This window comes from Ostrea edulis, chromosome 3 (assembly GCF_947568905.1).
Source record: "Ostrea edulis chromosome 3, xbOstEdul1.1, whole genome shotgun sequence".
Lineage (NCBI taxonomy): Eukaryota > Metazoa > Mollusca > Bivalvia > Ostreida > Ostreidae > Ostrea > Ostrea edulis.
This window is the reverse complement of record NC_079166.1, coordinates 14,492,103-14,564,191: the sequence shown is the minus strand read 5'-3', so window position 1 is coordinate 14,564,191 and position 72,089 is coordinate 14,492,103. Positions and strand designations below refer to the sequence as shown.

The 72,089-nt window shown below is 34.1% G+C and overlaps 3 protein-coding genes across 5 annotated transcripts in view; 2 read left to right on the top strand and 1 right to left on the bottom strand.

The window, feature by feature from the left end:
- LOC125676695 (uncharacterized) overlaps nt 1-4,040 on the top strand; it is an 11,426-nt gene extending 7,386 nt beyond the window's left edge. The window contains exon 4 of the mRNA XM_048914522.2: nt 3,633-4,040. Within this exon, the coding sequence (XP_048770479.2) occupies nt 3,633-3,731 (99 nt within the window). The 3' untranslated portion in view covers nt 3,732-4,040. The remainder of the gene's footprint in view (nt 1-3,632) is intronic.
- A 42,697-nt stretch (nt 4,041-46,737) lies between these two features.
- Nucleotides 46,738-54,227, top strand: LOC125675331 (serine protease inhibitor dipetalogastin-like). The gene is made up of 9 exons (XM_048912920.2): nt 46,738-46,884; nt 46,994-47,058; nt 48,950-49,059; nt 49,317-49,422; nt 49,870-49,957; nt 50,542-50,655; nt 51,693-51,806; nt 53,602-53,721; nt 53,934-54,227. Exons 1-9 carry the CDS (start codon nt 46,880-46,882, stop codon nt 54,022-54,024), a joined length of 813 nt encoding a protein of 270 aa, XP_048768877.2. The 5' UTR covers nt 46,738-46,879; the 3' UTR covers nt 54,025-54,227.
- A 17,731-nt stretch (nt 54,228-71,958) lies between these two features.
- LOC130053256 (uncharacterized) overlaps nt 71,959-72,089 on the bottom strand; it is an 18,292-nt gene continuing 18,161 nt past the window's right edge. For all 3 annotated transcript variants that reach the window (XM_056160161.1, XM_056160160.1, XM_056160162.1), the window contains exon 9: nt 71,959-72,089. This exon is cut by the window's right edge and continues 1,278 nt beyond it. The gene's annotated coding sequence lies outside the window, so the exon portion shown is untranslated.

Here is a 72,089-nt window from a genome sequence, read left to right as displayed (position 1 = left end):
GAGTCGGAACAGCAGCCAAAACACACGTGGAAAACCCTCCTTACTCGTGTATAGCTTAATGACGTGGCTTCTAATTATAGATTGCACCATGCAGATTGATTTTCCTGGCCTCTAAGCGCCATGCGAAGGTAACAATGCAAAGGCACCCTAGCTAAAACGGTTTCATAGACATATTCTTATTCAATTTTAGATTTTGAATCACTTTAATTATTACAGATGCAGATTCAAATGGGAATTTTAACTGAAGAATGACCTGCATCTGTGTCTCACTTTCCCCAAGAATGAGGACAAAAATATCACCCTTTTCATACATATTTTATTCACTGTTCAACGAACTGTATTTCCGAAAAAAAAATACAACTGCAGATATGAATGTTATCCCCGTGCTAGGTCGGTTGTAAAATTACGACTACTTTTAACACGACTTGTTGACTACAGCGATGCATAAATTCGCCTATAGGTGGCGATAAATCGGAAACATGATGACAAAAGCAAAATCCAACTGGCGGCAATAAGCGCTTAAGCTACGCTTAGCTCTTAAAAAGATGCACATTTCTGAATGGAATTTGAGGGGAATTTATTTTGCAAACACACGAGTTTCAGCATTTTAGCAACACAATACTCTTACATACCATCCTTATGGCACGCCGTTTTTACATTTATTCCTCTTCAAAGATAACTCATAAATCTGATAAGACATCTTATAAAAGATTTAAAATATCTTAATATGTTTTTATACAAGATATCTTATATAGTATATAACATATCTCATAAACTTTATAAGATGTCTTATTAACGTTTTTGATTTAAGATATCTCATTAACTTTTATAAGGTATCTTATAAAAGAAATTTTATAATATATCTCATTTTTTAAAATAAGATATCTTGTAAAACATATAAGATATCTTATGTGTTTTATAAGATATTTCTTAAACTTTATAAGATATCTTATATTTTTATAAGATATCTCATAAATGAATTTTTATAAGATATCTTATAAACTATATAATGTATCATATTGTTGTGTAATACTTGTACTTAGTGAAATCTGTGACCTAGATTGTTATAGAGTTCGATGTTTATCACGTAGTAGAAAGATGACGAACTGTGTCTTTTAAGAAGGTACCAGAACATTTATTCTGATAATGAATCCAATAAGAATTTAGGCGATGATAAGCTCTGGTTAGACAAGCACTTTAGGCATTTTGGATTATTCTATAACTGGAACTAGGATTTAGGAATTTCGTTGGAAATTAATAGCCGATTTGTAATTTGTTTTGTACGAGATATACAGATTCAGCTCGGCACGGACATTGTTTATTGTTCACCTATTGTAAGTTAGTACTTTGTTATCATTATAATTTTCTTTCAATAATTGCAAATAAATGTCATTACTTGTTTGACTGCCTTTGTTAGTAAATTCTGCCGTTGGGTAATTCTGACCCATAACAATATGAATTTAAACTTTTATAACATGTATAAGTTATCTTATAAAACATATTTGATATCACGTATATTTCATAAGATATCTTATAAAGTTGATGAGATATCTTATAAAAATTCATTTATGAGATATCTTCTTACAAAGCATTTGAGATATCTTAGATGTTTTATAAGATATCTTACAAAAATAAATTCATAAGATGTCTTCTATCTTTTTGAGTTATCTCATAAACTTTATAAGATATCTTGTTTAATATACAACATATCTTATAAGTTTATGAGACATCTTATGTAGTTTAAATATAGGTTATATATTTTATGAAATATATATCAACTGTAAATTATATGAGACATTTTAGGAAATTTATTAGATATCTTATTGAAAATGGAAGATATCTCATAGATTATATGAGATACCTTTATAAAGGAGTAAATATAAATATGGCGTGACATACATCCTGACAAGTATGAGTGCGCAATCACGCATACAAATACACGTGAGCACACAGAGTGAAATACAAGCAAGTATTAGTATTTGTCATGGTTTGATAAGAAAATGAAATCTTTGAATTCGGCATAAACATGCACTGCGTGCACAGTTTTAATTTTAGTGAACATAATATTAATTAACAGCACTTTACCACTTACCATGCTTATTTAATGTAAAAAAACAAAACAAAAACAGAAACAAAGAAAACCCACCCCAAACAACCCATCAGTACCATCATGATGAACAAAATAAAAAAAAAGAATTTAAGCCAACTACTGTAAGTAAGATAAATATGAAGTAAAATGTATAAAATTGGTAATTTTACAAAGTACGCATCAAATTGAACAGATGGAGTAAGCAAATCTAGGTATGAAGCACTTTTCATACATGAAATTGGATCTCCCAAACTAGAGCCACTATTTCTCAAAGTATTTAGCACAAACACAGTTCTCTTTCTCTCTGATATTCTGATATTGAATTTGGCGTGAGAGAGAGAGAGAGAGAGAGAGAGAGAGAGAGAGAGAGACTCTATGAGTGTGTGTGTGTGTGTGAGAGAGAAAGAGAAAGATTAAATGAGATGATTGTATTAGCAGCGCGGGGATAGCTCTGACTTGTTGAAGAGTAGGCGTCTATGGAGGAATACTACTGTTTTCTGGGTATATCAATGTCATGTTTCGTGTACTCTCTCCTCTTGTAGGCCTACCCTTTTACGCCACATTAATGAAATGCAAGATTAGACATATTCTCTGCACACTTGAAACATGTCAAAGATTTAAAGAGCTGTTTCGAATCGGAATAAGATGTGCTGTGCGATTCTTTCTAGGGAGCGTCCATTAGTATCTGATTGTTAATCGAAGGGTATTAGAAAGCGCCTTATCCCACTTATAAATAGCGATTACATGTACCTGCCAATTCAAAAGACTCGTTCGGTTTGATCAAACCGGAAGAAATTGAAGAAGGATTTGGAGAAGGTGGATGAGGATTAGAAGGGAGAAAGAGAAGGAAGGGGAATAAGTGCTGGAGGAGGAGGAGGAGGAGGAGGAGGAGAAAAAGAAGAAGCAAAGTTGGGGTTTTGGAATTGGGGCTTGGATGGCGACCATTCGTGCTCAGGTATGGCCTGAAATTGGCGACTAATCGTGTCCACCCTCACGGCACGTTCGGTCGCTCGGCGACGATACGTGCGGCACGAATGGTCGCTGCCGTAACAAGGCATAGTACATCTTTTATAACCTTTACTGTGCATTCGTCGAGATATTTAATATCAGAGAAGGTGAATATTCTTATCGTATTTGCCAAGTAACGAATTTTCAATTTGAAATTACATCTTTGCAAAAAACACCCGTCGGTATGTTTCGAAGTGGAGCGTATTTTTCTCCTTTATAAACTGCAGAATAATCATGAATACATATAAAGAGAAAATCAAACATCAATCCACAAAAATGCCACAAAACACCTTTACGTTTTTATAACTTACATACACATACAGTGTATAATACCACAGTGTTTTATCTTGGATGGATGTAATTGTTGCACTGGCTACATGTAGGTTTAGCATTAATTGAAACAATAAATTATGCAACGTCACATAAAATTCTAGAATTTGTATACAGATATGACACGTTTTCCCGACATCCAGTGACAATTCATGACATGTATTTGTATGATATTATTGACTCTGTATATTTCTATTTTTGGCAGATTTTTGGGACTGTGATTACCTACACAATAGTAGTCCTCCAGATTCATGCAGGGAGCTGCAATGTTACTCAGGTCAACAATTGCAACTGCACCACGTGATAGATGATCATTCAATTAACCGATACTGTTGCATAGCATACTATCTCGTTACAATGTAAAACTACCATTGACGTTCTTTATTGTTATCATAGATGTTTATCATTTATCTAAGTGTATCATCAAGCATAATTGAAAGCATAAGAACTGTAATTGAGCTTTATATCAGCTGTCTGTATAATAATATATTACATGATTTAATTTTACTTGCAACACGAAATTCGATTGGTTCATTTAACTTTATCAACATTTTTTTTATGGCATCAAGATGTTTCTTGTTTAGTTCCGCTATATGAAATTCTATGAATGACACCACAATTCGTTTAACTGTTTAGTTTCCATTTTTTTGCTACGGCGATAACGGTTTGCGTCATATAAAATTGATATTTTCTTCAGAATTATCCATCAAATAATATTATACGCAGTTTGCTAAGTTATTAAAGAATAAAGTAATTTTTACTCATTTTATACGATATATAAACAAGGGAATGCTTAATCCTCGTAGGCACCTGATCCCACCTCTGGTGTGTCCAGGGGTCCGTGTTTGCGAAACTCTCTATTTTGTATTGCTTGTAGGAGTTATGAGATTGATCACTGTTCGTTATCTTCACCTTTATAGGAGTTATGAGATTGATCACTGTTCGTTATCTTCACCTTTATAGGAGTTATGAGATTGATCCCTGTTCGTTATCTTCACCTTTATAGGAGTTATGAGATTGATCACTGTTCGTTATCTTCACCTTTATAGGAGTTATGAGATTGATCACTGTTCGTTATCTTCACCTTTATAGGAGTTATGAGATTGATCACTGTTCGTTGTCTTCACCTTTATAGGAGTTATGAGATTGATCCCTGTTCGTAATCTTCACCTTTATAGGAGTTATGAGATTGATCACTGTTCGTTGTCTTCACCTTTATAGGAGTTATGAGATTGATCCCTGTTCGTTATCTTCACCTTTATAGGAGTTATGAGATTGATCACTGTTCGTTGTCTTCACCTTTATAGGAGTTATGAAATTGGTCACTGTTCGTTATCTTCACCTTTATAGGAGCTATGAGATTGATCACTGTTTGTTATCGTCACCTTTTATAAATTACGTTGGGACAGTGTACGCTATCTCATAAACCGCAAAGCGGTTGATAATGCTTAAACTGCCCCAATTTACTTTTAAGCGTATCAAATGAGTGGACATTACTTTCATTCCTTAAACAGATTCATATGTAAAAAGAGTTGAACACATATGTTCTGTTGTCCCAACCAGACAGATCTAAGCTCTACTTATAGACCAAGATTCAATCTACGTCAGTTATTAGAACAACATAGATTAATGTACTGTATCAGGATTTCTGATTTATTTTTTGGATAGGCATATTGAAGTGTATGATATAGAGGATCTCGATTTAGTGCTTATGACATATGAAATTTATGAAATGAGTTACCATATTTGATATATCCCGAGACTTGGCGATGGAAATATTCAAATCCGGTAACGAATTTCATAAATTTCATACGTATTGAGCACGAATGCAAGATTTTAATTACCCCACAACTATCATTAAACACACATTTTAATTTACCGTCTAATTCACAACACGAATGTCGAAATTGTTTGGTTTCAATTCGATTATAAAGGCGTCGTTACGTCAAGGTTTGAAAAAAAAAAAAAACTGGAAATTATTTTCACCTCATAAAAGAAACAAAATCCTCTTGGAATTTCATTGTAACTTGGTGACAAAACGATGCCTTTTACCATTTCAAAGGGTGACATGTTTTGTGTTTGTAGCGCATGAATGATTGACCTACCTAATTTGCATAATCATCAACCTGTGCTACAAGTTCATATAATTTTCCCTAACCAGTGTTATGAACCTGATAGAAGTGTTGTTGTGTGATAAAAAGACAAAATGCATTGGATATAGAAAATTAATTTATTGAACATCAATACAAGTAAGAACATTTTATCTTTTTTGGATTGAATTGAAGCATCGATTGAATAATTGTATTTTCAAGACGAATTGGAAAATCATTTGACTACAGATACATTGTTTATTGAAAATTGCATGAACTTGTTCTGTTTACTACACTTTCGGTAATGAGATATGGTAATGCAATCCCCCTTTTAACATGGGTTGTCTTCACACTGATGTTTCAACAATTTTAAAGCAAAACCGGGATTATTTTCGTGTTATATCTTCTATAATCAGAGTTACTCCCCTTAGTCCATGCTAACCTCTTACTCAAAATGAAAATATTCGAATAGCTAAGAGTTTGATGATATCAGGAAGTGGTACAAAGATAAATAGCGTAAAATAAAAATACAGGTAAAATCATAAATTCACCACGCAACAGTTTAATAAAGATACACATTTTGAATTAAGGTGTTGTTGGAGATAACATTTAAGTCGATCGTAGACCAAATTATTTGTTGTTGATATACGGGACTTGAAATTGTAGATGCAGAGTTTCAATGTTTATCGCAATTTAGTTTTTATTGTTCGTGGGCTATTCTAATTTGTGGGTATGTCCGCTGCATCAAAACGGCAAACATAAAAAAAAAAATCAATGATATTACAGGATTATGACTGGGCAAAAACGAAATGAATAAGGAAAGTCGGATATTAAGTAAACAATAACAACATGTCATTTCTTAGTACAATACATGTATATTAATTTAGAGTTGAAGAGAGATGCACATTTGTAAATTAATTTACAAATATAAATAGATAAAATATTTTGAGCAGACATGTATGGAATGCAGAGATTTTAAGAGATTTCTTTTTCTTGTAGTGAATGGAAATAAAGTGTTAAATATTCGTTAAAGATTCTATGATAGGTCATGCATCCTAGGGGCTTCTGACTTCCGGTCTGGAGGAAATGGCACAGCTACATCCAGTATCAATTTGAATCCACGTCCAGTCATAGTTCAGCTCCTGTGCCTGACGAGCATACGCCATGATGTAGGACTTCTTTGGAACACAAGTGGACACATATCTGTAAAACAAAGCATCGGTTTCATGACACAGTTTGTATCAAACATGTATACTTTGGATCTGTTCGCAATCTCGCCGTGAGATCCACAAAGAAATATACATATAGGTAAGAAGCACAGATGATTGTACTAACAATTTCTAACAATGCTATCAGCCTATATCTGAAATATGGTGATATCATTGTTGCAGGAAATATAGACTATATTCCTTACTACTACTTAAAGCTTCTAAACAAAGTTTCGCGTCAACAAGATATATCAATATGCGATATTGTTTTAAAACGGTTGCTCTCACGTCAGCCAAATTGCTCAAATTTAATGTAAGTACATTTAGATCAGGAGATCAATACCATGATTTAGATGCTTCAAGTGGGAAATGATTCTTTAAACCTTTTCATCAAATATCAAGAGGGAAATGTCAGGGATATGTTTATCCTATATTAAGAAATTAATTGATTTTTCAATGTAAACATCTAAATAAAAAATAGCTATTTCCAACTTTCATTTTCAGCTGTTACCACATTTTTGTTTCAAATATCCCCACCGGCCCACCATCCATCGGTGTTAAAGACAATATTTCAAGTGTTAAGTGTTCCTTTCAGCATTCAGAAATATTCCTGGGAATCTGAATACTGATTTGATGCCATTTGCATCACATAAAACTTCTTGTTAACGACATGGAAACTGAGCTTTTCGTGTATACCATATGCATCTGATAAGTTGCAGAGAGTTGAAAACTTGTCTAGATAATTTCACAGCTATATCTATTGTCCATCTAGACATTTATTCAAAAAGAAGGGAGAAAAGAGATAAAAGAAGGATGTGGCATTTTGGTGTGAAGAAATAAGGAAGAGAAGTCTAGCGGGTCCGAAACCAAAGAAAGGTTTAAAATTATGGCTTCTCAAATCAATCTTGACTACGCGGGTGTGTTATGGTAAGTCACAGCCCATTTATACATACAAATTGTGAAGTTTTTAGAATTTGTCCTAAGACAAGGAACGAAGTCACTTAAGAGTCAGACGAGAACGTTTTGAATCATACCAAGAGGATACATTTGTGTGTGACGTGATCACGTGGTCGTTATACATAGATCAATGTATGAAATAGTACAACACTATCCAGGTCTTTACACATATATCCAGTTGATGATGCTTACGAAAGTGCTGTTAGAATCCTACCCCTTATTGTAAAAGATAATGTCTGATATTTCAACCCGAAGCCATCTCAGTTCTTTTATTCTATAAACTGATACTCAACTGTATGCTAAACGGGATGAGTTCAGCTTCTCCATCGTCAACTTCCCATATTTATGTATCAATATTCCATTATCATCTGCATATGGAGTTTATAATTTTCAACTGATTCAATACGCAAGAGTGTCTTCTGCGAATAGTCAGTTTTTAAATCGAGGCAAGCTACTGACAAACAAGTTAATAAGTAGTATTCAATAGGAAGAACATAAGCTTGGAAGTTATGAATAAAAACTATTTAGCGAACCATGGAAGTATTAAAAGATACAGATGATTTATTGACACCCAAGGGCCTCGGTAGACATAGTGTAAATAGTAAAACATGTAAAAGTATGCATGATAAAGATATTTGTATAAAAGCCAAGACAAAAATAGTAGGTACCCAGGAACTAGGTTTCAGGAACATTACATGTATATTACATCATGTTTAATAATACATTGTAATAATTTATCACCTTATAATACCATGACATTCTTAATTATTCCATCTCGAAACAAAAGTTACCATCCCAAGAAATCGTCAACTTCCCATATTTATGTAGCAATTTTCCATTATCACCTGTATATAGTGTTTATATATCTCAACTGATTCGATATGCAAGAGCTTGTTCTGCGTATAGTCAGCTTTTAAATCGAGGTAAGCTACTGACAAACAAGTTGATGGTACAGGGGTTTCAACAGTCTTGATTGAAGTCGGCATTTTGCAAATTCTATGGTCGTTATAACGATCTAGTTCATCAATACAGCCTATCATTAGGTCAAATGCTGTCTGGCATGTTTCATACTGATTGTTAGGCCGTTCTTAGCAGACTGATTTTGACTTCAGATACCTCCGTTTACCTGATGAGGATATAGGCCTCACGGCGGTTGTGACCGGTCGACAGGGGATGCTTACCCCTCCTGGGCACCTGATCCCACTTCTGGTGTGTCCAGGGGTCCGTGTTTGCCCAGCTATCTATTTTGTATTGCTTGTAGGAGTTATGAGATTGATTACTGTTCGTTATCTTCACCTTGCATTCATGAAATGGCAGTAACACGTGACTCTGCCTGACTGAGGTTATGTGGTGCCCCTAATTCATTCCACAAGAAGACAAAATCATCATCACTCCCCGAAGTTGCAAGCAATGTAATATGTTGTGCCACTTTTATTTGTAATCATAACATATGAGACTTGCTTTGATTTCTTCATTTCGATCTTTTTATCCAGTCAATTATTCTGTCACGAATGGCTTTACATGTACGCGTGTAATTTGTTATACGTAACGCGAAGGTAGATACCAATGCTTGCAAACTAATTTCTATAATTACATGGTCATGTAAAGTGTGTGATCTATCTAATCATACTGTCAGCCACTCAGCCCTCTATATTACGTCATAACAAAGTAAAATAAAAAAGTAGACAATACCTCGTCGTGTCTATTCCCCGACAACATGTAGGACACGGGGCGTCATAGATATACGAAGCTGTTCTATCACATGTGGCGGTGTAAAACCATTGGAAGCCGTCAGTATCAATTTCCGGCTGAAACACTATCACTTCCGTATCGTTGATGTTCTTGGCGCGGTGTATGAGTCGCCATTCCGTCGTGTAAGGACACACCGGCTGTGCTCGAAGTAGGTCCACTGAATTACGTTTCTACAGAATGTAGAATTAAACATGCATATGAATTCAGAAGCAATGGAAAACAATAAAAACAAATAAAGAAAAGAACAACTAAAAAAAAATAACCAATCAAACATATAAAGCATTTCCAAAAATAAAGCAGAAAATCTTTTCATTCATTGTTACATGTAAATAAAATATCCTTTTTCTGAAAGGCAAAGGGTTCCACTAATTTCTTACGCATGTTATTGAGTATTTGTTGAGACGTTGAAATGAAGATAGCATTGAGAAATCTTAGAACGCATTCTGTATTTTCTATTAGTAATTGTATATTCATTGCATTGATACAGTTATGCCAAGAATTATTATTGAGTTTTGCAATTATAACACCGAAGAAACTTTACAGATGGACATTTGAAAGTATTTTGCATCAATTTTGAAAAATAATGTATCGCACGATAACGAACTAATCTCTCAACGGAATTTCAAACAAGTGAATGATAGACATACGTCATCACAGGAATGAATGAATGGTTATAAAATTTAGAAATTTATTTCAAAATTAAGGATTATCTCCCTCATACATAGCTCTTATCCTTGGACGAATTTGGCTCCACTTTTTTGGCACGCTGTTTTTGGCTATATTTAGCTCTAAAACTTCATAGTTATTTCGGATTTCAAACATTTCGGTTGAGCATCACTGAAGAGTCATTATTTGTCGAAATGCGCATCTGGTGCATCAAAATTGGTACCGTATAAGTTTTACATCCACACAAAATGTAGCATATAAATTATATTTTTCTCTCTATCTATCGGACTCAATGATAAGCACATACATCTTTGTTTTCGATTGTGTAAATCTTTCTTTATGTATATGTACATTATACGACATTCCACACTAATTAAAATTATACTGTCTTGTTTACTAGTTATTGTAAAAAAATTTTTAATTTGCATTTAGAAATTGCAGTACAATTCCTGTGTCCCACTTTGCCATATCTATCTATCTATCTATCTATCTATCTATCTATCTATCTATCTATCTATCTATCTATCTATTTATATATCTATCTAATATTGGTAATATAAATGATCGAATATTTTTTTTTACATACATCTTATCGGATTTAATGTCTAACGATTCTCACAACAACTTATAATCATTAAAGCTATGCCTGCCGTATTAAAGAGTGTGTTTTCGCTGTTGGAAACCAGATCAAATTTTTGTCAGCAGATATAGTTTGCAAAATAATAACATTTGAAAATGTTGACAAGTTTTATATTGGTTTGGACGGAGTCCTTGTCTTTTTCAATGCAAGATAGCTTCTAATATATATGTATGAAGGGGTAGTGTTTGAGGGGTGAATATGCGCAAGCGCGTGGAAAAAGTACTATAAGAAACATCACGACGGAAGAGGATTTCGTTTACAATATGTAGTCGAATTAAAATGATTTTTATGTTTAACGTAATATTCAATTGTAAAAAGTGGATTTCTGTACCCCATGTCCCATTTGACAGTCTTTTATTGCTACATATATATCTGGCTAACAGTCTACAGGTCGTCCACGTTCTAATGTCACCATGTCATTGTTTAATTTCTAAATTCAGCGAGCGACGTCTGATGATCATGGATATGTCGATATACATTGTAGGGCGGTTTGTATCAAATTCGGAGAAGATATAACTAGATAAAAAAAACTGCTTGATTACTTTTTAATCCGACTGACTTAAATTGCATAAAGTGTAGAACATACATTTTGGAAAAAGCACATATTTTGTATTTCTTAAATAATATCCAATTGATATGGCGTATATATCTTTAAAGGGTTGGCGAATAGTTCTTTTAAAAGTCCGATTGCATTTAATCTAAATTTCTTCATCAATTACAAATTTAAATACCGTCTCCCTTTTTCCTTTTTAATTTTACATTTCAGAATGAAAGAATGGAATTTAAAACATGTAAGATTATTGCAAATTGTAAAATAAATCCGAATTCATCCGATGAATTTAAAAAAGAAAATGAAGTGCAAACTGTCACAATGGATTTTTATTGAACATAAATGTTAACAATAAACAACTCAACAAAACGGGATGAATTCAGTTTCTGCATCGTCAACTCCCCATATTTATGTAGCAATATTCCATTATCGCCTGTATATGGTGTTTATGTCTCTCCACGTATTCGATAGGCAAGAGCTTTTTCGGCATAAAATGTGGTTTAAAATTGAGACAGGCTACTGACAAACTAGTGAATCTTACGGGGGTGTCAACAGTTTTGTTTAAAGTCAGGATTTCGCAAATTCTATGTTCGATCTAATTTACCAATACAACGTGTCATTGGGTAAAATGCTGTCTGACGTATTTCATACTAATTTTAAGGTCATTCGTTATACACTGATTTTGACTATGGGTTACTCCATTTACCTGATCAAGATAAAGGACGCACGGCGGGTGTGACCGATCGACAAGGGATGCTTACTCCTCGTACGCTCTGGTATGTCCAGAGATATGTGTTTGTCCCACTCTTAATTTGGTATTCTTTATAGGAATTTGCCGTGAATATCTACTTTCAATAAAATATCTAAGTATGAAACAGAAGTGGACGACTCTCTAGTGTCTTTTATTTCGAGTTCACTGGGATATATTGAATCGACATATGAATAAAAATCATTATTGTTAATAGATAATACGTCGTCGATATATCTAAATTTCGAACTGAAGACCACAGCAAGAGATTTTTATTCTTTTCACATAGATGTTTATGAATAAATTCTGCTTTATGGGAATATAAAAAAGGTCACCTAACAAAGGAGCTGAATTTGTGCCCACGGCGATTCCAACAGACTGTTGGAAGACCTGATCACCAAAGACCATGAATATATTGTCATGGAGGAACTCCAGCATATTTTCTATTTCAGAGTACTTGAACGTTGCATCATAGTGGCGTTTAACAAAGTAATTTTTTGGATGACTGATCACTATATAGGGATATTTGCGTTTTCCATTTTTGTTGAAGAAGCAACTGTCTATGATGTCAAAAAGTCTAGTCGTTAATTTATCTTGAGGAATGGTCGTGTAAAATGTTGAAATATCATACGTTTTGATGGTGTTGATTTGAGAATTTTGTTTACGATTTTAAGTTCGCTAAAAGTGCTTTAGAATTTTTGGAAACCACATTTGATTGATATCACACGTATCTACTGCCCTTATCTACATATGCCTACTGCGATCTTGACTTTTGTTGTGAATGAAAGGTGAATATAACGAACAGTGATCAACCTCATAACTCCTATAAGCAATACGGACCCCTGGATGTACCATGTGGGATCGAGTGCCTAGGAGGAGCAACGATTTATGTGATGTGATTTATGATAAAAACTTACTCTTATCATGAGGAAAATGGGAATTTTGGTAGAGGATTTCAGATTTGCTACCTTTTTCAAAAACATATATCTGAGCTTTTTTTTTTTTTTTTTAAATCTGAATGTTCGAGGCTATTAGTGAAAAAAATCAATGAGTCAGATTTAATGAAATTATATTCGTAAAAATTTTCATGAGTTTTATCAAGATGTTATGAAAATTTAGTAAATGTACAATGCACTAAGCAGAGAAATGACTACATGTAAGTATATTATACATTGGTGTCGTAATCCGTAAAATTTCAAGATAACTTTTTTATATTATAAGAACAAATTCCAACATAAAGGAATAATGTTTAAATCTGATTAAAAAATTATAATAAAACGAAAGCCCAAGATATTTTCAATTTTTTCTTGTTGCATTCAGTGTCACTTCCAACAGTTAGAATAATGCCGTTTTGATATAAACTATTTAGAACCAAGTTTATCAAAGAGGTCACTTTGAAAATGTACTTCTTTTAAAATCTATATGTTATTACCTGTGATTCTGAAATGAATTTAGTTTCAATTTTCTGAACCCGCTGGTTGATTAAGGCAATATGACCATATCTTTTCTTCGAGGGATTGATTTTCATTGCAAGTCAAAAAAGTTAATTATAATGTTTAATGTGAACTAGATTGCTAACAAACAAGTACTTTATAACTTAAAAAGGAAAATGTTTGCATTCTTATGCATGATTAAAGTTAATTGAAACTCTAATAAGGAGTGGAATGTGAATTGCCCAACTATCTATTTTGTATTGCTTGTGGGAGTTATGAGGTTGATCACTGTTCGTTATCTTCACCTTGCATTAATAACGTTTTCTTATACGATTTTGTCCACTACTTTATAGTACTGATTTTGGGTACTATGCAAATATAATATACAAATTGCTCTTTTACTGCAAACAGGCAAACAGGTATAGAATATAACAGTTTCCAACACATTTCCAGCACTTAATAATGATCATTTAAATGTGTTTCTATGACAACACTAGCTTATTCATTGTGGGTGTTAAAACTCAAATCTGTATGCATTTTCAGCAATCAAAGTTAACTTGTCTAAACTAATCCCGAAGTTAGATAGCAGTTGCTGATGTATTAATCTTTACAAATGTTTTCATACTTTATAGATATAAAGTTGAAGTCCCAAAAGTGGTCAAAAGTTGCTATTTTAGTTTCCGTGTATGACAGCCATGCAATTAATCAACATTTGTTTTTCATTTCTGTGTTTTTGGGTTATACCTCCGAATCACGGAAAATAAATCCGTGTAAATTTGATACAAAGTTTACTTTTATGATAAAGTTATACGGCCGATCTACCCCGCACATCTCAAAGTCTGTTGAAATTCACAACTATGAAAACAACGGCCTTGATTCCCCGATTCTTGATTTTATTAAATAAACAACTCAGGTTTTGTTAATTAACTTCATCCGACCCTGTGTTGATTATATGTTAATCAGTTGATGGCTTGGGTATAATAATTGAGTCAGTGTGTCGACTAAACAAGATCACAGCCAATCTATTACCTGTTCGTTTTAAAACTAAAGTGCTAGGGGCGATAATTCCCAGCTCGACTGAAATCGAAAGTAGGAATCGCGTTATAATCGAAAAATGTAAAGTCATTGAATAAAGGTAAAATTTCGTGAAATCACACGGAAATGTTGTAAAAATCACAGTCGTTGGTCAGGATAGACAGGTAGTCGTTTAATACAAGTACAATAGATAGGGTAACGCCTGGGGTGGATTATTACGGTCACATACAGCAGTGAGTCGCTTATTTACTATAGTGTAAAGAAAAGTGCAAAATCGTTGTGTGATCAGTAACTCAGAAATCGTGTAAATCGTTTCACTGTGTGAATTTTTTGCATTAGAAATTAAGAAGTATACTTTCACAAGCTGGCTTCTTTTATAAGTTTAAATAATCCTGAATTATATTTTCACGATGACTTTGAAATAGTGAAAATTTGATTCGCGTAAATTTAATACGCTATTTTAGGTTCTGATTCGCGGAAAAAACCTGATATACGGTATATTCAAATCTGACAACATGTGCAGACTCCCCTCAAAAAGATTTAAGCCACTATCAAACGTCATCAAGTATGTGTTTGGCATTATGTGCACGTTCAACCTAACATTGGACAGCGACATAAGATAAGTAATAACGGAATTCATCCGGTCCATATCATTTTTAATACACAGAGCTACCCTATCTATTTTTGTCATATACGGGGAATTTGAATAGCAAAACTACTGTTCCATCCTCGACACCTCTGAGATATTCATTGTCACTAGTATTCTTGTTTAATGTTTTAACTATGATTCTGATAACAATGTTTGTTTTGTATAATTTGAGTTCACTTTGTGTACATATATTTTGGGAATGTGATTTGACAGTAAGTAAACAAACAGGTATTATATTCAAACTGTCATAATGTTAATATTGATACTCAGTTGGAGTTCATTTGGAACTTGAGTACCTTTTGCTACATATTAAAAAGAAATATTATTTTAGAGCTTGTAATTGCATTCAATGTAGTCGACAGGAATTCGTCTACTTGATTATTTACACTTGGTTACGATAATAGATAAATACTTTTAAAGATAGTTTAATATATGTACTATCATACTATCCAAAATCGAAAGAATGGCCTGCTTGCAGCTTAAATACATAGAAACGATATTCGCTAAACACATTCCAAATAACGCTAGAAATATTATCATCAAATGGTGAAATTAAGTTTTAAGTAACCAAAGTAAAATATTCACTTTACTTTTATATTAATTCATGCAAAATATATCTTACCTCAAACCGATAAGAATCAACAGGTATTGGCGGCGGTTTAGAGCCTACTTGGAATCGCCTATTCATCAGCTCTGGGAGACTGTTCAGTTTGTTGTATAAACCTTTCAAACGTTCCCTATCGAGTGCTCGAGAATCAGACACAGGTATGCTTTTTAGAAAATCTGGCCTTTCATTCCAAGCACGTGTATGATATGCATTACCTAAAGAGAGATAAGATGGTGTGAGGAACATATTGCAACATCTAATTCATCAGCGAAGTGTACTAAGATACATAATCCTCACTCCATTTAGATTTATTTTTTAAATAAACTATGATATCTTTTGAACAGTTTCTCGAACATTCCATTATCTTTCAAACTTTACATTGCTCATTTTACTCAAAGGGTGTTTTCAGGAAATAAAGTAGTAAATTAATAGCATTCTCCATAAAGCATGTCTGAAATACAAAATGTCACCAGAAGCATTTGTAACGACATCTATTGAACATAAGTCTTTGATCAATTGTAGTAATCAAAGGTCACACACATTACCGCAATAACCTTGTTTATTTCGTCTTGCACTATGGAAAAATTGTAAAAAATAATTCAATTATAAATAATTATCGGTCGTCATTTTTATTACGAGAAATGTGCTATATTCTGCCCACAGCCTGAGAAATCATCAGCTGTGGCATTTCAAACCATTGTCTCTCCTGATGCATTTAAATTAGGCTACTTTTATGAAAGAAGATGGGAAGGGAAAAAAAAAGACCTGACTTGTATCTGAAGGGACTATCGCACATAAAAAATGAAGGCAAGTGATTAATAAACGCCAGTTTTTTTAGCGTTTGAAAAAAGAAAGAAAATTAAATATCCATCACTTTAAGGTTCTATTTTCATTATTTTAATTTGTGTGTAGGGGTTACTGTTGCCCCAAGACAATAAAACGGCAAACTCGATGCCTGGGTGCATTTAATTCCAGATCATTACATTGCAGTATAGGGCCCTGGTGTCTAGCCGAATCATTACCTTGAAAACTTTATACATTTTACACTGTATTACAATGGACATGTATTTCATACTATACTTGGTCTTCACGATATCAGATATGAACCATGTATTCTATAGCAATATAGATAATAGAATTTACTTGTACATTTTATTCTAAAACACAGCTATGTAGTATACTGATGATAGAACAGTAGGCGGTGGTGATTGATCTAAGTATTGTAGAGCTTATCCACGTCATTAAATAATCTCCTAAAACGGTACGCTGTAATCTATTGCAATACAATGTTGAATAAAAAAGGCATATAAGATAAAAATATCAATACATGACTGAAATATAGTTATTTTTTCATCACGTAGAATTATTCATACAGTATCATATACTTTCTCAACAAGATAACAAATCCTGAGCAAATTTTAATTCAATTCGACAAACTGTAAACAGCTAAAGGTAACAATGTCACACTGTTGTGTGACAAATAAGTCTTAGGTCAAAGTAGTGTCATATATTATATGCCAAATGATACGAAATAGGATTTTTCATCGGTCATATAAGCTTCGTAGACAGAAAACCCTTTTCTATCAACATTTAGCTAATAGTAAAACGGGAGGAAGTAATAAATAAGAAATTATTCTCGTTAGGATAAAATCAGGACGATTACAAGATTGTGACAAGTATTGCTTCCTTCCCGACACTATTCATTCATTGACTTAGATTAATCTACAAACGTATCGAATATTGGCTAAATATACATTTTCAATTCTCCGTATCTTGTCCCGCAGCGGTCTGATCCGTGGAGAACTGTTCTGCAAGAGATATCAAAGAAACACTGTGCCGATTCTATGTTTCATTCAGGAAAACTAAAGTACATTATGTCGTACTGTAAAAGAATAAATGAAAGAATTCCTTGATAATGTACACGGTTACTTTTCTTGACGAAATTATTTCATGCATCGTATAATTACTCGGGATATAGATCCATAAACATGATCGATGTGAATATTACACATTTTCAGGAGAAAGCAATCGAAAAAGCATCAATTTACGTTGACGAAAAAAGAAATCAAGAATGAATTGAAAATATAATGATAATTAAATCAACATTGGCGCCGACAAAATAATCGTAACCTTTCACACAATGTCATATGCATTCATATTGGTGGGATATATGAAAATTGCTGTAAATAACTGTCTGATGTGATTCATACCGAATGAATGTTAGACCGTTCTTGACACACTTACTTTGATTACGGATTACTTCATTTACCTGATCAAAATATAGAGCTCACGGTGGGTGTGACCGGTCGACAAAGGTATATCCAGGGGTCTGTGTTTGTCTTACTGTCTGTTTTGTATTCCTTATTAGAGTCATGAGATTGATCACTCTTCATTATTGGCAGTATAAATACTTAGTATGTACACATTTGTATCATACTGTACAACAGTTATTGAACACTGACAAATTAATCATATATTACGTATTCCGAATTTACTCTGATGATTTTTAAATGAAAAATGAAGAACTAATCATATGCACAACAAGTTCTTGATTATCGAATCATGTGAGGGATGTAAACACAATATGCACGTGATAATGGAATATTGCTACATAAGTATGGGAAATGGACGATGGAGAAGCTGAAATCATCCCGTTTATCATAAAGTTGAGTTGTTAGTTTGCCGTTAATATCTATTGTCAATAAAATATCTAGGTATGAAGCAGACGTGGATGAAACTGGGCTGTCTTTAATTTTGAGTTCACATTGATATATTGAATCGACATATGAATGAAAATTAGCATTGTTAATAAATAAAACATCATCGTTATACTTAAATATCGAACTGAAGACAGCAGCAAGGGATTTTTTCTTCTCCCGCAGACTTTTTAAAAAAAATTAAATTCTGCTTCAAAGGAATATAAAAATAGGTAAGCTAACAAAGGAACTAAATTCGTGCCCATAGTAATTCTAACAGACTGTTGGAAGACTTGATCACCAAAGACTATGAAGATATTGTCAATGAGGAACTCTAGCATATTTTTTATTTCAACTTCAGAGTACTTGTGCATGGAATCAGAGTGGTGTTTAACAAAGTAGTTTTTGGATGAATAATCAGTAGATAGGAATATTTCCGTTTTTTATTTTTGCTGAAAAAGCAAATGTTTATAATTTCAAAAAGTCTAGTCTTTAATTTATCGTGAGGAATGGCCGTGTAAAGTGTTGAAAAGTCATACATTTTGATGCTGTTGAATTGGGAAAAGCTTTGCGATTTCATGTTTACTAAAAGTTCTTCAGAAGTTTTTAGAATCCACATTCGATTTACACCAAATCTGACATATGTAGTGGCACAGTTCCTTTGCAGTAAAGAGTAAAGATAGAGGCTTAGTAGAATACTTAAGGGATCCAGCAATGTATCTTTGGTTATAATAATGTGTAATGAAGTTTAGGAATCCAGTATAGGTACGGTAACTCATATTCATCTGACCCATTAATTGGGATATTAAATGTGTCTAAAACTGAATCATGGTTTAAAGAATTTCGTCTTTTGAAAGTGGGGTATAAGTACGATTACCAAGAGTGGAATTAATGCCGAGTTGGTTTAAAATACAGTTGTAATAATGAGCCTTACAAACAAAGACAATGTTGTTATTAGCTTTGTCAGCTGGAACCAAAACATACTCTACCGGTAACCTATCTAATTCTTTTATCATTTTTGATCTACTAAACGCAGAAAAATAAACGGTACGAACATTTATTTTGATGTATCTACTGCGGGACTTTAATATTCTTCTTACACATTCGTTACTAGCTTGAAAATACGGATGTATATTTAATTGCTGTTATAAAATTTAGAAATTCATTTCAAAATTAAGGATTATCTCCCTCATGCATAGCTCTTATCCTTGGACGAATTTGGCTCCACTTTTTTTGGCACGCTGTTTTGGCTATATTTAGCTCTAAAGCTTCATAGTTATTTCGGATTTCAAACATTTCGGTTGAGCATCACTGAAGAGACATTATTTGTCGAAATGCGCATCTGGTGCATCAAAATTGGTACCGTATAAGTTTTACATTTAATCCATCTGACAATCTATCAGGTTCTTTTTTTTTTTTCATATGTAGCCCATCGTAATATGTTACAATCAAGGCATTGCCACTTTTAATAGAATTTCATATTCTTGATTCATGCATTTGATTTTTAATGAAAATATTTTGACAAATATCAGTGTTGACGCAAAAATGAATTAATTGTTTTAGAAATTATTTAAAATCAGCTTTAGATTACATTCAAAATGATATCTGCTCTGAAGTTTTTGCACTAACAGCTTTACACTAACTATTTGCCTTTAACAAAACTTATGGGGTAAATTTGCGAGTAGGTAGTATGATAATAAATTAAAGTGATATGACTTGCTATATCCTGGAAAGAAATGTCAGGTTTGGTTTGTTACAGTTAGCATAAACGTTTGCATGGTCTCGATTGAAGTAAGCATTTCGCATATTATATGGTTGTTATAACGATCTAGTTCGTCAATACAACCTATCATTGGGTCAATTGTTGTCTGACGTGTTTCATAATGTTTGTTATGCCGTTCTTAGCACATTAATTTTGACTACGGATAACCCCATTTACCTGATCAGGATATAGGGCTCACGGCGGGTGTGACCGGTCGACAGTGGGTGCTTACTCCTCCTAGGCGCCTGATCCAGCTCTGGTGTGTTCAGGGGTCCGTGTTTTCCCAACTATCTATTTTGTATTGCTTTTAGAAGTTATGAGAGTAACCACCGTTCGTTATCTTCACCTCTCATCTAACTATTGTATCAAGGTTTTACAATATAATAACATTTTGTAAGATCACTAATGCCAACTTCTTTGATCTTGAATTCGACTTGTCAGAAAATGTCCTTTACAAGTCGACGGCATTAGCATAAACATTGCAAGATACTGAGACCTTCTCTTCTGGCAAGTCATCATTAAGATTTGAAGAAGTAAATAAAATTGACATACAATTGGGTGGCAGAAACATGCCACCATAACTAAGATATATCAACAAAAATATCATGACATAATAAATATTTTTGTTGTATTTAAAAGATCAAAGTACCCTAGTTTTATTGTTTTGTTTTGATGTTTTCCGGCACACTCAACAATTTTTTAGTTATTTGATTGCGCCAAGTTTTTAGTATGAAAGTATTTACAATAGTTAATTTCATAATTAAAGTTTAACTGCTGTAATGGATGTTATCAAAATACTAACTACAATAAAATCAAAGGTTGTGCTATAATACACCATAGTTAAATGACTATCAAATCTTCCCAGGGAATGTTACGTATCCTGATATGATTTCGTAATACGTTAGAGAGTAGATAAATAAGCCCGAGACGTGTAATTTCCCTTTGGATTCATTTAATTATGAAGTATCTGAATCGCCTTCGACAATATTGCATAAATATTTATAAATGATATAACTTATTGATTATATAATATATACAAAATAATATTGTATCATGCTTCAAAAATAAAGTAGTGTAGTAGAAGTGATTTAATTCGTCCTTCTTGATTTCTTTTTTACTCTTCGCAATCAGTCATATATATATTTTTTTTGCATTAATGATGACGTAATAAACACGACAAAATTATGTATAAAACCATTGTGGAAGTGTGAGAATAATTCATTTGGCTACAGTACACGGAAACATGTTTTGATTTAAAGCTTTGGTAGTAATTGTCACTATTCCGTCTAATGCAGGACATTTCGTCTGGTCATAGCGTGATTTCAAATTTCTTGTCTGATCCGACCTTAGCATTTGTCTAGTGCCCTGTCAAAACGGTTTATATGCAAAAGTTTTATATCAAACTGATGCCTTTGAGTGTTCTAAAATACATGAAATCTAACTAAGTATAGTCTAAAACTAGAAAAGCTGACAAAATGAATTGCGGAAACCTTTAATACCCTGCGCGTCTCGATTAAACCATAACTATATCCAAAGTCATTTTTGACGCGTGGTTACTGTGTATTGATTCCAAATCGAAATTAGATTTTATATAGGTTGTGTATTCTATCACATATATTCGCCCTCAGTCGTAGTAAATTCTAATGAACGTAATTTGCTTAATTGAACCTGTGTTATATTGTACAAAATAGCAAGGGACTGTTTATTTCATTGGTGTATGAAAAGTATAATACAAAGAAATCCAATATGTAGGCTTATTTATCAGTAATTTGTTACACGGTTGATGTACACAAATGATTATGCTTGATGTTTTACTTTGAACAGTTCTATCTCAACAGATTTATTATTCAATACGTGGACCACTTTTCTAAAGAAGTATATTAATCTTTAAAAGTTTTTCGTTAAGAAACAGATTCTATTTCCAATTAACAATGGGTCGTGTCTCAAAATGAATGGAAATGACAAAATATGAAATCAGTAAATGCGTATTGTAAATAAACAGGATTTCAAGATTTACAGCACCACTGCTTTGCAGAAATAATAATGTTGTATTAAGGGATTAATCAAAGAAGATAAGATTAATAGTATTCTACAGAGAAATGTTCAGAATTTTACAATTCCACAGTATATACATGCGTAGATTCGCCTCTCAATAAAGAGTTATATTTAGGACAAGCTAGTTTTGCAAACTTGGTAAAAAAAATATTTTTGAAGAAGAATTTTGGAATTTTTTGCATGGTGCGGAGAAGGAATAACAGATGAAAAACTATACAACATTAATGATACTATTAATGACACTATTACATTGTATATCAAATCGATGTCTCTTACCTAGTTCTGGATAATATGAAGTATGAATATGTCCATTCACTAAGATGGAAAAGATTGACGTCCATACAAGTCTACTCACAAATGAACAAAACTCAACCGAAATAATCATAATTGCTATAAGGTGCTTTTCTGGAATAAGATGTACAACAAAAAAGTAGGAAATATCACACATTTTACAGAGTTACTAGCACCATCTTCTGTCATCTTAAAATTCTTCCCCTCTAACCTACAGTTTTATAACCTACACACAATGTGTGGTATACTACGTCACACACATAAATCTGTCCGTGATCATTCTGTGTTCACGCGGGCTGTTAATTTCTATTTTACGAATATTGTTTTGAAAATATTCTTAATCCCTGGATACTATGTTATTTCTAGTAATTTATTTATTTCAGTAAAATCAGATATAATGAATTGACTGGGATTAAGGAATGTGAATTAGATCGCCCATATGCTATTAATTGAGGATTATCACCGTATAGGAAAACGTACTGGTGAAAAACGTTGCGTTGTAACATGAGATGAAAGACCGATCCCATATGATGCTTATAGTGGGTCTGTATTTCAGATCTCACTGGAAGTTTGCAAGCACAGTAGATGTTGATTGTGCCACCTTTAATAATCTACATATTCAGGAGAGAAAACCTGGCAGAATTTGAATTTATACTGTGACTGTACAAGATATCTATAAATTAACAACCAACACACATTTCAATTGCCTTAATTAATTAGAACTTCCAATTCACTCTCATAAATCAAATATCAATAGGGCCAACTTTAGAATATCTTTTTAAGATGAAATGACAGCGGCAAGGGAATATTACCTCCACTAGTTTTGCTTTTAGTTTTTTTTGTTGTCTTTTTTATCATAATGTGAAATTATCTACCAAGCCAAATAAATCTCCATTGACATTTAGCAAAAATTTCACTACTTAAAATTATGACAAAAATATGAAAACAATTATCAAACGTGTTTGGCTATCATGACTATTAGGGTGTAATCAAACGTCTTTAATTGTATAACTTTCTGTGGAGAACGATTCAGATCTGAGTAAAACGTTAAATCTGATGAAAATCCGAGGAAAAGCTGATTCAGCCTTACATTCTTATTATCAAATAAACACTTTTGAATGTTATGTATGAGTTGATAATCAATTACTTCTAACGCATTATATAGATGTCAAAAAATCTAAGAAAAGCACAAATTAATTTAGACAAAATTATAGTTTGCTCTTACTCTCAAATTCTGCTGCAAAACCTCAGGGTAGCTGATGCTGGTATGCACTAAAATCAGGAAAACGACATTTTTTTTTTTACATTAAGTAGGACAGTAATACGTTCTTGTTTTCTTTTCAAGAGGCTTTTTTCTAAAGAAAATATGTATTGAATATAAGTTATAAGCTGCGTACATGTATATTTAATTTGCAAGTATTTTTTATATTTATCTTTTTATTCTTTAAATTATGTTTTAAACTTTTCTTAGTTATGATATTTAGCTACAACGAATAAAATCAGCAGGTGGTTTTCCATTATTGTAAGTCACATGTTTATGCATTAGATCATTCTTATTTTGCGTGCACATCTTTGTGTTAGTCGTTTATTCATAAATTCAAATATTGAAATAGTTTAGTACTTTTGCAGAAGCAGTAGGTCGAGAGAAAAACCATACAATTTTTTTCAGTTGTTTTCACGTTTATACAGTATATGTAAACCAATTCATCTACAAAAGATTTTCTTTAGTAACCGAGTTTTTCCTCGCTATTACAATATCAAAAGAATTAACGACCACAAAATCTATTTCTGCTTGAATCAGATCACATCACCGAGTGAAATTTCCGGGGACTTCATTTTCAATAACACAGAATAACAAAAGTATCCTTGCAATCAAATTAACCACTAATTAGCCAAACTCTTGGAATTATAAAAATATGGAAAGTGCATAAAATAAAGAATTAATTTCATTTCATCCATAGACTTTCCGACATTGAAATACTGTAAGCTAAAAATATTACATTTAGTCAGTCATTTGATACTGAAGAATTACTGGACTACGTTAAAGTACATATATGTATTTCACGAAATGATGCATATGACTGACATGGAATCAAAAGGAGTAAATGACTTCTTAATTACATGTACGTACTAAAAGCGAAATTGTTATTTCACAGAGAAAATGACATTTAACATTACTAAGAAATTAAGGGAAATATGTTTGTTTTTTGAGATTTAACGTACAGGTACAATGGAACTATTCATTTTACTGTATAAGCCATCATGATTTGTTTTCAGCATCGTAGATATACTTTGCTCTGGACACAGTTTGGAACGCCAAGGAAACATAATTTTTCATTGTGATATATTTTTACATCATAGAGAAAATATAATTTCTTAAAAATTCACAGCATACTTTCTAGAGATTCACTACCATTTACTGAGAAGAAATTTGTTTTCATGGAGGAATGATTTCATGTAGTTATACTGTGCCATGCGTACAGATATTTCCTTGATATTGTAGTAAAATTTTACAATTGAACACAGATAGTGTACTTTCCCACATATATCTCGATTATTTTGATTTTACCTTATTTTGCTTTTTTTTTTTTTTTTACTTTTAGGAAGACCTGATAAACTAAAGAAATAAATTCTATTAATAAACCCATGTCCGACATGTCATTTGGTAATGATGATACGAAACTGTTGAAGATCAGCTATTGTACGGTAGAAGATTAAACATTCTGGTAGAGGCATCAATTTACATAATCACTTCAGTTTGCATTCTACAGAAAGCAAACAAAGGAACTCTCTAGTAGATGGGAAAATCAAAAGACATGTCACTTTATTGTTTTGAGTATCAGTAATGTTTATTTATGAAATATTACGATAGTACTTAATGGTAATTACACTTCAAACGATGCCTGATTCAGATCTCAACCTTCGTATTTTTCGGTAATGATAATGTAGCTAGAGAACAAAGTACAGTTTTGGCCAAAATCTGCCCTGTCAAGAAAATTCACCAAAATACTGAATATGGTATTAGAGAAAGTGTAATTAAAAAAAAAAAATGGCAATTATTATTTTTTTACTCTCAATAGAAACTGTAATATATTAAACGGAAAACCCTATATGAAATTGACGGCGTCGCCACTTTGACGTTAGTTTATGAAATTGACGACGTCGCCACTTTGACGTTAGTTTATGAAATTGCGTAGAAAAATGAAAGTTGTATCCCATATAGAAGTTGAAACTTTCAATAAACAACGTAAAATCACCGGTGTATTTAAGTTTTCGGAAATAACAGGGCTCATATAAGCCCAAATCGTACCTTGTTCTTTCTACATAAGAATTGAAATAGATGTTTGTTCAGTCAAGCCTTGATAATTATTCTTTGAATCATTTGAGAAATGATTACTTGTATTTTTCAAATGTACACAAATGTGTACTTTCTCATTTATTCTCACCATCATTATGCGTGTACTCAAAGCCATGGTTTGAGACGATGACATCGAGAATGCGTGAAATTTGGTGACACTTTAATTCACTGTTTTTGGGTTCTTGGCATTCATACAAATCAAACAAAACGCTTTTTCTCATTTTGACCCAAGGTGTCAGTTACTGCCATTTATAACGAGGCAATTGAATAAACATCATTAAAGGGAAATGGAAATTTCAGATTTTCCTCGAATGCATTTCAGTAAATATGTGTTCTAGTAAAACTTGTAGCAATATTCAGGTCGCTAAAAGGAGAGAACTTGTAGAAAGTTCAAAAATGTAACCAATTTCCATTTTTCTTAAGAATTTTATTTGATATCGGAATTTTTATATGGAACTTTAAAAAACGTGATTGGAGCCTAAAGCGTAATATTTACTCATCGACCTTGTCAAAATTGAAACCCGACTTTAGCAGTGATGACATACTGGACAATGTTCTAAATACTAAGTCGATTAAAATCACATAAAGGATTGTAATGGACTTCATCAATGCATCAAGCACTATGTCATGTTTGTGACGTTATAATTGAATACTGAGATTTCTCTTAATGTTCTTGACACACTGATTTTGACTACGGATAATTCCGTTTACCTGATCAAGATAAGGGTGTCACCAGTCCACAGGGTATGCTTACTCCTCCTAGGCACCTGATCCCACATCCAGCCTCAAGACCAAAAATTTAGAATAAACTTAAGTCTAAATTTCAAATCCAGCAAACGTTTGAAATAATTTTCGTAAACAAATAAACTTTTCAATGTATGTTTTCATTTACAGCTTTTATAAACCTGTCCTTTTTAACATATCCGCTAGACAAAATCTTAAAATATCAGTAATCAAAATTGTAATTAAGTATATTCTCGGTTTATGGTCTTGAGGCTGGTGTGTCCAGGGGTCCGTGTTTGCCCAGCTATCATTTTTTTTGTATTGCTTATAGGATTACTGAGGTTGATCATTGTTCATTATCTTCACCTTTCATACGGCAACAGAGTCTTCTAAATGATAGAGACCATTCTGTATCGTGTAGTAAAACGATACGTATATGTTATTTATTGTCGAAATTTTTGCAATTAGGGATTAGAATCATACTAATTTAATGAGCTATGGATGTTTTCAATGTAGAAGTGAAGAATAGGTGAAGAGAATGAAGAGTGATCAATCTCATAACTCTTATAAGGAATACAACTTTTAGAATTGCGCAAAGACGAACAATGATCACTTTCATAAATACCACAAAATGATCAATTTCCTAAATACTCTAAGGATACAAAACTTAAGAGTAGGGCAATCACGGAGTCATGGAAATGGTGAATGTGGAATCAGGTGACCAGGGAAGTAAGCCTCCCCTGTTGACCGTCAGTAGTCTCCCTAACTTATAATGATCAAGAAAGGACTCATTACTCCTCCAAGCGAATGAAAGGTGAATATAACGAACAGTGATTAATGAAAGGGCTCACGGTGACCGGTCGATATGGGATGTTTACTCTTCCTAGGCACTTGATCTCACCTCTGGTATATCAAAGGGTCCGTGTTTGACCAACTCTCTATTTTATATCTCTAATTTCTATTACAGGGTACTTGTAGGAGTTGAGAGATTGATCACTGTTCGTTAGCGCCGCCTTTCATGCAGTTTATCACAAAATATAAGCAGTATATTGAATGCGTACAGTAGTTCTAACTGATGAAGTTCAGGCAGGTTGGTTGTTTATTTTTTTTAATTACCTGCGTACTAATCAGTTTGCTGAATCAGATTATTTAATATGAAGTACATAAAGCGAGTATAATGAAACAATATTAATTTCGTAAATGCTACAAAGATATCGAAACCAAGTCTGAGGCAAACACGGACCTCTGGACACACCAGAGAGGGAACAAATTGTCTTGGAGGATCTAATCGTACTTACTGCAAAAGAGGCAAATTTCAAAGAGCGAGTGCTTCATTTTACGTATACAGCATACTATCAATTTAAAATGATTAGTTTTAAGTATAAATGTTGATATATCAACGTATTTTGTTCGACCTTGAATTGCAACATCTAATATATAAATAATGTATATATAATTTGAGAAAAAGTGTTCGGTACTCTTATACTCATGTAGTAGACAACAATCTCAGAAAAGAAAATCAATAAATCTTTCTAAGGATTTCACGCTAGACACTTGGTACTTAGCAGAATTAAATTGTGTGTACTCAACATAATGGTATAATCTTTCAAATTAGTGATATATGAAGATAACGCAGGGAAATTAAGGCAATTACCAGCCGCCCCCTCCTACAACCAGATCAGACTCAGTCACAGGCATTGGTTAATGATACAGTAGTGGCGTCAGAATCACTAACACACTTTTCAATATCTTTATTGATTTTCAAATTTGCTTGATATGATGCGATCAGTGAACAGAAAGAACTTATCCGATGCATTATTAGATGAACCTCAAAATGATCTAGTCTATCGTCGTCGCAAGCAAGCGTTGTAAAGTATATTGGGCAGAGTAAAGGTAACTGGATGTTTATCGCACTAATCAAACATTGTCTGAGCTCTTTGGTGAGTTGACATATGAAAGGTGAAGATAAGAAACAGTGATCAATCTCACAACTCCTGTAAGCAATACAAAATAAATAATTGGGCAAACACGGACCCCTGGACACACCAGAGGTGGGATCAGGTGCCTAGGAGATATAAGCATCCCCTGTGGACCGGTCACACCCGCCGTGAGCCCTATGTCTTGATCAGTTAAACGGTTTTACAGATTATACATATGAAATGTTGATGGGTCAGATATGAACATGATGATAATACGAGTTCTAGAAACAAGATTGAGCATTTGCATTATATACCAACGACATGCAAACATATATATATATATATATATATATATATATATATATATATATATATATATATATAATACACATTTTCAATAGCTAGAGTAATTTGTTCTTCCCTTGCGGTGATAAGGTGTGAACTTTCATCATAGAAGAAAAGGATAAAAAAAATCAATTATAATACTTACTTGTAATTTTGAAACCATTTAAAACAATAATTTGCTTAAGTCTAGAACCAACCTATCAAAAAGTAATTAAAATTATCATTGGAAAGTAAGCAGTATTCCAAAATTACCTGGTATCCTATGGCACTGAATGTGTAAAATACATCCAGATGATACGAATATTAGGAGCATTTCCAAAAGTCTACTATATCTTATCATAGTTCTGTCTTGTTAATGGTAAAATAGTTGAGTACATATGGCATTTATACACCACATATGAAATCACAGATGATGCACATTTGATGCTGACGTCCTCAAGCAAGCGAGATAAAATAATTTATGTTGCTATATTTGGTATTAAGTAATATATATCATATATATGCGTGTGGGTATACATATACATCTGTACCTTTTACGTTTGGTGAATGTTCAAAGGTGAATGAAAACGAATACTTGCATGAAAAAAGCCGATACCTGCGTGTTCGTCTTTTACTACACTTGTCAGATAATTTCTCTTTTCCTGTTGAACCTAGCATCTTTGCAAAACCTCTGTCGACATTTCTTTCCAATATGCATCAGCAAAATCACGAAATTAATAAACTTATCCAATGTCTTCAACATGAATCTTAATATTCCACTGGCGCCTGACCTAATCAACAATCATATATATAAATATGTGTGTGTGTGTCTGTGTGTTTTTTTTAGACATCCCTGTATTTGTTGCATAATGTTGCAAAATTATATTAGTTAAATCCTTATACATTTACATGTATGAAAGACAAAGATAACGAACAGTGATCAATCTCATCAATTCCATAAGCAATGCAAAATAGATAGTCGGGCAAACACGGACCCATGGACATACCAGAGGTGGGATCAGATGCCTAGGAGGAGTAAGCATTCCCTGTCGACTGGTCACACCCACCGTTAGCCTATATCTTGATCAGGTAAACGGAGTAATCCGTAGTCAAAATCAGTGTGCCAAGAACGGCCTAACAATTTGTATGATACACATCAGACAGAATTTGACACAAAGATAGGTCGTATTGACAAACTAGATCGTTATAATGACCATATAATTTGCGAAATGTTGGTTTCATTTTTCAAACGCGATTGTTGAAAAGCCAACAACAACGTGTTTGTCAGCATCCTGCCTCGATTAAAAAACTTACCTGGCTTGATTTCACTTTTTAAGTACATGAAAGTAATCTGTATATTTTGTGGAGTTTTAAACTGAAAATGCATGATCAATTATTTACATGAAACTTTTTAAGCAGCAATATCAATATTGCGTAGACAAAAATAATTCTCAGGTATTGTTTCAAAATATTCAAAGCCTTACATGTAGCTATACCTCTAATCGTCGAGGGGTCCGTGTTTGCCCAACTATCTATTTTGTATTGCTTATAGGAGTTATGAGATTAATCACTTTTCGTCATCTTCACCTTTCATCAAATGAATAGATCTAGATTTAAAGTTCATTCTTGACTAAAGTAACACTCGAACATATTCGGCTGACCTTACTTTATCTAAAGTCTGCATTGTTTGTACCTTCTTCACACGTGGTCAGAAAGAAAACAACAGTACCGGTAAGCTTTGTTATCGAACCCACTGACTGTAAGTATAAAGACTAAGACCTATCAGATAAAATATGTTTGCTAGATTAGATGTAAACATTAAAGGGTAGTAAAATATTCACAGATCCAAGAATCGGTAGGGAAATAAAATTTGATGAGCTAGTAAGATTATTATCGATCGTTGATCACTGTCCATTATCTTCATCTTTCATCGTATTTGGAAAATAATTTTATTCATGTTTCCACAACCAACATTTTATATAGATATCCTATCAAGTGTTTTCGTTTCATTTTATTCATAGAATATCGTATTATCGATGTCTTTATCATAAAAAATGAAACATGATTATTTCGTTCTATGACGTAACGTTTGTGTTGACAACTAGATCACAACATCCTGTTACTTTAATAGAAGCGAAATTTATAACCAATTAATTCATTTGTTTATATTTACGCCATTTTTGACAACACAGATACTATTATGTGTTTTGTATCTAAATGACTATACATAATAAATACTCTGATTTTCCACCGAAATTGACATTGTTTTGTAATAACCCCGATGTACTTTGTTGTAATTCTCAATTCAATAAATGATATCTGAAATGCGGCATCATAGAAAGTATTTCATGAAATATAAACAATAAAGAAAATTACTATCACTTTTTAACGTATTTTCTTCTAGGAAACTTGAACAAACACAATAATTCCATGGATTTATCAATCCAGCTCTATATGAAATACGGCCATTTTGTTTGTCCGAATCTGCGTTCAGCGTTTTCTTAAAGATATAAAGCGTTTACAAAAATCAGCATTTGATCTCAATTTTAGTACTATTGGAAAACTGCGTTGCTTCTATAGACAACAAATAAATATGTTGTTTATATGTGCATTTGTATTATCCATCGTTCTTTTTTTAAATGAAAGACAATTGAGACTATTTATTTCTGAACACCAGTAATGTTCGGCTAAACACAAATGTATATGTATCATAAATGGAAAGTAAGTAGAAGCTTAATAACATTACACAGCTGGCGTCATTATCTGGCCGTGGTGTAGAACGGGTCCCGTCGACATACTTCCAATGAAAGGCGACTTCAGCGAACACTTGGAAGTATGATTAGTGAAATTGTATTTTTTGAACAATCCCGTTAAGGAATTGATGTTCTGCATATTGTAGACATCTTAGAAGCCGTGAAATCGAGACCCAGGAAAGGTAAGTGGCTTTAAATGCCTAGCTACATATCCATGTGTTACATCTACATGTATAGGTTGGAGTGATTCTCTCTCAGCTTCAATTTGTATAATGTTATTAGGGACATATGAGGTCATGTGCTTGCAAGGCTTATGAAGCTATTCAACTCACCGGGACTTCATCATTTTCACTCATGTCAATTGCAGCTCTCGTGACATGTCATGAATTCGTTGCTATAGTTTCTGAACATGTGTTCACGTCCCGATGCATCCTTAAGTAGTTCATGTGAATTCAATGCCTGACATTGTTATTCACAACTATGGAACAATATGTTGAAAGTGAGTAATGTCCTTTGGATCCCTATCATTGTCTTGAATTCAACCAGATCTACATATGCATTTGTTTTTTCCAGTTACAATCTGATGATTCTATGTAATTTGAATGTTTAATTCACTCTTTTACTGGAGTATTTAAAATGTTTCGTTAAAATTTTCTTCTTTACAACACGCCACTGTATTCAAATTGCATCAAATTTACAACTTAGTTTTATTTAGGTTATAGTACATATTTTAGTGTCCATGCATCAAATAAAATACGCTCAATTAATTGTAATAAATGAAAACAAGGGCGTATGGATTATTCAGCTATAAAATCTATCTAGTTTTATCGAAGGCAATCTGGCATGACAACACGGCATTCAGAGGTTACGTAAAGTCCTTTTGAATCTGAGGTCGTATCAATACTCATCGCTTCATTGATATCATTAATCACCTCGGGGAATGGAGTAAAATGAAACTAGCTGCCTGAGAACAACTGGGGACGGGTAGTGTCAGTTAATTTGGTCAATATTAACATTGCTTTTGGTGAACATTTACTGGGTATGGTAAATGGAAACACAAGGCGTGGGCTCAGATTCCTACCATTTGATTATTAAAGGTGTCACCATCAACACACTAAAATGGAAGCCTGTCCGCGTCATTCATCACTTTGCCGCAAGTCTCATCGCTGCTGTGTGTAGCCGCCCTATATAGCACTCTAGTCTGCCTATCATGGGTTTATTAAATTTTAATTGATTTTGACAAAATGTATGCCAATTTGAAAGGTAAGGCTCCACCATGTTTTGATAAAACTATCATGCGAATCTAGAATTGCACCTTGAATTGAGACATACAATTGGAAATTTTAAAAGCTAAGTATTCGCAATTCCTACACTGTAAGACATCAACTCTGGTCAATGGCTTTTATTACATCAAGCATTACAAATTTATCCAAACATTTATGAAACAGCACTTTTCATTTACGATATAACTTGTGTACAAAATTCAACGTTTGAATAATTGAATGATAATACACATGCCTCCATTTCAAAATCAGTTAAGCAATACACCTGACGAACATGTATTCTTTCTTTAATTCCTGCACTTTTATGCATGATGCTATGTACTTGTAAAAGAAAATTACCACAGCAATGGAAGTAATATTAACAGTTGTATAGTCTATAAGACACTTATTGGATGTCGTAAAAGTACACATTTCAATTAACTCTCTCTCTAATGTGTCGGTCAAAAGTGCTGAAAGCTCACAGTTTTTAAATCGAGGTAAGCTACTGACAAACAAGTTGATGGTACAGGGATTTCAACAGTCTCGATTGAAGTCAGCATTTCGCAAATTCTATGGTCGTTATAACGATCTAGTTCGTCAATACAACCTCGCATTGGGTCAAATGCTGCCTGACGTGTTTCATACCGATTGTTAAGCCGTTCTTAACACTGATTTTGACTGCGGATAACTCCGTTTACCTGATCAGGATATGGGGCTCACGGCGGGTGTGACCGGTCAACAGGGGATGCTTACTCCTCCTAGGCACCTGATCTCACCTCTGGTGTGTCCAGGGGTCCGTGTTTGCCCAACTATCTATTTTGTATTGCTTAAAGGAGTTATGAGATTAATCACTGTTCGTTATCTTCACCTTGCATATGTACCCTTTAGACGTCACTATGGAGTATAATTTTACAATTGAAATGTCTGTTATACATCAATGTTTGGAAATGTTTTGTATGTTGTCACAATCTAAAATAAATATCTAAATTGTTCTTTGCAAGGGAGTACATTACAAGTTGATAAGCATGTAATAGTTTTGGGGGTAGCTATCAATTTATATTTGCGTAATGATATACAAACGTATATTTTACGAGAAGCGATTTATGATGCTACCAGTATGCCAAATGTTGAAATCTGATAGAAAATGAAAAGATTCAACTTCTGGTGCTTATAGAAACATAAACACAATTAACAACCAGGATGTGTGTCAACTGTCAACAGAAGTGATTGAAATATAAGAAATGCCCCGTGTAGCGAATATTTTGACACCTATGTTATTGACAGCTACAATGAGAGGTAAAGATAACGAACTATGATTAATCTCATAAATCCTGTAAGCAATACAAAATACATAATTGGGCAAACACGGAACCCTGAACATACCAGAGTGTCTAGGAGGAATAAGCAAGGATAATTCCGTTTACCTGATCAGGATATAGGGCTCAAGGCGGGTGTGACCGGTCAACAGGGGATGCTTACTCCTCCTAGGCACCATATCCCACCTCTGGTGTGTCCAGGGGTCCGTGTTTGCCCGACTGTCTATTTTGTATTGCTTATAGGAGTTATGAGATTGATCACTGTTCGTTATATTCACCTTGCATGAGATCGATCACGGTTCGTTATCTTCACATGTCATTAAGCATGAATTTTCTTCTCTTTTTTTCTGCATGATTTACATTCCAAGGATAACCGACATTGATTTCTAGTATTAAGAATGTGTGGTTTAGCACGTATAGTGATTGGTACGTAATAATTTTCCTGCAGTTTCACACGTTTTAAATGCGTTGATGATAAAGTTGTAGATCGCTCTTGTTTGCAGTTACAGAAAACATTTCTTTCCAAATATTTTGATCAATTGTTAATGTTATAATATGGCTAATTAGACATACACTCTCTGTTTAGTTTAAGGTATTGAAACATTTCCAGATAGAGATGACTTAATGTCATTCATACTCTATGGCTACATTCGACAGCATCAAAAATTAAAAGGACATTCGGATTTGCCTATGGCAACGAATCACGGACTTCTCAACGGAAACATGGTAATCAACGCTTCGTTGACGGCGATATGAAAAAAAGATCCCAAACTGTCAGAAATTACATAAAGAAAGAGATACTATGAGCCAGACGTCGTCGAGAGGGATTGTTGAAATATTTACAGAAGAAATATAACAATGCACGTCTGATGTTGGATGAACAGCATCTAAAGAACACAGAGACAGTCTATGGACGAATGTAATCTTCCTCGATGAGACGAAATCAAGTCACACGACTCCGACTGCCTCCTAACAGTGGAGTACCAAATCTGGGAGGAAGGTGACAAAGTGGTGAGGTTTAACATGTATTATGAGAAGACACGTATATCTAAATCTACATATAAGCACACAGAGATTCTAACAAAACAAACGAGCTACTTCCGAATAGATCTTAAAAGTAGCAAATACACTCATTCAGAACATTGTGGGAATCTAAAGTAGATATTTCCTTCTTTGAGACAATGTTCACAATAAAATACCAAACAGAGGATTTTGTCTGATGTAATATTCACGGTCAATATGGCAAAACTGAATCCAACAAAGCATGTTTGCTGTAATTGTAATTAAAAGAATTATATAGCGCCCTATCAACACTAGTTCTATAAAGCCACTATACAGATGTGAGAGAAAAGATACTCCTCGTATAAGATCGATGTGCACATACATGTGATTAAAATATTCATAGTGTCAGAATTAAAATGCATAATTATTATTATTAATATATAGCGCCTAATGGAATGATATAATTACCCTCATAACATATCAAACAATTTAAAACAACCCTTAAGACTAATTGGATACGTAGAAAGGACATAAGTATAATAACAAACTAAGTTCAAATAGCAACGGAAAGTTTTTTGGGTTTTTTTTGGGGGGGGGTTGTAGTAAAAAAAATGTAACAGCACTGTAAGAGCGGTACTGTAAAACAACTAAGTATGTAAAAATAAAGTGGGTGTCTGAAAAGGACACAGTGAGAATGCGTTTTGCAACAAAATATGAAAGGATTAGATATATGATATAATGTTTAGAGATAAACCCCTGTACAAGCAATGAGTAACGCCCATAGATTGGTTTCCTTGTATCGTAACTGTGATATATTATGACGGTTTTCTCGTTATCAAAAAGTCATCTGGACACAGCACAATGCTAATTCTCGAATACTCGTCATTGTAAATGACCTTAATTAAAGGACGAATTTAATTTTATCATTTATTCAATTCGATTAAATTAACTATCACATAATATGGCTCAATAGTAAATTAATTCCTAATAATTTAATACTAAACGACAAAAATACAAATCAATTTTGCCGCGCAATGATTCACTTAGAAATCACGACAATGCGTAAAGCTGAGAAGACAGCCATCTGTCTGTGATGAAGTTCATAGCAAACTTTACCATCAATAACTACGTTTACAATTTTCATAGAACTATGTAAAACTTATACGGTACCAATTTTGATGCACCAGATGCGCATTTCGACAAATAATGTCTCTTCAGTGATGCTCAACCGAAATGTTTGAAATCCGAAATACTGTAAACGTATTATATTTGGCGTGTACGATATTTGGCGGAAATCGTTTTTTCAACAAGTTAGCGTAGATTTGATTTAGCGCATTCTTGAATTACTTTAAACATCTAGATTTACGGATGGCATTTAGCGATGCACTTGATTTAGCGGAAGCTACGTTCCGCCAAAGGCGCTAAATAGAATACACAGCCAAATGTAATACATTCACAGTAACTATGAAGTTTTAGAGCTATTCATGTAATGCATATGTCTATGTCGCTGTCCTTTTCAGATCGATTTTAAAATCGGTCCAACAAAGATTGAGTTTTGAGACGACACAAAACAGGTCTTCAGATATCATAAAATGCAATAGGCTTAATTTGTGAGTTTCGATTTTATGAATGTTTTCACTGTATCGAAACTTACTCTTGCATGCAACATTGTCACCAATATTAAATCCGACACAGGAAAATATACACAGTGTATTAGAGAAAATCCGCCAGTCAGTTATAGTGACGTCATCTTACAAAATGTGGCGCAATGTTCTTTGCCTTGAAAGACAGATCAAATAATACCCGCTCCCCATTGAGTAATGTATTTCAGAATGAACAGGGCAAAATTTACAAATACATATCATACCATTGATTCGAATATACAATCTTTGTTTTAATGAAATGAAATTCTAGATCTGAAACGCTGACACAAATTAATTTAGTATTCAAATATTATATGGAAAATAGAATGTTATTGAATTTTACAACAAAAAGGAAAGAAAGAAAAGTGGTTTCAGATGCTGGTTGTGAGGGTGTGTTTTCCCACCAAACCATATTATACAAAATAAAGTTTGTATTTGACCAATCAGAGACCAGAATGAAAGGGTGAATATAACGAATATAATAATAATCAAATTATCTAGAATTATTCCTAAAGCCACATTCAATGACAACCGTTTTTAAATGAAATAGAATGTGTTCAGAATATATACACTGTAAAAGAAAACTTTATGTGATCGAATACTTAGTGGACGAGAATTCAGTTTCTTGTTTTAATAATGTTTTTTTATTTTTATTTTAACACGGCGGGTGTGACCGGTCAACAGGGGATGCTTACTTCTCCTAGGCAACTCATCCCACCTCTGGTGTGTCCAGGGGTCCGTGTTTGCCCAACTACCTATTTTGTATTGCTTGTGGGAGTTATGAGATTGATCACTGTTCGTTATCTTCACCTTGCATACAAATGTATAAATGATTAGTATGAGATTCTACTTGTATTGTTGGAAATCTGACCTCAAGTCAATGTCATCTTTATAGACTTATAATATACATATGTAGCATCCATGGAAATTAATTGAGCCAAAGCGAATGATTTATTAATGAATAGTACATATTTACCTTAACTGTGATTGCTCTTAAAAGTCAGCGAGTAATAAGAGGCATATGCTAGTGTTAAACAAGGGATAATGTGAACACCGTGTAGTATATCTAACTCGTAAATTCGCGATACGGTATTTGATATTATTATATAGCTAATGAATGGTCTATTATAAAATCTGCGTAAAATCTAGATTATGTTAGCGTTCAATATCTTGAGAATGTATTGAACGCTAACTTTGCACTGCGTAAATTGTATGCGTCCGAAACATTTCGAGTATGAGCGTTCAATATTGATGTTACCGTCACGACGTAAACAAGCCAAAATGGCAGACGACGGTCTTCCGAATCTGACAGAGCCGGTATTTGATATTTACTTAAGCAAAATGTTTTACTGTACGTAAATTATGATGTCCCCATTCACAAAATCAGTGCCTCATGCATTAATGACGGGTTAAATATTGAACAGTTATAGAAATGCATGCTGATATTGCACATCCTCACCTTTGATCATGACAATATTGATGAATTCTCATCTATTTTGGAGTATTTTGAGTGAATAGGGATTTAATTTAACAACTAAATACTTTAGCTATATAATAAAAGGGTTATTGAGCTTATATAGGTAAATAGTGACACTCGTTGGCTGTCAAAATGCACTCGCAAGCTCGTGCATTTCGACAGCCAACTCGTGCCAATATTCACCAATATAAGTTCAATAACCCTATAAGATTGAATTATATTAATGTGTTCACGTATAGTTTGCCTCCTCCAGATATTTGGTTGTATTCCCTAGAAATGTCTTGATGATTTGTTCATTTTACTTATGAAATTAAGGATAGACAGAAGTGTGGCTTGATATTTTGTGATCAATGATTTGTCTACATACTTTGTTAATTTCTTGTGCAGGGGACCCTTGGTACAAATGTGTCCAAACTATGCACGGGTTCTTTTCATTAAATACATGTATGGGCATGGACGAGTTACCCTTTCTAAAACCAGTGCAAAAATGATCAACATTACTCCATTGCCCTTTAATGGGTTCTCTGAAATCCAATCAAAATATAGCGAATGTATATACCCTTTTATATCCTTTTAGCATTTTTATCCAGATTATATGATGTAGACAAAAAATAGTGTCAATAATATGTGAACAATTACTCGTAAAACATTTTCATTTGTTATATATACATTTATATCATTATATGCTAACTGAATAAAACCAGGTGACCTATTGCAATTGGTCAGCTTCGTCGTACGTCATGCGTCGTGCGTTAACAATTGAACGTTTTAACTGCCACTTCAAATAATTCTGAATTTGATATGTAGCATCTTTGGGACAAGGGTGACTTAAATGGCAAATTTCATAACGCCTGCATCACTGGGGCTTGGAGACGGGGCAAAACTGCCAAATATTGACATAACACAACTGCAAGAGCGTAAGAAAAACTACAAATGCAATGTGATGTAAAGCAGGAAGACCTTTATCAAAATTGTAGATTTCATGATCCCCGGGGTAGAAGATCTGACTCCAGGGCGAGTCCAAACCTGGTATATATAGTGTATTTGTGTAAAACATTTAAATGATATATATTCTTTAATGTTATTGATAATAAATTGAACCTAAATGGATTAGGTTGACCTTCATCAAAATTGTAAATTTCATGACCCATGGGGTGCGAATTTTAGTTCAAGGATGAGGCCGAAATTATTATAGTGATTATTGTCTTTATCATTTGAAATACTTTCTTAAGTTTGCTGATATGCTACGGAAACTAGATGGATATTTAGGAAAAGCAGAAGGTGTACCAAAATTGTGAATTTCGCAACCCAAAGCGTTTGGCTCTAGAACGGGTGCACATTAGTCATATCAAGTTACCGTTACATACATCATATTATGAGACGTTTTTAATCAGTATAGACACTTCCGAGGGCATTTAACAATTAAGATCATGTATTGTGTTATATTGTTGCTGAATATTAGAATTTAGCTTTCCATAGCCCTTGTGAGTAAATATACTTTTAGCTGATACTCAGATGACTTATGGAACGTGAAGATAACGAACAGTGATCAATTTCATAACTCCTATAAGCAATACAAATAGAGAGTTGGGCAAACACGGTCCCCTCGATATACCAGAGGTGGGGTCAGGTGCCTTGGAGGGGTAATGATCCCCTGTCGACCGGCCACATCCGCCATGAACCTAATATCCTGATCAGGCCAACGGGGTTATCCATAGTCGAAGTCAGTGTGCCAAGAATCGCATGACAATAGGTATATAGGTATGAAACGCGAGGTAAGGCATGTGGGCTTCTTGTTTGAGGAATCTTGCCAAGTTCTTTTTAAAGCACATTAGATAAACTAACTTTATTGACTTAGTATGATATGAATATGTAGTACTCAAATTTGCCTGACTGTTACGCGAAATTTAACGTTCCGCTAGCTCTACTGTGACAGAAGTTTAGGATTGCACATTCTTAAAATGTAATGGTAATGCTTAACAATATACTAAAGAATTCCAAAGGGCTATACAAATCAAATTGATTTTGAATGTCATTATTTCAAATTGGAAGGAGGAATTAGATTTTGAAAATAACAATATTCACGCCTGAACCATTTCTCACTCGTTCGGGTTTAAGAGCTTTAACATTGGGACTGCGCACGAGTTTTCCTAAATCAACAACATTACAACACATGACTTTACCACACCTTTCAAGACCATTCCTTACAGTAAGTTAAATATTAGACGTTTTGACATCACATCATAGCTGCCTTTTAAATAAAAATGGAAGACGGAAACATCCATACCTTGTGATCAGTGTTTCAAGAAATTGTTGGAATTTCCTTGGACATGAATTGTATTCCTATTTCTATATTTCTATGAAGCAGGATTTATCAAACAGCTTTTACACGAAAAGGAAAAATCTCTTACCATGGTCTTTAACTCGACATTTAAATTATCAACAACGTTTTATTTATCAACAAAATTATTTTCATCCAAATGTAGATTCGATATATCCGAGCGAACTTGAAATGAAAGACACCATAGACTTTTTCATATCTGCTTCATATTTGGATACATGGTTACTAACGGCAAACTAACAACTCAACTTTATGATTGATTGATTGAATATTGTTAACGTCCATCTCGAGAATAATTCACTCATTTAGAGAGGTCAAGATTGCCGGTGAAGGTCAGCAAATTTTAGGACTATTCTTGGCGCTTACAGCCTTTGACCAGGGAGAGATCTTTAACGTGTCACATCTGCTTTGATACGGGGTCTCGGGTTTTGTGGTCTCATCCGAAGGTGTATTCAGGACTCCGTATTTGTCTAACCCTCTATTTTGTATTCCATATAGGAGTTATGAAATTGATCACCGTTCATTATCTTTACCTTTCGCTTTAGTGATCTTATTTACAAAACAAACTGTGGTGAGGTGGATTGTTGTCAGACGTCTTTCATACCAATTGTTAGGCCGTTCTTTTGCATACTTATTTTTGACTACGGATCACCCCGTTTACCTAATAAAGATAGAGAGCTGATGGACGGTGTGACCGGTCAATAACTAATAAAGATAGAGAGCTGATGGACGGTGTGACCGGTCAATGAGGTTTCTATTCCTAGGGACCTAATCACAACTCTGGTTTTTCCAGGAGTCTCTGTTTGTCATACTGTTAATTTTGTATTCTTTATGGGATTTATGAGATTTGTCACTGTTCGTTGTCTTCACGTTTCATTAAAGTGATGGAGTTATTCGTAGGATTCGCAGATGCAGAAGCGGGTAAAGGGTTAAAACCGAACATTACGATCAAATTTTCTAACAATGAATTGGAAATTGATATTGTAGAATGTTACGTATGGTATTTTTAAAGACATTTATTTACAAACATTTATTTGCAGACATTTATTTACAGACAATTATATACAGACAATTATTGACAGACATTTATTTAAAGCAATACAAGCTGTAACTGACGGTAAATAACTTTGAAAATAAAAGAACAAATATTTGACATATATGTGATTGAATATATATAACTTAATAGAATTAGAGTGAAGCTGAAGCAATAAACCCGTCAAATCAGCAGAAAATGTTGATTCATGAATCATTGTCATCCTGTCAGTAATTCCTGCAAGTAATATCCGATGTGCATTGACCTCGGCGGTCACCAGTTCGGAAAAAAGTGAAAGAGAGGCACTGAGCACGTATTAGATTGTAAACAAGTTAACAAGCCAATTTTATAGAAAATTCACTATCAAACTTTCATTTCAGTGGCACATTTGCGTAATTATTACTTTCTTACACTTATAGTACTTCTTGTCATTCATGAAACGATTTAATATTTTAAACAAACGAAACGTGTAGTTACTCACATCAGTTTCCATCTTTGTATATGACCTCGGTCTCAGCAACCCGATTATGTTCGGCAATCATCGTTCCCATTTCCGTGTATACAGCGCAATGGCGGTTTATACGAAACGCTCATTGTAGGTATGCTCTTTAACAATATTCCCTTGTTTATTTTGCTGAATTTTTCTTCAGATCTTGGGGATTATATTAGTTAAACCGATGGGGGTTAATTGATGCATAATTGGATAGTTGAAAAAATGCCGTCAGTTACAGCTTGTATTGCTTTAAGGACATTTATTTATAGACATTTATTTAAGGACATTTATTTACGGATGTTAATTTACGGATGTTAATTTACGGACAATTATTTACAGACTTTTATTTGCAGACATTTATTGACAGACATTTATTTAAGGACATTTATTTACGGATATTTATGTACGGATATTATTTTACGGACATTTATTTACAGACATTTATTTGCAGTTATTTATTGACAGACATTCATTTACAAATATTTATTAACAAACATTTATTTACAGACATTTATTTGAAGCATTTATTTACAGGTATTTATCAACGGACATTTATTTACACACATGTATTTACGGACATTTATTTACGGAAATTTATTTACGGACATTTATTTGCAGATATTTATTTACAGACATTCATTTACAGATATATATTAACAGACATTTATTTAGAGACATTTATCTAAAGACGTTCATTTACAGACATTTATCAACAGACATTTATTTACGGATGTTTATTTACGTTTACGGATGTTTATTTACGTTTACGGATATTTATTTGCGGACATTTATTTACGGACATTTATCCACAGACATTTATTTACGGACATTTATTTAGAGAAATTTATTTACGGATATTTATTTACGTTTGCGGATATTTATTTGCGGACATTTATTTACGGACATTTATTAACAGACATTTACTTAAGAGACATTTATTTACAGACATTTATTTACGGTTATTTATTTACGGATATTTATTTACGTTTGCGGATATTTATTTGCGGACATTTATTTACGGACATTTATTAACATACATTTATTTAACAGACATTTATTTAGATACATTTTTACAGACATTTATTTGCATCCATTTATTTGCATACATTTATTTACAGACATTTATTTACAGATATTCATTTACAAACATTTATTTACAGACATTTATTCATATACATTTATTTACGGACAATTATTTGCATACATTTATTTGCGGACATTTATTTACAGATATTCATTTACAGACATTTATTTACAGACATTTATTTACAGGCATTTATTTACAAACATTTATTTAAGCACAGAAAGCGCGTTCCTCATATCATAACGTAAGAATGACGTCTTAGCGACATGTATATACACATGAGTACGGGATTTCATTATGCTTTCAGATATTTGATGTTTCGTTGTGTCATTCTCTACGTTCGGAGAGAAAAAAAAACCAATTGTACCTTACAACAAATTATTTAAATGGTGAAGTCCAAAATAGCGAAAAGGTGAGCTTACACTCATAATGTGATTTCTTTATATTTCTTTCATGCAAGATAAAACCAGATATTACCCCTCATGAGCTAAGTCTGGTTGTTCAATCTAATCTACCTACAGAGAACAATTTTACAAACTTAACTTTGCCCTTCGGATTTCATGAATAATGGTTGTGTGCTTAATCGTGTGGGAATCATGTTTTAGCACCTTTGGCGGTGAAGCAAAACCCCTAATTTATTGTTTTCGTTGAAATATGAAAATCAATATCTAAGGCCTATTGCATATGTCAGATGCACTAATTCCTGATAAACATGAATAGTGCATCACATCCGATTGTGGCAATTTAATATGCTTAGATAAGTACGGACACAATATGATCCCTTTCGGGAGTATGCATAAAGTATTGACCTCATGTATGATTAATTAAACTCACGTTAAGGTTATACAAAGTATGGTTTAATGAAAATGTTGGCATGAAGAGAGAACGAGATTTGCATAGAATTTCAACGATATCTTCTTATTTGTTCTAAACAAATGTATCATGGTACCTGGAAATGTGAAGGCATTAAACAGTGATCAATGTCACAAGTCCTATAAAGGATATCAAATTGGAATTAGGGTAAACACGGACTCCAGCACTAGAGCGTGGGATCAGGCGGCCGTTTCACTAAACGATCGTAGATCGTAAACGTAGACTTAAATGTGAACGTAGCACGTAAGACTGTTTCACTAAAAGCTACGATTTGCGATTTACGATCAATATTGATCGTAACCCTACGAGTGGTCTAGGGCTATCGTAAGTGCTCCTACATGCACGTAAATGAGCAATATGGCCGCCATGCTGGCCCGCCTGAGATCATTTTGTGGTGGTATTTACCTGACTGAGTTTGTTTATACTTTGCAGGAAGAAAACAATCACAATGACTTGCAGTCTGCTTTTGCACAAAAATATTATACAGTCCGAGCTCGAATGTTAAATCAATATTAGAGTTGTCCTTCTTTCTTACGCACAACCGTTGGGCCCGGGCTCTGTGATACCACAGATATAGTAAATTCATTGTATCACAGAGTTTGGGTCCAAAACGGGCCTAGCCCCTGTGACCAGTCTGCTGAAGTAAATGTAAAGGAAATGAGTTCATTAAAAAGTGAGGGGGGGGGGGGGGGTGTAGTCCATATATCAAACTTTGCATGTAATGATAACGAGAACAGTTGTTAGAAAAGTTATATGGGGAGGAGGGGGGGGGGGGGGGTATTGCTACATGTGTGACTGCATCACCGTTAGTGTATATGTATATTTAACATTAGGCAGAATTCAAGTAATTCTCATAGACATGTTCAGAAATTAAGTTTCTTTAGAAACAGTTCATTTAAATCCGAGACGTTGCGATTCGACGTACTCAGCTATTTTTTTTTCGTCGGATCAATACCTTTGATGCAACTGAGTAACTGCATAATACATGCACATTCGAATTATAAACATTACAAATTTTAAGGAAAATATGATAATAACATGATTTGGTAATGGGAGAGGGGTTACAATCCCAATTTTGCAAGTGGAACGTTTCTGTACTTTTATGAAGGTCGTTAGAAATTAAACATACAAACCTAGACCTATATGTATACACAGAAAAGGGATGGGTCATTATCGGATCCTTAGGGTTCCGACCCCTTGTTATAAAGTGCAATCCCGTGGGGATCCGGGTTAGAATAGGTCCTCAGTACCTCTTGCTTGTCGTAAGAGGCGACTAAATGGAGTGGTCCTTCGGATGAGACTACAAACACTGAGGTCCCGTGTCGCAACAGGTGTGGCACGATAAAGATCCCTCCCTGCTCAATGGCCGTAAGCGCCGAGTATAGGCCTAAATTTTGCAGCCCTTCAACGGCAGTGCAATATCAATAATAATTTTCAATAAATGATCTGGAATATACATCATCACGTAAAGATGGAAGTTAGCATATGCTTACATGCCTAAACGGAATATATATATATATATAATACAAACGCATGGGGAAAATAAATTTCAAGTCATTTTTAAAGGAACAAATTGAGCCCATGATTTCTTTAAAATTTATACAAATACGTGAATAGCTATGTCATTAGTGTTATAGCGTATTTTACAACAATATTTAAACGCCGGAGTTCATGTATATATCCATGGTTTGATGCAGGATAAAATTTCCTATACTTGTGTGCAATTTTATTATCTTTTTTTTTATCATTATCATTTCATTTTCTTATTTTTTTTTATCCTTTGAACATAGCTTACTTGACATTTAAAATTCTAAAATGTAAATCTTTTATGTCATTTCTTATATCATTTTTTCCAAACTTTTTAGTTTCATGAAAGTCAATAAAAATTATCCTATCAATTGTTTAAACATTCTAGGAATTTTCTTTACGTTACACTAGATATCGGGCTCAAAATTTCCATTATTTTTGTTGACAACTTGCATGGGTTACTGCAGACGATAAGGATATGTTTAAAACCATGAGAAAACAATGAATGGTTCCCATTCTTTCCATGGTAGGATTAATTTTAAATCTACCTCCTAAGAGAAAAGAGTTCTAAAAAGTCAGACGTAAATCGCAATCGTAAGTGTTACGACTACGGTAGGTTTCGTGAAACGCTCGTATACGTGCGAGTCAAATGATCTTAAACGTAATCGTACGTTTACGATCTACGATCGCTTAGTGAAACGGCCGCCAGGAGCCTAAGAGAAATAAACATCACATGTTGATCGGCCATACCCACCATGAACCCTTTATTTTGATCAATGAAATGTAATGGTTTCAATTCGATTATCTATTTGCATTATAATAATTCATTGTTTGCCTATCATTTCTCCGAGCTTTATTAGCAAACATTACAGACTCGCATGAAGACCAACGTGTCACTTAAATTGTTTCTATATTGTGTTGCATGATGGGAGACGTTTACGTATTACTGGGCATCTTGTGTTCTTCGTTCATTTTGTAAAACGCACTTTAATTTTTCCCATCGAGTTTTTGTTTTTACGTTCATTGTTAGAGATAGAGACAGGTTCGCCAAAAGGCTGATATGATGGTGAGATTACCATGTTTAACAGATGATATCAGTCTTCTTGGTGTTTATTGCGCATTGTAAATGTTCGTAGGATTTAACGATGTTTTGACATACAGAAGGTGTTATTTGGCACCTAAACAATGGTGTAAGTGTAAAGTTTTGACATGGGATTTAATATCATTACACTTTTAAAAAATAGATGAAAAGATTGGTTGAAATCAATTCCTAACAGTTATTCAATACTGCTTTTGCAGATTTTCAACTTTTTCCAAATTATGTGTTGTCTGGGCGGTACTAGAGGTAACAGCGATGGGAAAAGGTGAGAGATAAAGTTCTATATCATTATTTCATAGGTAAAACGTTTTCTGTCAGGTAAATAAGATACCGTTATATGTAGTATGAATGGACGTTAGGTTTACATGTATGCATCATCACAAATCTTACTAAAGATATATATCATTGTTTAATTACTTCCGTCGAAGTCTGGAATATTTTAAATCATATTAATTGTTATGAGATTGATCACTGTTCGTTATTTTCACCTTTCATTAAAACATGAAATGAAATCCAAATTCCCACTGCATTATTCATCTCCAGGTAAATCCATTCCCTGTACATACTGTAGATATAGATAACATGTGTAGGTTCTAAATGTACATATTGCATCATACATCGTTTAAACAAAGAAAATGGAGATCGTGTTTAAACATCAACTAATGTTTATTAATGTTTATGAATTCCTTGATAACTTCACTAAATGAAACGTAACAATTTAATTTAATTCAAATCCAACAGGACTCTGTTTGAACTCATTTTCTTAAAAAAAAAGAGCTGATGATATATTAAGTTTTGAAATAATGTATTTTATCACATATTCAAGATATGTAGCACCTTGTCAAATAAAATTCTATGATTTATCATCTGTGTTTGCCAAACTCTTTTTAATTTGTATTTCTTAAAGGAGTTATGAGATTGATCACTGTTCGTTATTTTTACCTCTCACACTGTTTTTAGGTTTCAACGTAACAACAAATGACAATACATATACATATCCATATGTGAAAAATAGCCTCAGCATCCGCTAATCAATAGGTAAATAATAAATAAAATATGACAACACATTGTAAAACGTAAGCGCTTTCATTTTAAAAACAGATCTTCAAACGGTGAAGATTATGTTTTGAAATGGAAGCATTTACGTTTTACAACGTGTTGTCATATCTAATTCAATCTTTTACACACACACACACACACACACAGAGATATATATATATATATATATATATATATATATATATATATATATGCCGTTTTTACTTCTAAATAAATCCAAGTATCGTAAAGGGCACTCCTACAACACATAGGCCTACTGTTTTGGTTGAGTAGGAAGGCTCCATTCAGTAATCAGTTCGTGAATTTCTGATTTCCTGTAGATTTACACTAAACCCTCATCACAGAATATAAACGCATTCACAAGACCCAGATTACACCAGCAGTTGATAATCAGTATATAAACATGGCGGATGTCCTGCACGCTAAATGACGTCACTGATGTCAGTGACTGCTTACGATTTCTGAAAGGTACGCATAGTTTGAAGTGTGCCCCAGGGCTAGTTCTTTGGTCCATGTACTAATAATGTTTATAAAACAAATCCATGTGATATAGGAATTGAATTGATTTCCGACCGATGTTAACATTTTGATTGGTCCTTAGTAAGGTTTCAATACAGAGAGAAGCGTTTATTTCCAAACATATCTCGTGGTTTATTATACGCAAGTGGAAAACTTCCGATGTAAGGATATTTTGAATAGCATTAATTCAGATGTAATTCTAAACGATTGCCTCAAAGGAAAATTATAACCTCTTTAAAGTTAAAATTTGATATGAATGTGCTCAGAGAGAGAGAGAGAGAGAGAGAGAGAGAGAGAGAGAGAGAGGATACATGTATATATATATATATATATATAGATGCATATAAAGGCTCATTACAATAATATCAGCACGAATTAACGATTTGATACAGCGATGAACAATTTTGTAGAATTGAAAGATTAAATGGAATGATGGGCATATACTGAATAAATGAGTCAACGCATTCTTAAAAGCTACTTTTATTTTGTCTAGCCATAGGCAATGAACAAAATCTTAGATTGTAAATAGTGATATTTGGTAGTGCATAACTCGTGTGTCGCGTGTGTTTTCCTTGTAGATACGACAGTGGAGATCCCGTGCTTGTACACGTGTTCGGCAAGACAATGTCGGTATGGATACCTACCAGTAGGCTGCCCACGGTGTCAATGTGCTCCTAATCCATGCCTGGTAATCCACCATACTCTCATTGTTAATTCTTATTTAAATCATGTTGTCGTACAATATAAATAGATGGACGTTTATAATTGCGCATAAAAATAAAACCTGTTTTCCGACACAGGGTTATACATGTAATTGGGACTTTAATGTCTCGGTATATACATGTACATGTGCAAAAGGAAGGAGAATGGGGGGGGGGGGGGATACATGTCTAACTACAATATGAAAATACGTATAACAATGAGCCTCAATATTTTTATTCGCAGTTTTCACAATGTCCGACCGGATTCTCGTGTTCCACTGAGCCTTCAGACTGTGGTTATCCACAGTGTCCGCATAAGGCGGTCTGTATTCACAACACAAAGAACGGAGGTGAGATCACGCCCTTACTGTCACTGAGAGGTGATACCGAATTTATTGCCTCGTATGGATATGTACTTAGTTTAAACAATATTTATTCGTAAATAATTTGATAATAATGTTTACAAACAATGTCTTATACATGTAATAGATTGAGAAACAAGCCAGAAGGCTTATATTACTCTCGCTCTCAATGTACTTCATTGTGCTGTATATGGAGTGTTACATTGGATAATTATATTATGTTAATGGGAAACGCACTATTAACTAAAATTTCATCAAGCTGAATATTACATATATAGAATTCATGTAGGTATCAGTATTTCTGTAAACATTGATATTCTAATCTTTCCCCCATGTTTCCAGACACTAGTTTTAATGAAATGTTTTTTAAAATTGGACATATGTTACAAATTATTTACTAACTAATTGTATAGTTCATTGTTATTTATTTTTTAGAGCAGCCTTGTGGATGTCGATCGGATTTTTCACCAGTGTGTGGAGCTGACGGACAGACCTATCCCAATGACTGCACGAGATACTGCGCGTAAGGTTTTTCTTTTTGTGTCCTATGTATTGCACGATTCACGTCATTGTCTGTGTCTAAATATAAATACGCAATATCATATATATACATGTATATAATATGTATTTAGCTATTTTGTTATTTCCAAATTTGAATTATTCTACATCATTTTGGCCTACCCTGTGTATTAAAAAATTGCATACCGAATCAGCATTCTAAATGAACTTATTGTTTCTTTTTTCATTTTTATTTGTTATTTGTATTTAAGTATTAAAAACATTCACCTAGGAAGCTAATTAATACAATATGATAATATTTTGTTCTCGTGAGTTATGGACATCATACATGTAGTTAGCACTGCCTAAAAAGTACCATTGTTTCGAACTTCTAATTTACTATTTTCTCTGTTGCATCAATTACATATTTCTGGTTAGCCTTGAGGATTGAGGCATGACGCCGGCCACACGACATGCACAGTCCGTCTTTAAATAGAGAGTTTGTTATATTATAATTGTGATCTTTTTCAAACTTTTGAATACGAATCACTAAAATATCATTGTAAATGTCGTATGATTATCATTCATGGCAACAATTTTTTTTGTCAGTGGTGTCCTGAAGAATAACGATGGATTCTGTCATTGTAAATGTTCCCGATTCTATGATCCTGTATGTGGAGCAGACGGGCAGTTCTTCATAAACAAGTGCTTTCTACAGTGTAGGTACGGCGGAAGTAATACGTCTGTATAATTACCATAATTCTAATTCGTTCAAAATATTTTTCCTAACGGGAACTTCAAACATTAGAACAGATGCGTAGGAATACATCGTCGGGACAAATGATCCGTAATTGCGGAAACGTTTGTGAATTTCGATAAGCGAGCATTAACATATTCGATTTAACTGTTCGATTTATAAAATGTACAATTGATACACCGAAAATGTATGTTCCTGGATAAGAAACAGCAAACACGTGGTGTGATATTCACATTAGATATATAATCCGAGTATGTAACAGTCTGCGCTCCTATACTCGCATCCAATTGAAGAATTTAGGTGCTAAGTGTCTGCATATTGCAATGCATTTATTTTTGTGGAGACAGCGTAGTTGTATATCCCATCAGAACCAGAGGTAAACAAAATTTATCGAAGCGTAAACTCTTCCTCAGCTGATTTATCAACCAATCAGAAGGATGTATATTAGATTGGAACTATGGTATCATTTAATGACAGCTAGGCATATTATAAACTGTACATGTGTACATCCATAGTGATATTGAATGTAATGGTGTATTATTATCGAAATGAATGTAAACCATTTCATATAATTATACACTGTACACATGTATAACGTTAAACAAACTTCAATGTGGCCGAGTGGTTGGAGCATCACGCTCAAAATCACACGGCCTTTCACCTCTGCCGGCGCGAGTTCGTGAGAAAGTTTCCCAGTTTATTTTCTGAAGGTCGATGGTCTCTTCCCAGGTACCTTGTATCTGGGTTCTCTCTTCCACCGATAAAAACTGGGCCTGACCAGATAACTGAAAAATTGTTGAGTGTGGCGGAAAACTTTAATCAATCAATCAATAAATCAATCAATCAATCATTATTTACTAGGTACAGAAATTGGGTATTTCTAATTTTATTTCAGTCTTGATGAATGAGCGTCAGTCAACATTTAATATCCTCACTATTAAATAGAATACAAGTTAAATCAATTTTGCAGTCAACTGATATCACAATGATATATTCATTACAGGGATACAGCTATGGGAACACATCACCTGTGCCCGTGTCAGTGTCCGTTGACCGTTAACACCGTGTGTGGAGTGGACGGGCAAACCTACATCAATGAGTGTGTTCTGAGCTGTGCGTAAGTAATATTTTGAAACACAACGTAAACTATCAGTTACCCGAGTTCAATCAATATTATCATATTATTATACCCCCTGCAAACGAAGTTTGTGGGGGGGGGGGGTACTGGAATCACTTTGTCCTTCTGTCCGTCTGTCTGTCCGTCTGTCCGTCCGTTTGTCCGTAGACGCAATTTCTCCGAAATTTATTTCTAATACCGCTGGACATATTTCATTCAAACTTTATGCACATCTTTTATATATTATGTAGTTGTGCATCTCCTATTTTCATTGAAATATTTTAACAGTTATAGAAGTTACGCACATTTTCTTTTCATTTTGGGGGTTGCACACTTTGTCCAGAGTTTAATTCTAATACCGTTGAACAGATTTGATTCAAACTTTATTCTCATCTTATATATATAATGTAGTTGTGCATCTTCTATTTTCATTGAAATATTTTAACAGTTATGGAAGTTACGGACATTTTCTGGCTTGGTTGTACTTGTAGTAATAGACACAATTGTCCAGAGTTTATTTCTAATACCGTTTTACGTTCATAAGTCAATCAGGAATTGAAGAAGTGGAAAGAAGTTCAACAATGAAGTTCAACGTGCTTGCATTAAATATTTCCCATCATCTTATATGCCCCGCGGGGGTATTAGTCCCATTAGGACAGTTTTAGTTAGAATAGGTCCTCGATACCCCTTGCTTGTCGTAGGAAGGCGAAGATAACGAACAGTGATCAATCGCATAACTCCTAGAAGCAATACAAAATAGGTAGTTGGGCAAAAACGGACCCCTGGACACGACAGAGGTGGGGTCAGGTGCCTAGGAGGAGTATGATAAGAACGGTCTAACAATCGGTATCAAACACGTCAGACAGCATTACATCCATTGACAGTTTGTATTGGCAAACTAGATCGTTAAAACGACCAGAGAATTTGCGAAATGCTGACTTTAATTTGATTAATTTAAATGGGGTGGTTCTCCGGATGATAACGCACCCCCCCCCCCCCAAATAAAACCGAGGCCCCTTGTCACAGCAGGTGTGGTACGATAAAGATCTATCTCTGCTCAAAGACCTTAAGCGCTGAGCATAGGACTAGATGTTGCAACCCTTCGCCGTCAATAGTGACCTCTCCATTTGAGTGAAAAATTCTCGAGCAGGACGTTAAACAATATACAGTAAATCAATATTGTATACGGAAATTTACCACGGATTACACAACATGTTCCATATATACCCTTCCGCCGATGAGTGTATGGATGGCCACCCGGGATAAATATTAACTTTACGTGCATTCTTAATTGAACCCGAAAACGATTTTTTTTTCTTTTTAACCGAATGATATTACATGTAATTACTTAGTCATTAAGATATATTTTGATGTTGTTTTTGTTTAGTTTTTGTTTTTTACAGTCCTGGGGTAAATAATGTGATATTAATACGTTCCAAGAAACAAACGTCATTAAATTTGTCCTTTTGAGTTTGTGGATTGCATGTAGGTGCACAAGATATCATGATGTCACTTAATTTACCTCCATCATTCGGAGCTCGCGCCTCGCACATTGACAAAGCGCCATCAGATATTGTCTGGTGACCCCACCACTAAGATCCAAAGTTAGATTGATTATACGTTATTTCCTAAGAATACATTAAGCTATCTGACTTATCTTGGTATATCATTTTCTATGATAAATCACTTTGGTGATAGGAGTCTTGTGATCTAGCTTTTCATAAATAAAAGCTCTTTACATAAAAAAGTGCAGTAAAACTTTGACTGCAGTGTGGTTTATGCTGGCTATTTCTAGGGGAATTCCAAAGAGACAGAACGGAAGCTGTGAGTGTCTGAAGATGTGCAACTCTGTTCGAAGACCCGTATGTGGTAGCGATTTCGTTACTTACACAAACGACTGCCATAGGAAATGCGCGTATGTATACCATATGTACATGTGACGAAAAAAAATAGTATGCCGAAGAAAAAACGTCATGTCGGCATTGCTTTAGTAATACTAACATCCATAAATCCAATAAAAATTGATTGTGATCACAATGACCATGATATCATGAGAATCAATTAGTGTACACAGTAAATATTCAGAAAGTAAAGTATCATCATGTTTCACGTGATTTGCTTTTTCAGGGGCGTAGATGTCTCCGTTAGGCGTCCTTGTACAACACCTCCAAGGAGACAGAACACTCGGACACGTCCAAGTTTAGCCCGTCAACTCTGATGGGAAAATCACAATAACACCAGCATAACTATCCCACCGCCGTATCTATCTTTCCGCATGTTTTTTTCTGCATTACATCTCGCTTTAGTGACATTATTAACGCATTCGTTGAAGAATTTAATCAATTTCACAGCACACCTACATAACTGAGCACTACAAACTTGGATGTACAAAAAGTTTTTTATAAACAGAACAAATCTTAATTGATGTTGGATATGGATTATTACAGACTAGGAGCATGATATAAGAGGATGGGGGAGACGTTGCGGAGATACCACTGCGATGGAACACGACTTGCATGGCTTTTTTGTATAGATAGTTTTTAAAATACTTTTTTTCTTCATTTGATAACTATCTCCAGGAGACTCCGTGTCTAGCTGATTTTCTTAATCTTGCAATAGTTACTACTTTAGATATTGATGTTTAGTGGATATCTCCATTACGCGTGGATGTTGTTCCTTGCTCCACGGTCAGATGAATTGACGTTGTCCTTATGATCAAATAATATAGATCTGTACATCATTTGAATTTCAAATGAAATGCTTTACTTGAAGAAAATGTGAATTGAGAATATTGAGATACCTTGATGTAAAACGTGGTGAAACAGTTTAATTTGGGTAATTTTCCAAGAATGCTATTAGAAATATTACCGAATGTGTATAAAGTGACTCCCCCGCACTTACATTAAACTGGAACAGGCCTTTTTACGTTTCTCTGTAAATTAAAGTATTTTTAAAAAATACCTCTGTGATAATTCATGGTTACTTTATACATAAAACACTGGGGGATGTTTAGTCCAAATGGCGTATTGCATTCATATTAATTCCTTTGACTGTTTATTGTAACGAATCTCAAGACGTTTTACAAATCTAGAATGTTCAATATATTCTCATTGCGATGATGAACGATCATTTGCAGGGAAAAAAATGTGAGACTTCAGGTATAGGCCAAGGGGAGTCACTCTAAAAGAAATTTTGATTTTACGTTCGACAATTTCCTAACGAATGAAAAAGTGAAGAAAAAGAACAGTGATCAACCTCATAACTTCTATGAAAAATAATAAAAAAAAACTAGAGAGAAGGGAAACATGGACCCCTATATACACCAGATTTAAAAGGAGTACGTACCCTGTTATAATTAATACGAAGACTTAATCTTTCTCCCCCGCTCAACACAGGAAACATACACACATGTTCCAGATTGATGGCGACTCCAAACTGCTTTCGATTAAGCATTACCTGACACATCTATTGCACTTTTAATTAAAATTGTATCATTTTCTGGTTTCGAAATTCAACATAATCAAGGTTATACAGGTTAGATTCATATGTGAAGTACTTTCTATCCGAATAACGTGTTTCATTAGTTTGGGGGAAACATGATACGTACTGTAAACTAACTTTTATTCGCAGCTAGTTTATTTCGCGACTCATCTGTGGTGAACTATTTCCCGACGAGTAATTGTCGCGATCGAGCCTTTTTCGAGGCTATGACAGACATTCATGGACTGGTTTGCAACGAGAAATATAAATCCGCGCTTGAATGAAAATATCACTCTATATCTGAAAATCAAGAGAAGAAAGATCTTGTTCTTTTTATATACAGATGTTTGTTCGTTAGAATTCTGTTTAGAAGGCCGTGCTATTTCCGTAAAATGAATGAAGAAGTAAAAGGTGCCTGTTGATTAAAACAAGAGAAGACCAAGTTGAAGTATGGTATTCAACTTTGGAACATAATTGGTCGGATATGGAAAGTTAAAGTACTTGACACTATCAGTATTCGTTCTACTAAAGTACACTATCGATACAAAAATATGCAATGTGATTGGAATTTCAAATTGACTTTCGATGGATGGAGTTTGAACGTTGTAAGGATCCTCCTGTAGTCCTGAACGTTTCCCAGTATTTCCTACAAACCTACTTCTACTATCGCATGCAAACTTGTAAATACAAACAACTTCCCAGTGTCTAGAAATAAATCACGTAATACATAATATACCAACACTGTACATGTTCTTCCTTCAACTTTAGTCCATCTGGATGTATCAATATTTATGATAATATTTGGTGATGTCCATATAGCTTCAATAACGACCTGGAATCTCTTATCTTAATAGGTCTTAAATTCAGCCATCCCTGATCTTTCAATTGGCTGCAAGACTTCATCTCTATTATGAATAGGGTCGGAAAGTGTCATTTACTTTCACTTTCGAACTACTATTTCCGTGCAGCAGTCGAAGATGTCACTTTGTTTTGCCTTCGGTTACACTCGCATGACAGGCTCGAAACGAACCTGCATCCTGTATAAATTCTCTACTGATGCACAAAGAAGATAAGCAGATAAGCATATCGCATTATGCAAGCATCAAAACAATTGCGAAATGCAGTGAGCTCTACCCTTGACCGGGTGATTGTTACTGACAATTTCAGTTAATAAAGAGTGAAAGGGTTTGCATTTTTATGTGCAATAACTAGCAATACATCATCGAATTATGTAGTATGTCATTTTCGATACAGGAGAATCTTAATGCAGGTTGTATTTGTGCTGGGGAGGGGGGGGGGTAGAACATCTGAATCGCGGATTATACACGTATCCATGCACGAATCTATTTGTACCATCCCTTGGTTAGAATAGGTAATCAGTAGCCCTATATCTTGGTCAGGTATCCGTAGTCAAAATCAGTTTGTCAAGAATACATTTTGTACGACTTGAACCTCAAAGATAATTACTTATGGAAATACAGTTTTCAGAAAATAAGTGCTTCTCGTTTTCATGCAAAAATATGATTTATATCATTATCATGTGCTATAAAATTAGACGATGTGATATTACTTTTGAAGAAAGTCATATGAATAATTCATATGACTATATAATGCTTTTAACTCTATTTTTATTGCTGACTGTGTTTACATGGAGATCAGCTGGATCTTGCATTTTTCCGGCTGTTTGAAGTTTGACAAAACAACAAATCAATGTTGGGTCGATGTAAATCATTTTAAAACAAACTCAAGTAAAGTACAATATAATGATATTTCTTACAATGATGTCTAACCTACTCAAAATCAAAGAATTACAATATATGAATTATCTATCCCACAATCTTGTCCACACAATTCCAACAGTAGTAATCCAATTACGTACAAAAATACAGCTGAAATCTTATATATACACATCTTTTTGATTTACAATTTTTAAAAAGGGATCACACCAGGATGATGGTAAACTTAAACAAGGAAGACCTCGTTCAAAATAGAACGTGCAATATCGATTCGATCAAAGTGAAAGAGATATAAAAAGATTATGATTGTTGTGGCAGACTTTGTACCAGGGGAAAACACTTGTAATTTTATGCTATATCATCTAAAGGCGTAGTCTCTGAAGCTTCCTTTAGAATTAAATTCATAATTTTAAATATTCGTACAAATAACCCTTGCACTATCTTTCGAATGAAGCATAATCTCAATTCTGTTCTACGTTTAGTTAGCTTAAATATATGAACAAACTATCGGAACGGTTTGTTTTTACTGGAAATTTAAATTTCAGTTCATATCATGCCTTTCTATCACTGTTACTCAAAATATACCCAGTCGATCATCGTCAATTATCGCCATGCGCATCTTTAAACATGGTCATATAGTTGACGAATTTGGAAGAAATTAGGTCAATTCATGGTAGAAAACGATTACTGACTGATTCTACAAAATAAACAACTGACATTCAAACGAAGACTGTGGGTGCTTCAAAGAACAGTGAGGGTAATCAGTTTGTTTTGACAATTAGCAACTTATGATGTTTTATAGCCTGTCGTGTAATCTATATCAAATGTGAACAGTCCTTCCTCGATATATTGCCAACTTTTGTTTAAGATGAATTTGGACGGGGTTGGCAATATAACAAATTCACCCTTACTGATAATTCATGGAGTAGTCAAAAGAAATTAAATTCCCTAAATTTATTTGGACTTCATTCTGTATAAACAATTAGATAATTCTGAGTTTAATTCAAAAATTATTTTTATTAACCTGGCCACACGAATACCTTGTCCAGCCTTTCACACTTCAATGCACTGCTCTTAAAGTACAGGTGTTCTTGTCGATGTGTGGTAAGTAATTAACATTATTATTTAGGGCAAACCTTACAAAAATTTACAATTTGTTCGTGAAAATCAGTGGCATATGGCATTATGTGGGGTTGGCATCATAACGGGGTGTTGACATTGGGGAGAAATCCCTTCTTGAGGAGTTTTGGGAATTATAACGGGGCAATACATCGAGAGAACACTTTATTTTTTTTTGTCCAGAAAATATACCAGCAACCTAGTAACTATATCACTAAATGATACACGTTTTGTTTCTGGGAGTAATCGGGGATGTTGATCAATCAAAACGGACACGTTGAAATCGCATCTACTCCCAAAATAGTCAGATATTTTATGCATTCTTCTCTCAAAATGTTTTCCTACGCTTGCCATGAATGAAAATGATATAAATTCTACATATTCTATGAGAGAAAATTAACCCTTTGATCCTAATCAGCTTTCCGATTGTTTAATCTAATATAAGCATGAGTTGATAGAAATGGTTACCAAACGATCTTTTTCGCATGATAAAGGGTGCAATTGTGTGATGGCCTCATTAATCATCAATATCCTTTAGGTAGCCATTGTGTCAAGTACGGTCTTCAAATTTGACCAAAACATTCGTACATTACAGCTGATCACATGACTGAAGTAAATGCATCCTAGTAAAAACGCAAAAAATCTGAACATTCAAATAATGTCATTATTTTCAGAATAAAAAGATGGATAATCCTGAAAAAAGATCTGCATTTCAAGAAATGGAATACCATAAATGTATAAATCCTGGTAATGCAAATAAAGTTTTTGTTAGATAAATATTGCATAAAGTAATGTTTGTATGGTTGATGTTCCATAAACATGTCGTTGATGAACAGATAAACAAATCTACATTATAAAACCTACAGCTATATGGAGGATTCTGAATATGATTCGTATTTCTATCTACTGAATCCTTTACAAGCGTTACACATTTGGTAGTCAGGATGGAAAAAAGTCAGCACACCTAAGCACAATAATGCACATCTTTTCAAACATTTAAACAACTTCGTAAAGCTCGCCTGAATCATGTTTTCCTTCATAGATATGTGGATTCTGGACATTCTCGTTCAACGCCTCATACATTTCTCCAGCTGCATCAATGTGTGTTTCATTAAGTTCACACGCTTGTTTCGATCCTTGTATGGTTTCCACCAATCTGTTTTCATAGAACTGCTCCTGTCGTTTACTCTGTCCTTCTAAATGTCCCATTGCAGTGGGGTTGGCCTGTATATCATATCGCTTTGAAGATGACACATCCAAGCTAAAAGGAAAGCGTTTTGTAGATGTGTACACTTTTACATCTATAAGATCTTTTCACATCTATAATGTTTATGTATATCCTTTACTATTTTTTTCCAAATATAAAATTATATCAAACTAGTTTAGTGAAAGTTTTTCGATGGGGTGTTGTCGCGTTTTGAAAGTATTCGGTCTACTTCGGTTTCTTTAATGTCATTTAAAAATGAATATTGTTTCAAGACAGTGATGAGGCACATGAAAATATATTTTAAAAAATCAATATTCATTGCAATTAAGAAATAAAATACTGGATACAAGACAGCGGAAAACTATTTCGACTGGAGTCTTTTCTATATGTATGCATTAATGGTGACACATTTCTGATATTTTGTTATTTCATGTTTTATTACTTACGCTGAAGAACCGTTCTCGCTTTTTACTGAAAATAAACCACATTCCTTTGAAAAATATAAAATATACAATTCATTTCAAATATTTACAATGCAAAACATCGGAAATCTAATGTACATCTTTAAAGAATGGCTCTGTTTACCTGATTAAGATATAGGGCACATGGCGGATGTGACCGGTCAACAGGGGATGGCTTCTCACCCTAAGCACCCGATTTCACCTCTGGTATATCCAGGGGTCGGTGTTTTCCCAACTCTCTATTTTGTATTGCTTATAGGAGTTATGAGATTGATAACTGTTGGTTGTACATGTAACAACACTCTATAAATGTCAGAGGCATCGTCATGCATTGCGTATGCTGCGATATAGCTATATTTTAGATTTCGATAAATGGACCTTTGTATCGAAATACTTGGTATTGGGCTGATGTTGCACTCAATTCGCAAATAGAATCAATTATTCACTTATATTAGCCGTACTATTCAGTGTTGGAGCCTAAATCTGAATAATTTGGTATATAATGCGTATATAAACTTGATTGAAATATGATCAGATCCTATTTCTTTTGAAATTCTTAATTTCAATCAATATACACATGTTGTGCTGCTTAATCAAGATCACAGAGCAAAATTATGTGACGATAATGATTTTGATCAAACAATCAAAATCGAGGAATGGACTGATTACCTGATCATTGCTGAAAGAAACAGTGTGCGTAAGATTAATTAAGAGAAATGCTGTCTGACGTGTTTCATAACAATTGTTAGACCGCTCTTGACACACTGTTGTTTTAAACCACAGATTAATCCGTTTACTTGATGAAGATATTGGGCTCATGGCGGATGTGACCGGTCGACATGGGATGCTTACGCGTCTTAGGCACCTGCTCCCACCTTTGTTATGTCAGGGGCTCCATGTTTGCCCAACTCTTGTTTTTCTATTCCATATAGGAGTTATGAGAGTGATCACTTTTCGTTATATTCATCTTTCTTTTATTGTTAAGCGATTATAAGTCAGGTATTCCCTGCATTTTCAAAATACTATAAAAAAAATATTTTGTTATCTTAGATTCACGGTGTTGACACTATTCTGAATTTAATAATGACTCCCGTAGGGTATATATAGAGGACACACATACAGAATACCACGAACGTCCTTGCATTTTAGAGTATCTGATTTACTTATCATATGATTAATGATTACCTCTCCTTCGGTTTAAAACGAATGTAACAATTGCTGCTGACATACTAAATGTACCAATACCAAACATGCCGATCCCAATGTAGAATAGTATGACATGGTGATCTGACGAATTGATCCCGCTGCTGCCTGCAGGGAAAATTTGTGAATCAGATTCTAAGACAAATCATGCATGTAACTACACCACATCAATATGATAAAATGAAATGAAGCATCTTACTTGTACGATTACATTTGCTCTTTCCAGTATTTAAGAATATTCCTTTTCTGATAGTTCCAGATCCACAGTTTTCAGAGTAATTAGTTTCGCAAATGATTTCTAAATTTTTGTCATTTTGTGAAATGTGAAAGACAGCAATGCTTTCCAAATTTGCTCCAAACGATGTACTGACAGCCACCTCATTTGGATGTTCTTGTAATGGAAGATGTTTGAATTCCATGTGGTTTACCTTTCTTATGCACCATCTTATACCCTGAAACAGCGCATTTTAGAAGGAATAAATCTTTTTGTGTTAACAATATATCCGAGGTGCTTCTGAGAGGCAGTTACAAATACATTCATTATTGATCAGCTTATGTAATCTATACCCGATTCTCTTAAAAGCTTCTCTGTATTAGAGATGTATCTTACCTTGATAGTTGCTATTGTGGATAAATCTGTAGATCTTTTGCAAGACAGAGAAACAAGCGTCATGTCTCCCTGAACATCTCTGTTGACGACAAATGGGCCTTCGATCTTATTCATCTCTTGCAGAATAGAAATAAAAATGAACTAAATAAGCTTAGGAAAGAATTATTATCAAAGAGTCTCCTCTATGTATACACAGGGATAGGAGATTACAGGATTCTCGAATGAAGTTTGAACGGATTTCATGCGAATGTTTCACATGTGAAGAAGACGAAATGTAACACACATGGCATTTAAATGGGTATTACAAAAACAATCTACATGCCATTCGCTTCAAAATAGAGACCAGGATTTATGAGAAAGGTGACGATAACGAACAGTGATCAATCTCATAACTCCTATAAGCAATACAAAGAGTTAGGCAAACACGGACCCCAGGATATGTCAATGATGGGATCATTTGTCTAGGAGGAGTAAGCACCTCCTATCGACAGGTCACAACCGCCGTGAGTCCTATATCTTAATCAGTTAAAAGGAGCCATCTGTAATTAAAATAAGTGTGCCAAGAACAGTCTAACAATCGGTATGAAACAAGTCAGGGAGCATTTCACCCGATGATAGGTTGTAAAGGTAAATTAGACGAGAGTAACGCAATGCATGGCAGGGGAAAGTTACTACTTACAAGAAGCTTGCATTAATTTAAAGTACAATTCACTGCATGGCAAGAAGACGAAAAGTAACACGCAACATATTTGCCTTTCATTCAAATGAATGACTAATGCTTATCCTAATAAAAATGCATTTTTCAGACACTCACGCTTGAATGAAAGCATTATGGTATAACTAAATATCTAGATAAGAATGGTTTTCTTCCATTCATGTACAGAGATTTGTTCGTTGAATGCTGTTTACATGGTCTAGATATTTCTGTGAAATAAATCAACAAATAAAAGGTGCGTGTTGATTAAAACAAGAGAAGACCCATTGAACTATATTATCCAACTTTGGAGCACACATGAACGCATAATGAAAGTTAATGTACTTGACACTATGAGTATTCGTTCTCCTACAGTACACTGCCGATACAAAATATGCAATGTGATTGGAATTTCAAATTGACTTTAGATAGATGGAGTTCTAACGTTGTAAGGGTCTTCCTATAGTCCTGAATGTTAGATCTACATCCTGTATATCCTACAATTATACCTCTACTATCGCAATCAAACAACTTCACTTTGTCTAGATATATACCATTTTATACATAATCCATCTACGTGTTCTCTTTTTTTTTAATTATAGTTCATTTGTATATGGCATTACTGGTGATGTCAATATAGTTGAAAATGACGACAATAAATATCTTATTGTAATAGATTCTATATTCAAACAACCAGATCTTTCAATTGTCTGCAAAACTTCATTTCTTTTATGAATAGATTCGGAAAGATAAACAAATCGTATTATTTATATCTTTAACATTAAAACAATTGCACACTCAGAAGCAGTGGGCTTGACACTTGACCGGGTGTTTGTTACTGCCAATTTTAGCTAATAAACAGCTAAAGGGTTTGAATTTCTACGTGTAATAACTAATAATACATCACTCAGTTATGTAGTATGTCATTTTCGATATATGAGAATCTGAATCCAGGTTGTGTTTATGCGGGGGATGGAGCAGAAAAATTATCAGAGGCGGGCATTATAAACGAATCTATTTGTACAATCTGGTGGGGACCCGGGTTAGAATAGGTCATTAGTACCCCTTCTTTGTCGTAAGAGTCGATTAAATGGGGCGGTCCTTCGGATGAGACCGCAAAAACCTAAGCCTCGTGTCCCAACAGGTTTGGGACGATACAGATCCCTCCCTGCTCAAAGACTATAGGCGCCGAGAATAGGCCTTAATTTTGCAGCCCTTCACCGGCAATAGCGACGTCTCCATATGAGTGACATATTTTCGAGTGGGACGTTAAACAATACACAATCAATATACAATCAAATCTATTTGTACCATCATTTGTCAATCTTCCTAATTAAAAGTTAATCATATTCACTAGTAGCTACACATATTTGTATGTGCTATTGACTACGAGAAAGAAATGATGACAAGCATTGACAGGGAGTTTCTCAATTACACAACGTTTCAATCATGATATTGCTTACATGTATATGTTGTTTATAACTCAGATCTGAAACAAAATTAGATAGATAAAAGAGATGGAAAGAGAATGAGGATCAGTGAGACTGAAACAATAAGCTTTTTTAGTCCAGTAGGCAACATAGTACAGGACCAAGGCAATGTTTTTGACAGACGTGTATCTCATTTCTATATCAAATTTTTGAAATCATCATTTAAAACAAAATACAAGGTGTGTTTGTAAAGCACTATGCCTCTGGTGGTAACAAATAAACAATAAACATTCACAGATACACCCAAATCTTAAAACAAATTCAATTGTGATTGTGAGTTTTGAATTGTTCTTGACAATGAAATTGAAGAAAGACGAAGATAACGAACATTGATCAATCTCCGGACTCCTATAAGGAATACAAAATAGAGAGTTGGGCAAACGCATACCCCTGGATATACCAGTGTGTGACAACCACCCTATTGTTCGGTAACTTTATTACCACGATGGATAAACAGCTATGACTGGTCGACAGGGGATGTTTACTGCTCCTAGGTACCTGATCCCACAAAAATTACAAAAATACAAAAACATTATCATACCTAAGTTAAAAGACAAAGAATTTTCTCGGTTTTTTTTTTACAATGCTATCAAGGATTGGAATAATTTACCTTTAGATACAAAAGAGTTGGCAAATGAGCAGAGTTTTAAAAAATGCTGTAAAGTCCTTATTAACGCGCAATGCAAGGAGTATAACGAGGTAACATGTCCAATTTTGTTTAATACTTATTCTTTAAACACTTTAGTATTCTATTATAAAATATGTCTGAAGATTGTCATTGGGTTTTCGGTTGGAATTGTGTCTTTCTAATTCCCCATCTTTTATGGGGATGTTATAAACTTACTTCACAGTCACCCCTTCCCCTTTGGAAATTTCTGTTATCCACTCTTGTAATATGTGTACTATGATGATATTTATTTCAAAGTTATGCTTGTTATAGATGTTGTTATATACATGTACATCATTTCTTTTAGAAGCATCCACTCTGTTGGTGGCTGGTATGCAAAGAACAGACCTATCAAACCACTCCAGTCTGTACTGTGGATGGGTAATACAAGGGTTCAGTACCAGAGACCAATTTCTCATGACTCATATTAAATTGCACCTTAATTTAAGGGATATAAATTTAACAGAAATATTCAACATCAGAGAAGCCACTGCGCTCAACATCTTCAATACATGCGTTGCAACACTCTATGAATTATTATTCGAAGGAGTGCTGGAAACTGTAGGAATACCTTTCTAGATTAAGTGAAAGGCGTCAATGCCGAAATCATTTGGGGTGTGTTCCTCTGCAAGGATCGTAATATATGCAACAGGGATAACACAGGGTGTACATGTACCATACAACATGAACAAAAAGTCTTTATCTTACAGCAACTACAAAAGCTGCCACCCAGCAAAGGCTATCAAAAGAAAACTGGAGTATTGTTCTGAATTCTCCCATGGATATACTTCTGAAGCTGTCATTGTCGAGCCCTGTGGTGCATTGGATATGTTAAAGCCAGGTGAAACGTTGACCTGATGTGTAGATTTAGGGCTCGCGGCCGGCGTGTACGAACGATCAACACTGTATGCTTACTCCTCCTAGATACCTGATCCCACCTCTGGTATATCTAGGGTTCGTATCTGCTCAACCCTTAATTTGTCATTGCTTACAGGGGCTGAGATTATTCACTGTTTATTATCTTCACTTATTGATTGATACTCCGACGTTCGATCGAGTAACTCGGTAACATCCTTGAAACTTTAACAGTATTAAATCAAAGTTTTTACTATAGGAAATCAATATCACAACGAATTTATTATAGTAAAACAAAGAATGAAAATTCTACATTTATAAAAAAAACAAACAACCTTATTTTATTGAGTCACCTTCATACTGGAGATGTGTGGGTCAGTTACTGATACTTCACATGCATTAAATAATTGTAAGAGTTTGTATCGGTATATAGTGTTGCCCTGTACATATTGTCACTGATGATAATAAGTACGGTCTTGAATATAAATAGGTGGTCTCGGCAGGTATTGTCGTCAGCGTCAATATGTGCCGACGGACGAACTTTTTAACATCATAGACAGTTGCTTATTCAATAGAAATGGAACACTGAGAGATTCATACCTTACAGTTAGTCATCCAAAATATTACTTTAGTAAATACCACACTGACGCTATACACACTTACTCTGACGTTAATATCAGAAACATGCTTCAGTTTCTCATTGACTATAACTATTCAGTTTTTAGTGATCTGCTCTTCAAACAGTCTGTTGATTGATGCTGGAAGGCATGTTTGGACACGGGTACAGTGGGGAAATATGTTTTTGATTTTAACTTCGGATAACTCCGTTTATCTGATCAAGATAGAGGACTCACGGCGAGTGTGACCGATCGACGGGTATACCTACAAGGCACCTGATCCCTCCTCTGGTAGTTCCTGGGGTCCATGTCTTCCCAATTCTCTATTTTGTATTGCTTGTAGGAGTTATGAGATTGATAACTGTTTGTTATCTTCAGCTTTCATGGTAGGATATTTGATATTAGATTTTTGAGACGGAGAGACAAAAATACAACAAGAAAAGGCATCAACTTATGTTGGTTTCCCTATCCCGTAAATCTAATGTTTTATGAGGAGTGGATCTATAGGTCTGAATATTCCCAATATTTTCCCAGTGAGCTACAGTTTTGCAACTAATTGCGGGTATGCACAAGGTAAGCATATCCGTGATTAATATTTGTACGATTTGTGAACGAAAAGGAACACGCATGGAAGTCATGCAAGACACCGCTTCCCTGTGTATTACATATATACGGACTGGAAATGATAAGACCCTGAAGCGTAGTACTACATCATCAAACCGTTCCCATCAAACTGTTCAGCGTTTTGTTCCCAGGACAAAGCGTTCCGTTCTCATCTGAAACCGCTCGTTTCCTCGAAGCGTTCGTTCCCTTGGACCGTTCGTTCCCGCATGTTCATTCGGAACTCACCTAGCATTATCGAGTTATTGTAGAGCAACATGACGATCTGTAGGGGATGATAAAGAAAACATAGATCTGTTGATGAAAGGAACAGACAATTTGTTTAGTTGGGGATTTTATTCCAAAAGAAACACAATTTGAAAATGATATGCTCAGAATAATTGCGTTTAAGTCTTAATCTAGTTAAAAACGAATCACAATTTCGGCGAAATTGTTGAAAAATTAAAATTCATTATTTACTTGCTATGATCTTTAACTTATCTTGAAGTGCGGGTGTGAATTGATAAGCTACATATGTATGAATTACTATAGCAACGCTCTACTATCATACGGATTCGCTTCCTTGATATCCCTCTCTGCGTCTTCATGTGTAAAAATAGTACCTACCAGAGTATGTGTATCGAATTGGAAACAATGCGGGCGCACACTCCCTTTTTATATTAAAACAAAGCCCAGTACTTCATGTTTGTAAACACTGATTCATTATTTTTTGAAATATAATTTCTGCATAATTTTCAATTTCAAATAGTTTTGAATATCATGATACATGCGTAGTCTTACCATTTGGCTAATTTGCATGACGCCATTTTGGAATTCGAACTATCAGTCATTACGTAATGACATTAATAGGAAAAAATATGTAAAATCACAATCGTAAACTAACCTCTGGATAAACACACGTTTCCAGCATCAAATCCCATTCTTCATGTTTGTATCTTTTCAATGAAACAACTTTCAATGTAACTGATACAACATTCGGAGTTCCATTTATAGTTAAAGTTTTGTATCGAAGAACCCCATTCAATCCATTATAAGCATTTCAAGAATCTTTGAAAATCACAAAATGTCCATTTTTTCACTTGAAAAAGCAACGGATACAAAATAATGCTCACTAATTCCAGCATCGGAAACGGAAAATTGATTTGTGTTTTTCCAGAATCTGTTCACAAACTTATTGGATTATTTTTCAAAAAAGTTCGTTTATGAATCAAAACCACCGTTTTCGGCATTTGTAGCATATCGGCAAAGGGATATTGACGGGGAAATTAAGATTTAAAAAATGCAGTTATGCACAGGTGTATTCATTTTATAAATAGAAATGTCATGTTTTCTGTTCTTGACACATGTGCCGACGTCATGAGACCCCCAAAAGGGATACCTAGAAAATGTTTAAATGATTTTGAAAAACCAACATTTATGTAAATATCATGCCTCACTGAATCTTAATGCATCTTCAAAAGAAAGGAAATATTTATTAGTGAATATGTATTCGTACTTGCAGTTAAAATCAACACTAATACTTGAGATGGAATTGCCTGGTAATGGTGGGATCGCCCGATGGTGTATGTTGTTGAATGGGGGGGGGGGATATGCTATATACATTGATTACCGAACAGGATCCTATCTGTGTAATACAAATTTGTACGTGCCGGGGAGTATATTTTGTTGTTAAATTCCTCTCGTGGTTTAACTATTGTGTTGTCAAAAGTTTTCAATTTTTTTTTTAAAATTCTTGCACCATAAATTGCCATATAATTACGCGGTACAATAACTTCTGTTAAAGTTACGCACTCAATGAATATTCATAACCTTAAGATCACCTGATATCGAGCTCATGAGTAAAGTGGTTAGAATTTTTCCAAAAAAAAAATTGTGTATTGGTCCATCAATAAATATTGACTAAATTATTATCTAAAATATTTTTGAATAAAGATGTTTCGAAAATAAACTAAATCTAATAATCATAGAACAAACAATAGCAACTAGAAAAAGGAGGTAGCTTCTTTTCGATTCCCCACGACAATTTGAAAACATTTTCACCGTCCAATATATATCATCGCTGTCTCCACCCTCTTCCAATACGCTACAAAATTGTAGTTATATATACCGAACATTTTTATCTTAGAAATATGCATGTATGATATATATCGCTGAGAACCGTTCTGTTCAAACCGTTCAGCGTTTGTTCCCCAATCAAAACCGTTTTTTTTTTTCAATCTTAAAGCGTTCCATTCAAACCGTTTGTTCCTAAATCAAAACCGTTCGTTCTCAAACTGTTCAGCGTTCGTTCACCGTTCAACTGGTGTAGTAGTACGCTTCAGGGTCTGTATATTGCGATATGCAAATTAGATGTATATATCCACTATCCTGTGCGACATTGTGTTTTACCTAGTTTTGTATGAATTCTGATACTCTTTTGATACTTCCCATTCCCGCAGTTCGGAAAAGTGTTACTATAACCAGTTTCACAAATGACCTCTATATCTGATGGACTCTCACTCAAATGCACAAATGCTGATGCTGTTTGATTTGCAATACACCCGTCGTTTGAAATATCCAAAGTTTTGAATGTTGCTTGATTTTGGAGATTAAGGGTTGTAAATCTGTGTTGATGGATTTTTCGACAAAAGTTGATATTCTACAATATAGACAAAACACCATAGTGTATTCAAATTCATGATCAAAACCTTATTACTTTGCAATGCTTAACTACTAATAACATGTTCTCGGATAAATATGTCAATTCCCAGCTAGAAACTGTCTCTTCGCATACATTCATTTATTTCCCAATAAACTAACAGATACGCCAAATCTACGTACACCGACCAGCCTCGATTACCCGATGAATAGCGCGCTTGGTTTTGATTTCCGATCCCGACGCCCACACCAAAATTAATGTTTCAATGACACTTCATTCCAAGAAGGAATCATTACAGGTTATTGTGTGTATTTCAACACCAAGTGCGATCTTAGTTGTGAATGTTTTACATTAAGTATTGTTTAGTGTTCAATGTGACAACTCATTTCAAATATTGCATATACCGAATATATACCGTTCTTCCCAGATTCAATAGATCGCAACAAAATTCAATCTACATTCATTTACAGATTCACATTTTGGGAGAGGAGTGACTTACCAGGAAGTCCGTTGCATTTCATGCAACCTATATAAATCGCAATACCTGAAAAACGTTTCCATTTGTCGTCATTGGAACTTCACCTTCACAAATTAGCTCAATGAGAACCATTGACGGAAAAGTTTGATTAGCGCTGTCATTGTCAATTCTATGATATCTCGTACGAAATGATCTCAGATGGGTAGGCCTACCTGTAACATAACCGAAAGTAGAGATAGGGTGTATGTGTATAATAATCAGAATAAAGTAGATAATTCGATCTCAGCTTCTAATCGTCGATTCAAATCCGCACCTTTTCATGGGAAAACGTCATCCATATGATTGAATTCACCCTATCAGATCTATATGTACAAACCTGCTATTTTGATTTCAGTCACTCTATTCACTTCTGTTTGGTTTGATTCAACGGAACACAATAATTTCACTCGTTCTTTGCAGTCAACTCTCACCAAATTTGCTTTACACGCAGAATTTGTCCACGTGTCGCTTGCAATAGGACATTTAGCAAGTTCTAGTTCCGTCTTGTCATTGAAGAGTCGTCGGACAATGATGCTTCTATCGGAGAAATTTGTTCGTCGTGAGAACCACGAACGGACATTACATTGTACTGTATCATTTGGGTAATATACATCCAGCAGCGGTGACTTAAAAGTTATCAAATCTAGAAACATGAAATTATTTGCTCAATGATAAATAAATAAATAAATAAATAAATAAATAAATATATATATATATATATATATATATATATATATATATATATATATATATACATGATTTAAATCAGTATAATGTGCTATAAACTTGGACGATGTGATACAACTTTTTCAAGAAAGACAAATGAATAATTCGTATGACTCTTTGATACTTTTAACTCTGCTTTTCTTTCTGATTGCATTTACATGGAAATCATCTGGAAATTGCATTTATCCAGCTGTCTGAAGTTTGACAAATACAACAAATCAACGTCGGATCGATATAAATCATTTTAAAACAAACTCAAGTTAAGTACAATGTAATGAATTTTTTCTTACAATGATGTCTAAACTACTCAAAATCAAATATTAAATTTATAAATTCTCTATCTTACAATCTTGTCCACACAATGCCAACAGTAGTAATCCAATTACGTACAAAAATACAGCAGACGTCTTATATATACACATCTTTGTGATTTATAGTTTTAAAAAGGGATCAAACTTGGATGATGGTAAAATTAAACAAGGAAGAGAACGTTCAAAACAGATCGTGAAATATCGAACCGATCAAAGTGTAAGAGATCTAAAAAGATTATGATTGCTGTGGCAGACTTTGTACCAGGGAAAACCTGTAATTCTATGCTATATCATCAACATGTATTTAAAGACATAGTGTCTGAAGGTTCCTTTAGAATTAAATTCATAATTTTAAATATTCGTACAAATCATCCTTGCACTATCTACCGAATTAAGCATAATCTCAATTTTATTCTACATTTAGTTAGCTTAATTAGATGAACAAACTACCGGAACGGGATTTTGTTACTGGAAAGTTGAATTTCATTTCATATCATGCTTTTTTATCACTATTACTGAAAGTACGTCCAGTTGATCATCGTCAGTTAACGCAATGGGCATCTTTGAATATGGTCATATATTTATTTCACGATTTTGGAAGATTGATTGATTAATTGTGTCTCACGAGACGCTCGAGAATTCACTGATATGGAGACGTCACCAGGACTGGTGAAGGTCTTCAAATTTAGGCCTATGCTTGGCGCTTACGGTCAGTTAGCACTGGGGGTTCTTTAGCGTGCCACACTTACTGTGACACGGGGTATCCGTTTTTTAGGTCTTTTCCGAGGACCCGTGATATCGTTGGCGATGGAACTGTTACTACCTGTTTTAATGACTTGGGTCTGTCGCGGCCGGGATTCAAACCCCGGCCTTCCGCATGCGGGACGAACGCTCTAACCTCTCGTCAACCGTGGTGGTACGATTATGGAAGAATAAAATAGGTCAATGCATGGTAGAAGCAATATAACTTTAAATGAAGACTGTGGGTGGGAGCAGTCGGGTTAATCAGTTTGTCTTCACAATTAGCAGCTTATGAGGTTTTAAAACCACCTTTGTATCTGTGTAATCCATATCAAATGTGTAGAGTGCTTCGTCGATAATATTGTCAACTTATGTTGAAAATGAATTTGGGCAATGAAGCGGGGATGGCAATATAACGAATTCAACTTTACTGACAATTCAATGAGTAGTCAAAAGAAATTCAATTACCTAAATTTATTTGGACTACATTCTATATAAACAATTCGATAATACTGACTTTAATTCAACAATTATTTGTAATTAGGCTGACCACCCAAAAACCTTGTACAGCCTTTCACACTTCAATGCAC

Excerpts from the sequence above, each read along its gene's own strand:
- LOC125675331 (XM_048912920.2), top strand. Across the intron at positions 49,423-49,869 it reads TCACAACACAAAGAACGGAG|AGCAGCCTTGTGGATGTCGA; the intron begins GTGAGATCACGC and ends TTTATTTTTTAG. Across the intron at positions 50,656-51,692 it reads AAGTGCTTTCTACAGTGTAG|GGATACAGCTATGGGAACAC; the intron begins GTACGGCGGAAG and ends TATTCATTACAG.